At 40.9% G+C, this 72,089-nt stretch overlaps 1 protein-coding gene and 1 non-coding gene across 2 annotated transcripts; one reads left to right on the top strand and one right to left on the bottom strand.

The window, feature by feature from the left end:
* Window positions 1-9,056: 9,056 nt before the first annotated feature.
* On the top strand, window positions 9,057-49,095 carry USPL1 (ubiquitin specific peptidase like 1). The gene is made up of 9 exons (XM_047756003.1): window positions 9,057-9,249; window positions 12,957-13,122; window positions 13,636-13,764; window positions 20,546-21,188; window positions 24,811-24,924; window positions 32,448-32,577; window positions 36,740-36,865; window positions 42,931-43,088; window positions 45,946-49,095. The coding sequence occupies exons 2-9, from the start codon at window positions 13,024-13,026 to the stop codon at window positions 47,832-47,834; spliced, it is 3,288 nt and encodes a 1,095-aa protein (XP_047611959.1). The 5' UTR covers window positions 9,057-9,249; window positions 12,957-13,023; the 3' UTR covers window positions 47,835-49,095.
* Window positions 49,096-58,422: 9,327 nt separating this feature from the next.
* TRNAN-GUU (transfer RNA asparagine (anticodon GUU)) lies at window positions 58,423-58,496 on the bottom strand. The gene has a single exon. It is a non-coding gene; the product is annotated as a tRNA-Asn (tRNA).
* Between the last annotated feature and the right edge of the window lie 13,593 nt (window positions 58,497-72,089).

Below are 72,089 nucleotides of genomic sequence, written 5' to 3' on the forward strand. Positions count from 1 at the left end.
TCACCTCTAAAGCTGGATTATAACACACACTGAGGTGTCTGACTCTCTCTCAGATCACCCGCTCCGGAGGAAGCCAAGCTGCGATGCCAGGAGGACATTCAGGCAGACTTCTGGTGACTGTGCCCACTGGAGACCCTGAACTGGAACTGCCCAGCTACATTGCTCCCAGCTTCCCGACCCGCAGAAACTGTGAAATAATGTCTGTCTTTGAAGCTGTTTCAGGGGAATTTCTTACAAAGCAAAAGATAATTAATATAATAATATATGTTAATTGGTTTGGAGTTCTAACTTTATGACTTCTCATTTAGGTGTTAAAAATCACAGCATGCTGATGCAAAGTAGGAAAAAAAGAAAAAAAATCCACTAAAAAATAGCTGCTGAGTACCACTGAGGGCAAAAAAGCTCTCTCATACTCCACATGAAACTTCCTTAAGCGAACAGTCATAGTTGACCTCAAACTTCTCACTAATTCCTCCCAGAGTAGGAGGGAGCAAGTGGTCTGGTAACAAGCTGGAGGCTCAGCTCCCTCTCTCCTCATCTGGGACCTGTGCAACTGAAGAGAGCCACGTGTTCTGCTCTGCTCCCTGCTACACAGTGAAGGTCGTGGGGCAAGCTCTATTCCTGCAGGTACCTCAGCTATACTTTCCTGACAACTTTTTCAATAATTAAACCTATATTTGAACCTTCATCTGAGCTCTATGCCTTATTTCTTAACTGGATCCAAACTTCAGCAGGGGGGAAAAAAAGGGCAACTTATCCTCTCGACTAAATACACAGTACTACCACGGGTATTTTGTGCCCTTGAGTTTACAGTCTTTTGGGGTATAAAGTAAAACACCTGAAGGGTTACATAATAATTTAAGAATTACCTAACAAATATAAACTATAAGGAACACATGATTATTATCAAATAGGTGAGAAATTATGATCATCTGTGAAAATCACAAAATCTGAAAGAGAAAGGTAAAAACATAGGTGCCCCCCCCCCCCAAATCCAAACCCACAAACTCAGGAATAGGACCCAAGCAATTGCATTTTTAATAAGTTCTAATACGATGCTGATTCATTCCAATTTAAGAACCCAAGATAACACACTGAGAGTATAATGACTTTGGAAAAACAGAGACTGCTATGAGCTAGCAAAGGAAAAATTACAGCAAATAGAACCTGAAGCACACTTGAAAGGGTTTAGATGAGGTGGAAGCGGATGAGGGGAAACCAACATTTGCTGAAGGCTTATATAACTGCCAGATACTCTTCTATGCATTACCTCATTTAAGACAACTTCAGTTCAAACTGAGGCTCAGAGAGATTAAACAATTTGCCCGAGGTCACAAAGCTAGTTAAATGACAGAATGGGATTAACAGATATTTTCATTTTAAAGATGAAACTGAGCCTCAGAGAGGTAAAATATTTTGTAAAAAGTAGCAGAACTGTGATTAATAAGTGACCAAGATGAAATCAGGTCTGTGAATCTAAAGGCTATGCTTTTTGTAAAAATTAAGTGGGGATGGAGAGGGTCTATATTGCTTAGGAAAACCAGCAAAGGTAGGAAAGCAAAAACAAACTTAAAAAGAAATCACATTAGAACATTACAAAACAGACTACATTTTAACTTGTGACACAGCTAGAAAACCATACATTGAAGACTACCAGTGGCTTAAAAACCACTTAAAATAATTTTTAATCATTACAGTTTTGTCAGAGTTGCCATCGTGGCACAGTGGTTAATGAATCCGACTAGGAACCATGAGGTTGCAGGTTCGATCCCTGGCCTTGCTCAGTGGGTTAAGGATCTGGCGTTGCCATGAGCTGTGGTGTGGGTCAGACTCGGCTCGGATCCCGAGTTGCTGTGGCTCTGGCGTAGGCCCGTGGCTACAGCTCCAATTATACCCCTAGCCTAGGAACCTCCATATGCCGTGGGAGCAGCCCTAGAAAAGGCAAAAAGACAAAATAAAAAAATAAAAAATCATTATAGTTTTGTCTCGGTTAGTTTACTAAATAATTACTGCCATTAGCAGTCAGAATCAAATTGTTAGACTGAACTGACGACTTAGCAACTAGGTGGAAAGTACCAACCTAGTAAAAATAGCCAAAATAATTTTATGATTAGCCTTAAATTTAGAAGTGTAATGTTAAGGTCTGAGTAATTTTATTTATAACTGAAATCTTTTTTTTTTTTTTTTGTCTTTTTGCTATTTCTTGGGCCGCTCCCTCAGCATATGGAGATTCCCAGGCTAGGGGTCTAATTGGAGCTGTAGCCACCGGCCTACGCCAGAGCCACAGCAACACGGGATCAGAGCCGTGTCTGCAACCTACACCACAGCTCACGGCAACGCCGGATCGTTAACCCACTGAGCAAGGGCAGGGACTGAACCCGCAACCTCATGGTTCCTAGTCGGATTCGTTAACTACTGTGCCATGACGGGAACTCCTATAACTGAAATCTTTAAAGACTGCTTTATGACAATGTATTATAAGACTTCTTTGTGGTCAACATTACTACTTTAAGGACTTTTAAAAAAGTGAAACTAAACAGTTATTGTCTTTATTCTCCATGTATAGGGACTTGAGTTCTACTTTGCTATTGTCAAGACCAAAACCAAAGCTCAATGCTGTGAGGCTCTTCCTGTAACTAAAATTAATCATTTTTCTTTATTGCTGCCACATAATATTGCTTGTGCACCTCCGTTTAGTATTTATTTCATTTTGCCTTGTATGAAAGCTATTTGTTTACAAATGTTTCTGCTTCTCTTTAGGGATAAGGATACGCATTATGCACTTTTGTATTCACCCAGCATTTGGTACAGTACCTTGCACGTTCAATAAAGGCTTGCAGATGAATAAGTTCATATTTCTCTCAATAAGAAGATAAGCATATGAATAACATGTATATTTTCCAAACGAACCCTGGACTAACGAATACAGAAAGATGCGGAAACATTCCACTGAAAACATTCCACTTTAAGAGTAGGTTTGGTCAGCCATATAAACTGGGAATTGGGAGCTACCAAGATCATTTATTCATCAACAAATACATACTAGGTACCAGGTAATGGATATATAGCAGTGAACAAAACAGATGTAGTCCTTGCCCTCACAAAGCTCACACCTAGTGGGAAGACAGTATCATATATACATATATTATATATAATATACATACATACACCCACATGCTATGAAGGAAACAAACAGCAGGTGAGGCAGGTGGTAATGAGGAATTAGAGTGGGGGTAGAGGGTAAAGGGCTGCTCATATAGGGTGGACAGCTTGACAAACAAATTTGAAGCTGAGACTTGAAGGGTGAGTCAGTTATGCAAAGAGCAGAGTCAGCGATCAAAGCCCTAAAGGTGTGTGTAGCAGTCATGTGCCGCAATGCCAGTTTAAGGGGAATATGGTTATTAACAGCATATTCCTGAAGCTTCTATTTTTTCAATTCTTTTGTCTCTATCGCCACTTCTCCTTTTCTGATGATTTAGATTTTCCTGGCCAAATTAAATGATGGCATTAACTCTGGGGAATGTAAGACTGAATAATCATGATTTCCTTTCAGTCCTTATGACTGATAAATTCATCTCAAAGTGACAACTCTGCCCCAATTAGGAAAAGAGTGTTTCTCTATGTCAGCTTTAATTTTTTGATTTGGAGCCCTTCTGATTGCTCATCAACATACTGTGTGATTACTTCAACAATTACTTATAGAATGTTATTTTGTCATCAGAAAACTGCACTGCTGCTTTCAGAGCTGTTACTTTAGAGGTAGGCAGAGGAATGGTACCTAAAGCAGTCCCTGATCGTCGAGCATTCTCAGATCTGCTGGAGCTACATGTTAAATTAGAATAGCATGTGACATACTGGAAAAAGCCCCGGATTATAAATGGTAGGTTCTAGCCCCAGGTCTGCCACTGTTTTATGCAAATCTGGGTAAACTGTTTACTTCTTTCAGGCTTAGTTTTTTTTCTTTTCTTTCTTTCTTTTTTTTTTTAAAGGGCCGAAACCACAACGTATGGCAGTTCCCAGGAAGGGGGGTCGAATCGGAGCAGCAGCTGCCAGCCTATGCCACAGCCACAGCAACTCCTGATCTGAGCTGGGTCTGCAAACTACACTGCAGCTCACAGCAATGCTGGATCCTTAACCCAGTGAGAGGGGCCAGGGATCAAACCCACATTGTCATGGATACTAGTCGGGTTTGTTACCACTGGGCCACAATGGGAACTCCTAGGCCTAATTTTCTTTTTGGCTAAGGGAAATAGATAGACGTTGCATCTTACACAAATTCAACTATGTGCTTGGCAAAAAATGTAAAAGAAAAATATCAACTTAAATAGCACTCACGAAGGACATGCCCTGGAGTGAGAATGAGCTGGAAAGCATAAACCTGTTGTTACGTCAATTGCCCCCACTGAAAATCTCACTCTGCTGCATGATTTTAGTGTTTAAAACTTTATATTTCTTTTTGTTTAAGACAAGGTCCCACACATAATCCACTTATTTTACCTACGACTTAAATGAAGAAGCTCAATGAAAAATTCAGGTGATTTATTTCTCTCATGTTTACTTTAGAACCAAACTGGATGTTGAGCCTACTATGCCATCATATTATCTGCCACGGGGAACACGTAAGTCAAAGTTGATGGAATTCTATAAATGCTCTGTTACGACCTTGATTTATCAATTTTTTTATGTTATTGGTTACTAAATAACATATTTTATTAACTATGTTACTATGCCAATAGAGCTGTCTAGGGCACAGATATATTCACATATACGGAAAATGATGTTCAAAGTTATCCACTGCCTAATGCTTTTAATAAGGCAAAAACCTAAATATCCAAAGAGAGAAGACTGATGAAATGATCCATCATATGATGGAACATTATGCAGCCATTAGAAAGAATGAGGAAAGTGTGTATAATGACACATAGAACTTCTAAGATAAACAAAAAATAAGATACACAAACCATGCATAGCATGAACCATTTATGTAAAAAAAGCAAGAAAAATAAAACAAATACAGTACTTATTTACTTGTATATGCACACATTTTTGGGGGGAAATATTTAAGAAACTGCTAGCACTGGCTGTTTCCTAGGCAAGGAATTGGGTGGCTGAGGGACAGAAGTGGAAGGAAGAGTTTTCACTGAATATTCTTCTTTTACCTTTTGAATTGTGAGCCATGTGAATATATTACCTAGCCAAAAGAAAACACAAAATTTAGATAAGCAAGAAGGTAGTTTGAGATGAAAACAGGATCATATTCTTAGTGGAAAACATTTATAAAAAATAGGCACAGTCCTAAGGATAAATACCTGCTGGTAGAATGTTGGAACCATACGGGACCGTCCTTAAAAGATCCATCTGACCCCAATTTTTCACTTTATAGATATGTAAACCAAGGTCTTGAAAAATGAAGTGATTTGTGTAAGGTCACATGGCAGAAGAATTAGCATTAGAAATCAGAAATTCCAATGAAGACTCTTCATTGTCTTCTTTATGTATTTTCATTTTGTGTGTGCAAAACAGAGCCAAGTCAGTTTAGGCTACACAATCGGCTGTCAGGTTCTGTCTAAATTTTAGAGTCTGAAGTACAAAATAACCTCAAACCTTGGGACTACTAATTTCTTGTGTGGTCACTATATGGCTATACTTACAGATAGGCTATGCATCTCTATCACTGCACATGAGCAATATGGTAAATCTATCCCAACTCAACTGAATTCATTGAGGACAAGAACTAAAATGTTCTAAGTTATTTTTTAAATATGCACATGTACTGCAAAAATATTAATATAGGTTCACATTCCCTAACCAAAACCGAGGGACTGAATGTGTTTTGTAAGTAAGAATTTGGGGAATTTTAAACTGTTACAAGGTACACAAACCATTATGGAATAACTCATCAGTGGCCAAGGGCAGCACCCCATAATCAAGCATATTAATATTTCTGCAGTAAAACATGTGGGATGAATAAAGATATATATATATATATATATATAAACTCTCATTAGTTCAGGTCACATTTTCCCACCAAATGAATTTTGTCTCCAAGCTTAAAAAGGTTTTGCTTTTCAAAGCCTTCTAAATGTTGGAGTTGTATGATATAAGATTGTAGGTACTCACGAAAGTGCTGCTAGAAAGTGTGGTTAGTCACTGCGACCCTCATCTTTTTGATGAGACTAGCACAAGCAATTACAGCAAACAGCTTTATATCCCATGTTTGGGCAGACTTGTTTTGTCATTAAGGAATCCAATCCAGCAGAGGAGGGCAAAAACTTAAACTGTGAGAAAAAAACATTAAAAGAAAAAACAAAAGCAAAAACAGGAGTTCCAGTTGTGGTGCAGCAGAAACAAATCCAACTAGGAACTACGAGGTTGTGGGTTCCATCCCTGACCTTGCTCAGTAGGTTAATGATCCAGCATTGCCATGAGCTGTGGTGTAGGCCGGCAGCTGTACCTCCTATTAAACCCCTAGCCTAGGAATCTCCATAAGCCTCGGGTGTGGCCCTAAAAAGCAAAAGAAAAAAAAGCCACCTTAATTGCAGCTGCTCATTAATTACTAATTTATTATTATTATTATTTTTTAGAGCCGCACCCTCAGCCTATGGAGGTTCCCAGGCTAGGGGTCTAATCAGAGCTGTTGCTGCCAGCCTATGCCAGAGCCACAGCAATAACAGATCCGAGCCTGGTCTGGGACCCACACCAGGTCCCGCCGGATCCTTAACCCACTGAGCAAGGCCAGGGATTGAATCCAAAACCTCATGGTTCCTAGTCAGATTCGTTTCTGCTGTGCCAGAACGGGAACTCCTATTATTATTAAAAAAAAACCAAAAACCAAAAACCAAAAACAAACTTCATTTGATTAGATTACATTAGTTTTGTTATTTTTGGCAGAGCCTGAAGCATGTGGAAGTCCCTGGGCCAGTGACAGAACTTGCTGGGGCCACAGCCTGATCCTTAATCTGTTGCACCAAAAGAGAACTTTGTAGATCACATTAGTTTTTAAGCGGTAAAAGGTAAACGAAATTGCTGTCCCACATTACTGAAGAGGGTATCAAGGCAATGAGCTTGAATCCTACTAGAAGGTAACTGCACTCTTTCTGGGACTAAATGTTAAAGAGAGGCATTCCAAATATACTGTTGAAGCAAAAATGTATACAATTTTCTCAGCTTAGGACCATTACTCCTATAAGTAAATGGAAAATTTTCCAGTCGACCTGTCCTGATTTCATGTTAGTACCCTTCTTTTAATCTTATAAAGTTTTATATGACTTTTCCTACTATTTAAAAAGGGAAAAGCTGTGGAATCAAAACACAGCACACACTAAAATCCATTCTTTTCTTTCCACAACCCAAGCCCTACCTCCATTTTATTTCTATTTTTTGTTACTATTACATATTTTTTCCTAGCAAAATAATCAAATTTGCACAAAAAGATTACAAATAAACTTTGCAGACAACAATGTTTGATATAATTCAGTTTGGTGATGTTGATTTTCCGCTTTAAAATTTTAGCTTAATTTTGACGGAATCAATTATTTTGTTCAATGGAATAAACATTCGGCAAATGTTTTTATTACAAAATAGAGTGTATTCTATTCTAAAAATGGAAATAGCAATGTTGAAAAAGAAAAATCTGGGTCTTCGCTACTATTTCAGGACGAAATGCTACATTCTCATATTTTCATCATAATTCATCAAAATAAAAAACCTAATTAGCAAGATCTTACAACAAATACACCAGCACATTAGTAATCTAGTACAACAAAAAGGTAAACAAAAGCTAACCAGCTTATTTTTCAGTCTAGCGAAAGACAAAACAAACTCCCTGTTGGATTTCTTGGCTATCTGCATTCAGAAGTACAGAAAACTGAACTCCTCAGTGAAGAATTCCTTGGTACACGGGACCTACTTCCTCTACCCTATCAAAATTTCCAGCAGTATTCCAGAATATAACGATTTAGTTTGGGACCAATAATAAAAAAGCCCCATAGTCCAAAATGCCAATAGTGGTTCTTCTGTACTGAAACGGTCAGAAACTACATATTGTTATTCCTGGACACAGAACCAATCGAGCGAAGGACTTCTGGAATATGCTGCCCTCAAGATTCAGAATGCAGACTCAGAAATAGCACACGAGATCACGATGTCCCCTAAGCCACATGACCTTCCTATGAAAGCAGAGCCTTAAACTTATAGACTACACGACAACTCCCCCTTTCCCTGAGTTAAAACAAGGCAGGGCAGCTGACAAGAGTGCAGCAGGGACCCTCCGGCTACTGATAAGTAAGAAAGGGTCCTGGCGCTCAAAGTCCCTGCGCTTTGGCTACTCCCCTTACCGTTAGAAGATCTGGGAGGGAGCAAAGGAGGAGAAACACCCAGAATCCTGGTGGAAAAGCCCCTGGCCTCGCAGATGGGGTTTAGGGAGACAGGGAGGGGCAGCTCCGTGTGTGGTGACCCTTTGTGAACACGCAATGTGGCAGCTCGGCTCCCACTGAGGCTTTAGGAGAGCGAACTACGGGGGCCTTGCGCAGCCCGCCGTCGAGGAGACCTCGTTGCTGCAGGGGCGCGCCGGCCAAGAGCCTCCATCACACCCTCCGCCTGCTGGGTGGCCCTTCCTCCTCGCCTGCCCGGCCACCCACCCAAGTCACTCAAGGGCGCATCAGCTTCCGACCCGCGCTCGCATCGCTAGTGCGCAACGGGGCGCGCGCCTGCCTCTTAGCGTAATCCCTCCGCTGCCGGCCGCGCACTAGTTTTAATCACGCCCCACCCCCTGGCCGCTGGCGTCACCTCCACCACTCAAGCGCTTTCCATCAGCTTCCAGAAATGTCGCCTCCCCAAACCCAGCCACTCACAGAAGGCGGACTCTGCAGGCACGGGCCCCGCCCCTGAAGCTGCGGCTGCGGCTGCCAGCCGGGTGATTAAGGTATTAGGATAGAGTTACAGCCCCGCCTCTCTGCGGAGGTCGGCCGGAAGTGTTCCGTTCCTCATCCTCCCCGCCACACTTTCGTCCTTTCAGGCCCCGCGCGGAGCAGGAAGGGGAACTTTTTAGCGGCGGACTCTAGCCGGAAGCTGCTTTCCTAGCGGAGGGGCCGGTGGGGGAGGAGCAGGCAGGGTGGAACGTGGGTTGAACGTTGCACTCGTGGTGTGGAGCTCAAGCTGGAACAGGAGTTTGGAGGAAGCTGCTACGAAGAAGTGGAGAGTCCGCTGAGGGTGAAAGAGCAGACGGAATAGTTTCCTTCGGCTGCCGAAGTAAGGAAAAGGGGCAGAGCTGGGCGACCTATGGGATAGTCCGCTCGCCGAAAGGATGGGCTAAGCTGGGGGGGGAAAAGGGTGGGACTAGATTTTGGTGGGAAGGCTTGGTGATTAAGGTATTAGGGTAGAGTTACAGATACGTTTGGACTCAAGAGAGGTAAAAACTGAAGAGAAACCAGAGGTTCCCCCCCCCCCCAAGGAGCATGGAGATGGGGAGAGTTAACAGAACCTTGCGCCTCCTCGGGTTTCCAAGATTGGGTTTCGAAACTGTCGTCTGTTAGTCTGTGATTCAGGACGGCTGAGTTGGGTACCAAATAGATCTGGGCGGCGAAAGCCGATCCCATTCCTCGGTTTCAAGTCTGTTGTGGCCTCACCTTTGACAGTTCGTTTGCTGAGCCCACCTGGTCTTGGAGGGAAAGCTTCAAACAGACGGTTCTCTGGGTTTCCCCATTTTGCACACGGGCTGTGAGTTAAGCTTAATTGTTTATTTCACTATCCCCAGGGCCAGATTTACACTTTCGTTGTGCTGTGACTGGGTCCATACTGGGCTAGTAATTCACACTCAGGCTTCTGGAGCATAGTCGAAGTAATGAAGCAGGGAGAGGTCAGGAAAAAGATGCTGGAGGTGAAATGGAGTAGAGGAGAAGACTGGAAAGCCATTGGTGTCAGTTCAGTGAGCTTTAGGTTATAGCACTACCTTTAGGTTGTACTGAGCTGTTTGGATTTTCCCATGATCAGAGTGAAGTCAGTAGATGATTTTAAGCTGAGCAGCAGCAGACTCCAGACTTGTTTTATAGAAGCATCACTTTGGCAGTGATATAGAGTGAGGATGGGGTGGAAAGAGAGGTGGAGATTTGAGATGCTTCCAAAGAACTATCCATAGAATTTGATGATTTTCACTAAATGATGAAGAGGGAAGTGAAAGAGTAAAGAACCGCTCAAATTTTCTAGTATGTGCGTTTGTAAGAATGGAGGTGCCAAAGTATATATGAAAGAGAAGGAGAGGAGCAGGTGATTTTTGAAGAGAGGACAACGAAAGCAGTCATTTAAGGCCAAATAAAGTTGTAAGAATCACTCCAGGGTTTTGTACATAGGACATAGTAAATCGTATTTGGAAGAACTGAAAAGCCAACCTCTGGTATTTTTAATTAAAGTGAATTTTCTTTTGGGGGTTCTGCATATTCAGGATTTCAACCACCAACCTACCTGTTTTTACCATTGAAATGTTGGATGATGGGATTAGGAGAGCAGATTTGAAGGCTCGTGTTTTACTTAAGAGAAGTTGTAGGGAGGGGCAGAAACCAGATGGAAAAGTTTTCTTAATCCCATCAGAAGCAATTTATTCAAGATACATAGCTTCCCAGCTTTTCTTTTGAGAAAACTGCAGAATGATACAAGATGAGTATTTTCTTTTCTTGTCTTTTTTTTTTTTTTCTTTTTGCCATTTTTTGGGCCGCTCCCGTGGCATATGGAGGTTCCCAGGCTAGGGGTCGAATCGGTGCTGTAGCCACCAGCCTACAGCAACCTCATGGTTCCTAGTCAGATTCGTTAACCACTGAGCCACGATGGGAACTCCACAAGATGAGTATTTTCTGCAAAAAGTATAAAATTAGTTCTAAACAAATAGTAAAGTTTCCTACATGTCAGGTGCTAAGCATTTTACATATGTTATTGCATATAATTCTTTTTTTTTTGTCTTTTTGCCTTTTCTAGGGCTGCTTCCCCGCGGCACATGGAGGTTCCCAGGCTAGGGGTCTAATCCGAGCTGTAGCTGCTGGCCTACGCCAGAGCCACAGCAACGCAGGATCCTGGCTGCGTCATCAACCTGCACTGCAGCTCAAGGCAATGCTGGATCCTTAACCCACTGAGCAAGGCCAGAGATCGAACCCTCAAGCTCATGGTTCCTAGTCGGATTCTTTAACCACTATGCCACGACTGGAACTTCTGCATAATTCTTAGAACAAACTAATTTTACAAGTAAATTTCTGAAACAAAAGCCCATACTTTTAGTCATTCTGGAACTGTAGAAGTGGACTCTTTCCTGTAAATAGAACCAGCCAAAGATAACAAATTGGTGTTGCCTGTGAGCAGCTTAAAAAGAAAACATTAGCACCAAACTTGTTTTTACCCTTTTGGCAGTGGTTTTTTTTTTTTTTAATCTCTTTTATTTATTTTTTTATTATTCAATGAGTTTTATTACATTTATAGTCATACAATGATCATCACAACCCAATTTTATAGCATTGGCAGTGGTTCTTAATTGGGCAAATTTGCCCCCCTTGTGGGCTGGAGTTGGGAAGTTTGGCAGCACCTAGAGATGTGGTCACAACTGAGGGGTGGGTGCTGTTGACATCTAGCAGGTAGAGGTCAGTGATGCTGCTAAACATCCTCTTAATGCACAGGGCAGCCCTGGAAAAGAATTATCTGGTCCAAAGTGTTGATGATCCTGTGGTCGAGAAACCCTGCTTAAGGACTTTTCTTCAGGAATAGCAAATTGGGAAGTTTCCGTCGTGGCTCAGCAGAAACGAATCTGACTAGCATCCACGAGGATGCAGGTTTGATCCCTAGCCTTGCTCAGTGGGTTAAGGATCTGCCTTTGCAGCTCCGACCTCTAGCCTGGAAACCTCTGTATGCCTCGGGTGCAGCCCTAAAATGACCAAAAAGAAAAAGAGGAATAGCAAATTGAGATCCACCAATAACTTTTCTAAAAAACATTTTTTTGGAGTTCCCTTGTTGCTGAGCAGGTTAAGGATCTGATATTGTCCCTGCTGTGGCATGGGTTTGATCTCTGGCCCCAGAACTTCTCCATGCCACAGGCACAAACAAAAAATAAAAAAATAAAAAGGATTTTTATTTCTGAAATTATCCCTTGGCTTGAAGCGTGTGTCAAGTTTACATACCTGAAAGAGAGTAGCGTAACTATTTTCTGAAGTGAATCTGTGAGCCCCAGTTTCCCAGAAGGTGATTATAGAGTCATAGATTCTTACATTTGGGAAAGACTTTGGCTTGAAAGTCTTTTACACTATCCCTGTGAAATGGTGAATCACTCTGCTTAAGTTTTCCTTTATCTGGTTTTCCTTGTATTTTAAATCCATGTCTAAACCAGACTACACTCAAAACACACTCATTACATCTGTAAATTGTACTATGAGGGTGTTTATATTTTCGTTCTGTTACAGATTACTTAATACGGAATAGTATTTTGTTGGCAGCTTTTGAATAGTAGCAATGTTCTCAGTTGGTGTTGTATTGCTGGTAGTTGAAAGCGGTAGGAATTTAGGTGGTTCTTTCGTCGTTTTCAAGTAATGGCACAATGGATATGGGTTTTTTAAAAGACTTTCATAGTATAATGCTTATGTATTTGTTTAAATTGTGCACAAACTAAGAACTTAGGTTTCAAACTCTGGTCAATGTATGTAAATAGTAGCTACCTCTGTTACAAGTTGTGATAAATTTGCTTACATATGAATTAATTGTGAAGACTAAGTCTGTCGCCAGTTTATGACTTCTTCCCACGAATTTGCTAGATTTATAAATAAATTTAGGTATTTTGTTTTACTACAAGATTACAATTTCAGAATGTGTTTAACCTAAGACAAATAGTTCTCAAAATATGCTTAATATATATCTTATAAAGTAGAATAGCTCTTTTTCAAAGTAAATAGGATTTTTATTTAATTGTCTATTGACTTTTTTTTTTCCAGGGTTCATTGAAAAATCCTTAGTGATATTGACATGTTTCAAGTGACATAAATTAGCCAATGACTCGGAATGATGGATTCCCCGAAGATTGGAAATGGTTTGCCAGTGATTGGACCAGGGACTGATATAGGGATATCTCCACTCCACATGGTGGGGTATTTGGGAAAAGTTAGTGAACTTATTTTTTGCCTCAGTGCAAAGTTGGATTTTTTCCCCCTCCTATTTTTAGACTTATATTTGATTTTAATTTTACCAATTAATTTCTAAAAAATTATATCTTCCATGGAAATCTTACAGTAATGGCGAAAGATTATGTTTACCTCTCTATGTTTTATTGATATGTGAAAGTAGAAATAAAACATAGACCTTCTGGTTTACTGTTTAACAATATTGAGCATATTTTCAATGGCAGTTGACATTACTTTATTCCTTGCAAATAAAACTGATGCTATTCTTAACATTTAAATTAATATTTAAAACTAGAATATGTTCTTTTTGGAACAATAGCTATATGTAAAGCTTATATGCATTTCTTTTATTTGCCATCTTTAAGATAATCCTGCCAGAATGCTTCTAGGTGAAAATCGTAAATGTTTTCCTGGTTCCTTTTCCATTTAACTTTTTGTAATTTGATACACTCTAGGAATGTCTATATTTTAATTCACTTTATTTCTCTTTTAGAATTGTGATTCAGCTCAAGTCCCATCAGATGGGTATTGCCCTGCTTGTAGAACGAAGGGAAAGTTAAAAGCCTTGAAGACTTACAGAATTAGTTTTCAAGAATCTGTCTTCTTGTGTGAGGATCTGCAGGTAAAGTACTAATCTTAGATGATATTGACGTTTTAGCCTTTTGCTTTTTCCTTCAGTGTTTAAATTTGTACTCATTTTGTATTTTTTAGACTATGTTTTCAATATATAAATAGTCACAGTCTCTAGATCTGTCTGGCATGCAGTTTTAAAGATTTTCTTTTATTTTTCTGCTTGATTTCCTGAGTTATTGTAGGAAGATGGATGTTTTTGTTATTAGATTTGTGAGAGGAGAAAATATATTCCAAGCTGTTTTTTTAAAAACCTTGTGGAATCCTTTTTATTTGTTGTTACTCTCATCTGTTGGTTTATTAACTTTGGGACTATTTGAAAGGTTATTAATCTCTAAATATTACGTACTTTAGGCTCTGAATATCTTTTAGAATTGCAGTAACATATACCTGCTGATATAGCTTTTACATAAGCGCTTGTTACATTTCCTAATACTCTACATTTTTACAGTACTTGACAACGTACAGAATTCTTACATACATATTTAAATCTCAGAATTTTGCTAGGTAGGGATTCCCATTTTATGAATAAGAAAACAGAAGCAGAGGTTTTCCTAAAGCAGCAGAGCTGTGACTGGAGGACAGTCTTCTAATTTTAGATAAATTTTATTCCATGGATACAGGTTGGGTTCTTAACACGCTGGGCCACAATGGGAACTCCCAGATAAATATTATTCCAGGTAAACCAGCAGTTCATTGGAATCTCTTGTGGTGCTTTTTAAAATTTCTGGATCTCACCTACCTGCTTATTCAGTAGAGTTGGCCCAGAAGTCTGTAGTTTTATAACTTGAGGATGAATCTGATAATCAGCCAACTTTGGAAAATACTAAAGTAAATTACACTGATGGTCGTAGATACTTTTGCTGGTTGTCACTTAAAGAAAATCCCAGGCATGAAGTTCCTGTCATGGCTCAGCGGTTAATGAACCCGACTAGCATCCATTAGGGTGTGGGCTTGATCCCTGGCATCGATCAGTGGGTTGAGGATCCAGCCTGGCTGTGAGCTCTGGTGTAGGTCGCATAAGCGGCTTGGATCCCACGTAACTATGGCTGTGGTGTAGGCTGGCAGCTGCAGCTCCAATTCGACCTCTAACCTGGGAACTTCCATATGCCACGGGTACGGCCCTAAAAAGACAACAACAACAAAAATCCCAGGCATTCTAACAAATAGAAATACATTTCTTTTTGTATTTATTCGCTGATGGTTTTTTTTTTTTGGCCGGGGGTGGGGGTGTTGGGGGGCGGTGTCACCATGCTGGCATTGTTCCAGAGTCCAGGACACAGTGAATAAAACAGAAGTTTCTTGCCTCAAGAAGGCTGTGTTCCAAATTAGGAAAGAAAATAAACAAGTAAGGCATACCTTTTTGTGTGAGGTGATGAAAAGTACTGTGGAGAAAAATAAGGCTACAGGGACTGGAGTGTTAGAATGGGTCATTTGCAATTTTAAACAGAAGGTAGAAGGGACCTCTTCCTTGAGAAGGTTGCATTTCAGCCTAGATCCCAACGAGATGAAGAAGGATGAGCCCTGTGGATAACCGAGGGGAGGATGAGCAGGTACAAGGCCCTGAGAGTGGAAGGCTCCTGTCCTGTCATGTGGTCCTGCAGGGAAACCAGCAGAGCCGGATCTGAGTGAGTGAAGCAGAGGAACAGAAGATGAGTTAGAAAGATGTTGGGGAGGGAGTGGGATCAACTAAAGCCTGGTAGGCTATTTGCTGGCTTTTACTGTGACTGAAATGAGGGAACCGTAGTAGGGGTGTTGGCAGAGGAGTGACATGATCTGATTTTCAGGCTTAAAAAAATATATGTGATGGGCAAGATCTGAAGCAGGGAGGTAGTTGGAAGGCAGCTGTGTTGTGGTGGCCAGGGTGGTGAGGCATGGTTGGATTATCGGTATTCTGATAGCGTCTCAAAGGATTCGCCCCAAGAGTGGGACACACAGTAGGAAAGGGAGAAATTGAGGATGATTGCCTAGATATTGGCTTGAATAATGGGAAGACTAGAGTTGCCATTGCTGGGCTGAGAAAGACTTTGGGAAAGAGAAGATTTGGGGGGAAGACCAGGAGGTCAGGACCAGGTAAGCTGGACATATCTATCTAATATCTGGTTACATGGAACACTTGGATCTGTGTGTCTCGTATTAGGTGGAGACTCAGATTGGAGATAGACATTTGGGAGTCATCAGCATGTAAATAACTGAACCATGAGACTGGTTGTGTCCAGTGGAAAGGGAAGAGTAGGAGAAAGTGTCATGGAATTGCAGGTGATGGTCTCTGTTGCACAAGGGGAGGGCTTGGTTTTAGGAGATTTGATAGCTTCTCTATGATATCAGACTATGCAGAGTTCACTCATTCACTAGATCAGAATAAGGGAGAATTTTGAACACTGGAAAAAGAAAATAAATCTTATCAGTTCTAGAACAAAACATAATATTTATATAATGCATGCATATATTTATACAATACATAATATTTATAACAATAATCTCTTTTGAAAAATACATAATATTTCAGTGGAGTTCTTCAAGCAAGATCTACCAGAGTAGAGAAATCTCTGTTCTCAGGACAGTGGTTTTAGCTATTATGATTAGATACATTTTTTTTCATTTTTAGTTTTTGAAGCATTCTTTTTTTTTTTTTTTTGGTCTTTTCAGGGCTGCACCCATGGCATATGGAAGTTCCCAGGCTAGGGGTCTAATCAGAGCTGTAGCCACTAACCTACACCACAGCCAGAGCAACGCAGGATCCAAGCCGTGTCTGCAACCTACACCACAGCTCATGACAATGCCAGATCCTTAATCCACTGAGGGAGTCCAGGGATCGAACCCACAACCTCATGGTTCCTAGTCAGATTCATTTCTGCTGCGCCACAATGGGAACTCCGAAGCATTCTTTCTCAAGTGATGAGGAAAAAATATATAACTAGGAGTTTCAAATATATACTTTGCAAACGAAAAAAAAAAAATTACAGGGTAATTAATTATCGATCTAGTTTTTAGAAAATGTTCTAATCATCTCTAAGAGCCTGGTGTAGTTTATGAAGTAGATTGGTTTACACCAGGAGTCAGCAAACTCTGTATTACCCACTGGCTAAGAGTGATCTTTGTTTTTAAATAATTCAGAGAAAAATGAAAAAACAGACACTTTTGTGACACATGAAAATTACAAGAATTTCAAACTTCATTGTCCATAAATAAATTTTCAGTCGTTTATATACTGTCTGTGCTGCTTTTACATTGCAGTGCAGGGTTGAGTAGTTATGACGGAGACGCTGACTCAAAAAGCCTAAAATATTTATCTGGACTTCTACAGGTAAAGTTTGCTGATCCCTGGACTATAAGACTTTTGAATGAAATTATTAATTTCTGTAGAGTTCTGCTGTAAACTTGCCGAGTCCGAACATTCTGCTTTCAGTTGTTAAATTGCAAAGCACCACACGGGAAACTCCTTTTAATCAAATACTTAAAATGTGTTTCTTTCTTTGAAAAGAGCCCACTAAGACTCAAAAACTGGCTCAAAGTTAATAACATATTGAAACTTTCAAGTATTTTCATTTTTTTTTTTGTCTTTTTGCTATTTCTTTGGGCTGCTCCCACGGCATATGGAGATTCCCAGGCTAGGGGTCGAATCGGAGCTGTAGCCACTGGCCTACACCAGAGCCACAGCAACACAGGATCCGAGCCGCATCTGCAACCTACACCACAGCTCACGGCAACGCCACATCGTTAACCCACTGAGCAAGAGCAGGAACCGAACCCGCAACCTCATGGTTCCTAGTCGGATTCGTTAACCACTGAGCCACGACAGGAACTCCCAAGTATTTTCAAATGGTAGAAAATTTTAACATTTTCCCCGTTTTTTGAGTAGTTAATCTTTTATTGGAAAACTTACTTACTTGGTTTTTTTTTTTAACATGAAATGTATAATGCAAAGGATTTTAAATCATTAGTGTTATGTCATCAATACATATTTTATTGGTTTTCTTCATTTGTGAAGTGAACATAAGTTATTTTAAAAATTTCCCTTGGACCATACCTTACAGATAATTATCCAAATATAAGATACTTTGGTGTATTTTCCTTGTTCCTATTTGTAGGAATAAAAACAGGAATATATTTATTTAAACCGCTCTAAGGTTCAGACAGCATTAGATTTTAAATGCTTTTAGATGGTTGTGCTAGACTAAAAAGTTAGTGCTCTGTGCTTATATATAAATTTTTTTTGATAACAGGCTGAGAGATTTTATTTTAGTTGTAAAAATGATACATGTTCATTGTAAATAAGATAGGAATTAAAGTCAGGTATAAAGATATAAAAATCCAAAAATATTAATTTATAAAAGGGAAAAATCAGGGCAAGGACAAATTATATTTTAGATTGGCCCTGTGTTGGGAACACAGATTATAGAATGAAAAGTCATTGAAACATCTGCAAATAGTTTCAGGGGCGCCATCCGGGCCCTTTATGGTTTAGTGTTGTTTTTCATTGAGTGAGGGTGCTGGTGGGATGTGCACACTGTGATCTTTTTTCTGCTTGAGAATGGTAAAGAATTTAAACAAAATTTTTGCCTTTAAAAATTTCTTAATTGTTAAAAAACAGCGTAAAAATGGAGTTCCCGTCATGGCTCAGTGGTTAACGAATCCGACTAGGAACCATGAGATTGCGGGTTTGATCCCTGGCCTTGCTCAGTGGGTTAAGGATCTGGCGTTGCCGTGAGCTGTGGTGTAGGCCACAGACACAGCTTGGATCCCTTGTTGCTGTGGCTCTGGCGTAGGCTGGTGATTGGACCTCTAGCCTGGGAACCTCCATATGCCATGGGTGTGGCCCTAGAAAAGGCAAAAAGACCAAAAAAAAAAAAAAACAGCAACATAAAATTTACCATCTTAACCATTTTTAAGTGTGCAGTTTGGGAGCACTTGCTGTATTCACACTGTTGTGCAGCATCTCTCTAAAACTTTTCATCTTGCAAAACAAATTCTGTCTGTACTCACTGAATAACAACTTCTCCTGCCCTGGCAACTACCATTCTCTTTTCTGTCTCTGTGAATTTGACTGGTCTAGATAACCTCCTGTAAGTGGAATCATACAGTATTTGTCTTTTTGTGATTTTACTTGGCATATCCATAGTGTAGCATATTACAAAATTTCCTTTTTAAAGTCTGGGTAATATTCCATTCCGAACCACACTCTGTCCATTTGTTTGTGTACATTTGGGTTACTTCTGCCTCTTGGCTGTTGTGAATAATGCTGCAGTGAATGTGGGTGTGCAGCTATCCTTGAGGTTTTGCTTTTTTAATGCTATATACCTTTTTATGACTTTTTAAATGCAAAATTACTGCTATTGATTTTAGTGTTCTCTGTCTTCTGACATGCAGTAGGATTAAGGAAACAATCTCAAGGTATAAAGTTGAGGGTCAAGCTGTTAGTTGATGGTGTCTGCACAACTAGCTGGTAACACAGAAATCAAGAAGTTGTCCTGTTAAACTAAAGAATTACTTAATAAGTGCAGAGTTCCGAGTCTAGTGTTCACTTGTATAGAAGAAGCTGTATTTAAATGAGAAGATTTAGTGCATTTCGGTTAGTTGTTGCTATGAAATGAATGATCTCAAAACTTGGTGACTGAAAAAAAAAGAGTTTCACTCATAATTCTGCACTTCACATGCTGTTGGCTGAACAACTAAAATGTCCACATGGCTGACAGTGGTGCTGAAAGCATGACTACCAAGAGGTTTGGTCACTAGAAGCCACTGAGGTTACAGTCTACCATACTTGTGTAGAAGAAGGCATATTTTAAATCTACATAGTATGTAGATTTCTTGCATTTGTTTTGTAAAATATTTTGCTAGTCTTCAAACTTAAGGAAAATTCATTGATTATTTTAGTGATTTGTTTACACTTGATACTTGGTTGGAATTATGCTGATGCATGGTAAGATTTGATGAAGTCATTAAAATTCAGCCAGTTTGACTCTCTGACCCAATATATATGTAAAATTGTTATGCTGATGCGTTCCTACGTTAATATTGAGGGGTTTCAATTTTTTAATTTTTTATTACAGTCAATTTAGTGTTGTGCCAATTAATACTGAGTTTCAAAACTAAGAAACGTAGAAATTACTTTATGCAGTTTTTTGTTTGAAAATACTTTCCTGGAGTTCCCGTCGTGGCGCAGTGGTTAACGAAGCCGACGAGGAACCATGAGGTTGCGGGTTCGATCCCTGCCCTTGCTCAATGGGTTAAGGATGGTGTAGGTTGCAGACGTGGCTCGGATCCCGTGTTGCTGTGGCTCTGGCGTAGGCCGGCAGCTATGGCTCTGATTCGACCCCCAGCCTGGGAACCTCCATATGCCGAGGGAGCGGCCCAAGAAATGGCAAAAAGACAAAAAAAAAAAAAAGAAAATACTTTCCTATTTTTTAATGCTTTGCAGTGTACGTACCTGTTCTCCAAAAAATAGTCATCATAAAATGTTGGAATTTTAAAATTCACTCAACATTAGATTTTTTTATTTAATTAAAAAACATGTATGTTTACCTTGTTAGCTTACTCCAGTGTAGCTCAGATTAAGTGCTTCCTTGTTCAAATTAACTAGGAAAAATTATTTTTTGGTGGCCGAATTATTAAGTCATTATCTCTAGTTCTTTCAAATTTAGATGGATAATATTATATAGTCTCTCATGTCAAACTAATGCTAAAATTTTATACATATTTCTCATAACATAGAAACTGTAAACTTTGAGTTTATTTAAATTTTTATAGTTTTCGTTATTTTTTCTTTCTAGTGCATCTATCCCTTGGGCTCTAAATCACTTAATAACGTAATTTCTCCTGATTTGGAAGATTGTCACACTCCAAATAAGCCTCAGAAAAGAAAGATCTTAGAAACCAACTGTAGAGATTCACCTCTTTTAGCAAATTCCAAAAAGACTAAAAATCATATTGGTATCGATGGTGAACAAGTTTTGAAGAGTAAACATAATGAAGAAGAACGTGACGAAACCTCATCAGACGTACCTGGTTTACTACCCGACTGTCAGCAGAATCCTGTTAGGACAGCTGATTCCTTGGAGCAGAATGAGATTTTGGAAGCTGATATTGATGTGGCCACAGAAGAAGATTTTACTGCAGTTGATGCTTCTGCAACTGGAGGGTCTTCCCCTCAGAATGAAGGATGCACATCTGAAGTGGAAATGCCATTGGAGAGCAAACGTACCTCATTTTGCCAGACTTCATGTGTCCAGTGGAAAAACACACATGCTCTCTGTTGGTTAGACTGTATCCTGTCAGCATTGGTGCACTTGGAAGGACTAAAAAATACTGTGACTGACTTGTGCTCTGAAGAGGAATCTGTGTTCAGGCGGTTGTTTACCAGGTATAATCAAGCCAATGAGCTTCTTCACACCAGTCAGTCAGATGGAGTTAAAGGTTAGCAATAACATTTTATTTCTCTTTAAAAAGAGGTTAGCATTGGAGTTCGTGTCACGGCTCAGTGATTAATGAGTCCGACTAGGAACCATGAGGTTGTGGGTTCGATCCCTGCCCTTGATCAGTGGGTTGAGGATCCGGCGTTGCCGTGAGCTGTGGTGTGGGTTGCAGATGTGGCTCGGATCCCGCGTTGCTGTGGCTCTGGCGTAGGCCGGTGGCTACAGCTCTGATTCGACCCCTAGCCTGGGAACCTCCATATGCCGCGGGAGTGGCCCAAGAAATGGCAAAAAGACAAAAAAAAGAAAAAAAAAGAAAAAGAGGTTAGCATTGAGTTTTGTCTCAGCACATGGAAAAGATGCCATCAGTAGCCTCTGTTTTATGTAGAGACCTGGGAGCAAGAGCTAACACCATCAAGTTACATTATCTTGACTGCTCAAAAGGCAGTCTTTTTCAAAAATTAGGAGGAAGGAGTAAAGACGCTGTGGCTGTATGTTTGCTGTCAGGGTGGTGATGGTCAGCATAGAGTACATCCAAATAAAATTGTAAGTTTTTGAATTGCCATAAGGCAGAATAAAGAAGTAAATACCTATCACCTATAATCCCACAACTCCCTCGAAGTGTATTTTCACAATGAGAGGTGTATTTTTGTTTAATTTTCTAAGAAATAGAATACCAATGAATCCACCTCCAGCCCAAGATAAATTAAAATATTTCCGTTGACTTAAATCTACCTGTATATTCCTCCCATCCCATCTTCCACCTTCCTTCAAAGGTAGTCGTTATCCTGAAATGTGTTTTATCAATTCTTTTGTTAATAGTTTTCACTGCGTAGGTATGGCTAAAGTGTATTGCCTAATTTAATTTGTTTTGAACTTTATAAAAAAGATATTGTACCATATTTTTTCTGGGGATCTTTTTTTCTTTTTATATTTGTAGTTCATTGTTTTTCATTGCTATATAATATTTCCAGTTCATAAATGCATCAGTGTATTTATTCATTGATCTGACATTGGGGTTTTTTTGCCATTATAAATACTGCTGCAGTGACTGTTCTTGGGCAAGTCTCCTGGGGCAGAGAGAGTTTCCCGTGGATTTATCATAGGATGGGCCCTGATTACTGATGATGGTTACTTGTTTTCCAAAGTGGTTGTGCCAGTCAGTATTCCATTAGCAATGCAGAAGTGATCTTCCTAATCCTTATTTCTTCCCTTGGTTATTTTCACACTTGGAAATTTTGTGGTTTGAATGATATTAAATGGTCCCTGGTCTTGATTTGCCTTGCCCAGCTTTTAAAGAGGTTGAACAGCTCTTCATATGTAGATTGAGCCTCTGTTCCTTCTGTGAAGTGCCTGTGTCTTATCCCTGTTTGTTCTTTTGTCACATTCTTAGGGATTTCCATGAGTTTTTAGTGTTTGTTGTTGTATTTGTCAGATAAATTGCTAAATCTCCCAATTTCTATCTTATATTTTTAACTTTTTAAAAAGTATCTTTGATGTGTAAAAATCGTAATCTTTCCTTTTGTTATGTTTGTGGCTTTAAAAAGAAATGTTTCCTTTCTCCAAAATCAGAAAATCCTTCACCTTTATTTTCACTGATAAGTCATAGAGTTTTGCTTTTTATGTTGAAATTCTTAATTCAGACCCCTAGGCTGGGAACCTCCATATGCCATGGGTGCAGCCCTAGAAAAGACAAAAAAAAAAAAGAAAAAGAAATTCTTAATTCAGCTGGAGGTAATTTTTGTTTGTGGTGTGTGGTAAAGGTTTGTTTTTTTCCCCATTGCACAATCAGTTTTTCTAGCTCCGCCTTATTCCTCAGTTGGTCTGCCATGGCACCTTTGTCATATAACATTCTGTATATGAATGCAACTTCCTTCACTCTCAATTTTGTTTTTTTGGTCACTTTATCTGTCCCTTTACCAATACCACACAATTTTAATTTTTATGGCTTTTTTGGGTCTTGGTATCTGGTAGGGAAATAATCCTTACCTGTATGCAGTTTGACTTCAGTCGTGTAGTATTTTTTATTAATACTGTACAGTTTCCCCATTGTTAACTATTCAGACTAATTACCATTTTTTTTGCTATTGTATATAAATACTATGGCAAATATCCATGTATCTTTGACTCCATTTCTGATTATACCCTAGAAGGAATGCTAAAATATGAGTGTAAAGAATCTTTCTGAATGGCTTTCCAGAAGGATTATACCAACATAATAATCCCATTTTCACATGTAGAAGTAAACATTCCGGAACACTCTAATCATCTTTGGGTGGAAACCTTTAAAAAGGTATCATTTTGTTAGATAAAAAATATTTTGCTTCAGTTTGAGTTTCTTTGAGATTGAATTCTTTTTCTTTGCAATTTCTAAAAGACAGTTTCTCAGAAGCATTTTTGCTTTTGCCTTTTCTCTTTATTCCTGTTTTGTATAGTTACAGAAACCCCAGTACTATGTAGGTGATAGTTGTTTGATTGTTGTAGGAGAACATACCTCAAGTTTTGACTTAAATATTGAATTAATTTTAATTTTTTGTCTAAGTATTACTTTTTTCCAGAGTAATTGTTTTTATAATATAGTTGTAATTACATTTGTTTGAGCTGCATTACTTTGAATTGAAGTTTTCCCTTTCTTTCAGCATGGTTAAATAAAAAAAAAAAAATTCTGGTTAATGCTTACTTCATATTACAGAGGACTCCAGATGTTTTCCTGGTGAAACATATGAGCAGAGTGTGATCAGGCAGTAAAAAGTGTAAAATAGGTCTTTTCACTCTGTGTGGCTTATGAGTCAGTTGCGTATGGAGGCTTTTATTCAAAATAATTTTCTTATTAATCTTGGGTGGGTTTTCGGTCACAGTAATGCCATTTTGAGGTGTTTTACCTTAAATGATAAAAAAAAAAATGTGCCCAAAGATGTTTATCATGATAGTATTTATAATAGCGAAAAAAGAAGCAACTTAAGTGTCCAGCAGTAACGAGTGGGTACTAAAACTATGGTTTAGCTGGAGTATATATAACTAGCCTGCACAGTTTTAGTGGAAGCAAATTTGTATGAAAAAAGCAGAATGTGGAGTTGTATGAGGAGGAGGATGTCGTTGAAGACCCTTCGCCCCAGCCCACCGCCAAAAAAGACGTAGAAGGAGGAGAACATACCAAATGTTAATTTGGAAAATAATCGTAACTTAATTAAGGCTCCTTATGAATTTATGTGCTCCTATGATCTACTTAAGCGCAGTGAAAGAGTAAATGTTGTCTGTAGCTCAAGTAATAGTTCCATGTAAAAAGACAGCTTCAGCCCTTTCAGAGATAAGCAGGATATCTGAAAACGTAGCTCTCTAGCCAAGCCTGTGATTCTTTGGATGAGAATGGCTTTTGCTGCGGTTTTACTCAGGCGGGATGGTGTGTTGACCCAGGCAGTCGGCCTAATGATATTGTGCTGTTAACACATAATTGAGGGAATATGCAGTACACCGCAGAGGGAGGAAGAAGAATGAAGGAATTTCGTGTTTTCCATTTTATCTCTGCAAAGTTTGTTGACTCTGGTAAACTTTCATTTTTGGTAATGTCTTAATTGTGGAAAGATATATGTTGATGAGACTGATAATGTTCTGTATTGTATTACTAGGCGGAGAGTGTAAAAAACTTCATTCAGAAATATTTCCGAAGATAGAGACCTGTCTGAATGAAGTCAGAGATGAAATTTTTATTAGGCTTCAACCTCAGTTGAGATGCACATTAGGTAAGTAATTTGTGGAATTTAATTGTATTACTCATCTATCATAAAGAAGTAAGTTACATCATAAGGAAATATAATAGTGTTTTATTTCTTGGGATGATCAGATCCTTGGAAGAGAGAGTCTGGGGGTCTCACTTAGGAATCTCTCTGTAACAAAAATCGTTTGTGGACGGAGCTCTTGCGCAAGTACACAGGCATGTGCATCACTCCCACAGAGTGGATGCGGGTCTCAGAACCGGGGAACTACTCAGGGGTACGCCCTTGCTTCCTTTCCCAGTACTTTCCCCAGTAGACTTACTTGAGCTTTTTCAACCTTGACTATGCATTAAAAAAGCACCTAGGGTTGGAATTCCCATCATGGCGCAGTGGGAACTGATCCAACTAGGAACCATGAGGTTGTGGGTTTGATCCCTGGCGTCGTTCGGTAGGTTAAGGATCGGGCATTGCCGTGAGCTGTGGTGTAGGCCAGCAGCTACAGCTCTGATTCAACCCCTAACCTGGGAACCTCCATATGTCTCGGGTGCAGCCCTAAAAAGACAATAGATAAACAAACAAACAATAAAAAAAGCACCTAGGAAATACAAGTGCTAGGGGCCTACGAGAATCTTAGGGAGGGAGTTCAAGTATCAGTAACTTTTAGAAGCCCCTGCATGATTCTTATGGGTGGACAGGGTTGAGAATCTCTGGCCTAAACCAGCCATAGTAATTCTGTTTCCCCTGCCAGGAGTTGGTTAGAGAGTGGACATACTGTACAGTTTTAGCCAATGGAATATGAGGAGAAATAGGTTGATGACCTTTTGGGAAAGTTTTCTTACCTTTAAAAAGGGCACAAGAATGAGACCTGCTTTGTCGTCTGTGATTTAATTGGCTTTTGGCCTCTATGACCAGAGTGGAGTAAGGGTAGTAGAGTCTCCAGGTCTTTATAAATTTTTTTAGAATTGCACAAAGGAGCTGGCAGCGATTTTTTTCGAGGGCGTCTTTCTGTTTTCTCTTTTTCCTTGTATTAATATTGTGTTATTGTACCAGAATATATGATACCCCTATTTAGTATGATACCCACATTAAACCATGTAGAATATCAGTGCCTTCAAGTTTGTCTCTCAATAAGAGACGTTCATTTTGCTAGACGCAGATAGTATACCTGGAAGCGCTGTCTTTTTTGCATGGTAGTATCCTATTTCTTTGTCCCACAGTTCTGTCCCCTAGTTTTACTCTTTTGTTTTTCATGAACTCCTAAATGTATAAGCTTTCTCTGTTCTTGTAATAATAAAGTGATTTTCCATATGCCAGACCTTCGGCATTGCCTTCTGTGGGCCTAAAGTACTATTCTGATTTATCATCAGTTGCAATCTCAGATGGAGTAAATATCCTTTTTTCCTTGTGATCAAAATATGATTCACATAGAGTAAAATCTTTTTCAAAGGTGTGCACTTGTGTTACCATTACCACTGTCAAGATAAAGAATAGTACTGTCACCATGAAAATGTTCCCCAGGCTCCTTTGTAGTCACCCCCTCTCCTTACCCCAACCACTGATCTGTTGGGTGGATACTCATTTCAAAGGAGACTTTTTTGTAGGCTTGCCAGAGTATAGACTGAGGGGCTCCCGTGTTGCATTTTGCAGGTATCATTTCCCTCCTATAGTGACCCTAGATGTCTTATTCAAGTTTCCTACCGCAGTTCCCAATTAAAGAGTGGTTTCTCCCCCAGTCCGAATCACCACCCTTCTTATCTCTGCTACTTATATTTGGAACAAGGTTGCCTCTTGCTCCATTTGCCACCTTGAGCCTGGTTTTCTGTGTAGCAGAGAAGGGATTTTTAAATTTGGAGCACTTGTAGCAGTTGGGCAAGCCTGCAGCTCTTGAGTGCAGTAGAGTCCTCTCATTTGTGTTTGTACTACTCAGTCAGCAGTGAGAGGTGCTGTGTTAGAGCTCAAGATCTTATTAATGAAGTCCAATCTTTGCTTCAGGGAGCACTTTAAAGTCTTAAAGTGGATGTGTCCTCATTCTGAATATTAATGTATATTTTAAAATACTAAAAAAGAGAAGTAGGAGTTCCCGTCGTGGCTCAGTGGTTAACGAATCCGTCTAAGAACCATGAGATTTTGGGTTCGATCCCTGGCCTTGCTCAGTGGGTTAAGGATCCGGCATTGCCGTGAGCTGTGGTGTAGGTTATAGATGTGGCTCAGATCTGGCGTTGCTGTGGCTCTGGCGTAGGCTTGGCAGCTACAGCTCTGATTGGACCCCTAGCCTGGGAACCTCCATATGCCATGGGTGCAGCCCTAGAAAAGGCAAAAAGACACACATACACACACACATTAAAAAAAAAAAAAAAAAAAGGAAAGAAAGAGAAGTAGAATCTATACTGACCCAGAGAGTTGGTTGAATCTTTAAAATCAGCCAGCCACTTTATCATTTTGATTATAGGGTTTATTTGTTTGTTGTCTTTTGTCTTTTTAGGGCTAAACCTGAGGCATACGGAGGTTCCCAGGCTAGGGGTTGAATCGGAGCTGTAGCTGCCAACCTACACCACAGCCACAGCAACGCCGGATCCTTAACCCACTGATTGAGGCCAGGGATTGAACCCACATCCTCATGGATCTTAGTCCGGTTTGTTAACCACTGAACCACGGTGGGAACTGCTTGATTATTGTTTTTAAAAAACACTTTGTAAACTCTCCTCTCTGCTCTCCCTCCCACTAGTTTAGGAAATAGAACATTACTGAAAACAGCTGAAGCCCTTTTTGTACTCTTCCCTAATTCTTCCTTAGCTCCCTACAAAGGTAACTACTGTCTTCAATTTGGTGTTTTCTTTGCCTCTTACAGGTATATTTCTTTTTTTCTTTTTTTAAGGAAAAACCTAGTATTGGTATGGTTTCTACTTAGTTATGTAAGTGTACAGTAGTACCAATGTAAGGATAGACAGAGCTATAGAACAGAATAGAAAGTCCAAATCAGAGCCCTCCCCTCTGGGCTACTTCATAGCTGTGATGGAGCGATGCAGATAGGTGGGGAAGGGAAGTGCTGTCCCTTGAATCGTCTTGGGGCAGTGCGTTCCTGAGACAGGGGTGGGGATTGGATCCCTGGTTCCTATCACATTTGAAAGAAACTTCAGCACGTTTAAAGACATAAACATGAAAAGCAAAGTTGTAAAACTTGGAAAGAAAATGTAGGTTTTATTTTACTACTCAGTGGGGAGAAATTTCATAAAAGAAGAGGTTGGTAAATGTTATTACATTAAAGTGTAAAACTTCTGAGCAACAATAGAACAAAGAAATGATATCCAGGATATCTTAGGAAGAACTCATACATCAATTTTTTAAAAAAGAAAAACTGATAGAAAAGTGGCCAGAGACATTAGCGAGCAATGAACAGAAGCAAAAACTTAAATAGCTAGGCAGTAAGGAGTCACTGAAAGATTTGCATCCTGGTAAATGGAGGTATTTTAGGGAAATATCCAAACTAGGGTACAAATATTCTCCATCTTTCAATGGTCTGACTTTTTTTTTTTTTTTTTTGTCGTTTTAGGCCTGCACTCGCAGCATATGGAGATTCCCATTCTAGGGGTCAAATCAGAGCTACAGCTGCTGGCCTACACCACAGCCACAGCAACCTGGGATCTGCGCTACACCACAGCTCTCGGCAACACCAGATCCTTAACGCACTGAGCAAAGCCAGGGATTGAACCTGTGTCCTCAAGGATGCTAGTCAGATTCGTTTCCTCTGAGCCACGACGGGAACTCCAGTGGTCTGTCTTTCAATTTTTCAAGTTTACAGTGGTGTGAAAGTGATAAGAGCGTTCAGTAGATACTGCCCTTCAGACTTTGACTCTGGGTCTTTTCCTGGGCCAGCACTAAGCTGTGTGGTACTCACTTGTGATTCTGGGCACTGGACACAGCTCCCGTCAGCCCCGAGATCACGAGGGGAAACAACCCTATACACTTACAGCCATTCTGGACCAGCCCACCATTCTGTTTTTACTTTCAGTGTAGTAGTTAATCAATTATGTGAGACATGCACATCACTTTATTATCAAACAGGCTCTGTATTAGGTTATTTTGCCCACCTGCAGGCTAACGTACATGTTCTGAGCACATTGAAGGTAGTCCAGGCTAAGCCATGATGTTCACCAGGGTAGGTGTATTAACTGCATTTTTGACTTAACAATATTTTCAACTTACGAAGTAAAGGTTTATTGGGACATAACCCTGTCACAAGGTGAGGAAGATCTGTAGTTGTGTAAAAGTTGAGGTTAAGATATTAGAGGCAAAGAAACCATTTAATAATTTAAGCAAGAGATCACAAAAATTAGAAATAGACATTGGTATTATATATTCTCTAGTAGGATGCTTTATACCCACAAAACTCATAATCAAAGGAAAAATAGTTAAGATCAGTTTTGGAGCTTTGTAAATTACCTAAAATGATCTGTAATCATGTAACTTATTTGTGTTTTAAGCTCTTTCTTACTTTGATTCATTGAGAACTTTGTGTTTTTAGACCTGAAAGAGTCTATGCTGTCATTGCTGAAATATAAATCATTTACTTTTTTTTTTGTCTTTTTGCCTTTACTTGGGCTGCTCCCTCGGCATATGGAGGTTCCCAGGCTAGGGGTCTAATCGAAGCTGTTGCCGCAGGCCTACGCCACAGCCACAGCAACGCAGGATCCGAGCAGTGTCTGTGACCTACACTGCAGCTAACGCAACGCCGGATCCTTAACCCACTGAGCAAGGCCAGGGTTCGAGCCCGCAACCTCATGGTTCCTAGTTGGATTCGTTAACCACTGAGCCACGATGGGAACTCCTAAATCATTTTTCACTTAATATTTAGTTGCAGTAGAGGAGTTCTCCTGTGGCACAGCAGGTTAAGGATCCGGCATTGTCAAACCGCTGTGGCGTGGGTTTGATCCCTGGCCTGGGAACTTTTGCATGCCATAGGCACAGCCAAAAAATTTTTTTTCGGTAACAGAGGAGTAAGCATTTAAAGGCTGATAACTAATTATAGACTCATGTTATACTACACACTGTTTATGCTCATGGTGTTGAATATGTTCATTTTTAGGAGATTTTGCATTTCTTTTTTAAATTTTTAATTAATTAATTTTAAATGAATTTTATTACATTTATGGTTGTACAGTGATCGTCACAACCAAATGTTATAGCATTTCCATCCCAAACCCCTAGTGCTTCTCCCCACTCCCCAACCTGTCTCATTTGGAAACCATAAGTTTTTCAAAGTCTGTGAGTCAGTATTTGTTCTGCAAAGAAGTTCATTGTGTCCTTTTTTTAGATTCACATGTAAGTGATAGCATTTGATGTTGGTGTCTCATTGTCTGACTGACCTCACTTAGCATGGTAATTTCTAGGTCCGTCCGTGTTGCTGCAAATGCTGTTCTTTCTTTCCTTTTAATGGCTGAGCAATATCTCATGGTTTATATGTACCACATCTTCTTGATCCACTCCTCTGTTGATGGACATTTAGGTTGTTTCCATGTCTAGGCTATTGTATATAGTGCTGCAGTGAACATTGGAGTACATGTGTCTTTTTGAGTCATGGTTTTTTCTGGATAGATGCCCAGGAGTGGGATTGCTGGATCTAATGGTAGTTCTATTTTTAGTTTTCTGAGGAATCTCCATACTGTTTTCCACAGTGGTTGCACCAGTTTACTTTCCCACCAACAGTGTAATAGAGTTCCCTTTTCTCCACATCCTCTCTAGCATTTATTGTTTATAGACTTTTTGATGATGGTACCTCATCGTGGTTTTGATTTCCACTTCTCTAATAATGAGTGATGTTGAACATCTTTTCATGTGTTTTTGGCCACCTGTATGTCTTCTTGGGAGAATTGTCTGTTTAGATCTTCTGCCCATTTTTTGATGGGGTTGTTCATTTTTTTGGTATTGAGCTGCTAAAGGTGTTGATTTTATATTTCTGTTTACAAAAATTTTTTTTCTTTTTTTTTTGTCTTTTTGTCTTTTGAGGGCCGCACCCACAGCATATGGGGGTTCCCAGGTTAGGGGTCTAATTGTAGCTGTTGCTGCTGGCCTACACCACAGCCGCAGCAACACCAGATCCAAGCTGTGTCTGCAACCTACACCACAGCTCATGGCAATGCTGGATCCTTAAACCGCTGTGCAAGGCCAGAGATCAAACCTACAACCTCATGATTCCTAGTTGGATTCGTTTCCGCTGCACCACGATGGGAACTCCTACAAAAATATTTTGATTTTATGTTTTTGTACAAAAATAAGAGCGGGACTGTACCACAAAGGTGACTAATAAGTAGCCTTTGTGACCACTGATATTTATAGGGTACGCTCAGGCAGTAAGACCTACGGTTCTGCCTTTTGGTCCTGCCAAGGTGACTCTTCCTGGCGGTGTTCCAGACAGCTGCAGTTCCAGGCAGGGGGAGAACTGAGCTGTGGAAGCGATCCTGTCCCAGGGGAGGGGCAGGTGGAAGGACTGAGATTCTCTCCAGGGCCAGATCAGGAAGGCAGCATCTAAGCTCCCAGGGGACAGGAGGACAGGAAGGAGACAGGCCTGTGGAGGGTGAATGGAAGAGGCTCTAAATCCTCCTACTCATTACTTGTTTGCTGGTCTCTAAGTTGGAAGACAGGATTCACAGTTCGATTTTTTTGTTTCAGTGACAACAAAATTCAGGTCTTCCTTAGCCTTAAGTTGAAGCTTAATCTTTTTTTTTTTTTTTTTGTCTTTTTGCTATTTCTTTGGGTCGCTCCCACGGCATATGGAGGTTCCCAGGCTAGGGGTCTAACAGGAGCTGTAGCCACCAGCCTACGCCAGAGCCACAGCAACGCAGGATCTGAGCCGCGTCTGCAACCTACACCACAGCTCACGGCAACGCCGGAACGTTAACCCACTGAGCAAGGGCAGGGACCGAACCCGCAACCTCATGGTTCCTAGTCGGATTCGTTAACCACTGCACCACGACGGGAACTCCGAAGCTTAATCTTAATTGTTAGAAGATTAAGAAGAGTAGTAGGCGAGGAGTCAGGGGGTTGGCCTCTGGTCCTCCAGCCCTGGCGTGTCTTGCCCGCTCCACGTGGGAACAGGAGCGTCAGGACAGGGAGGGCTTTTACTTGGCTTTGTCCAACTGTGATTCTTCTGCAGGGTTTCACCAGTGCTATTATGTTTAGTATCTGCACCAAAGAAATCTGTACATCTTTTTGTTTTGTTTTTATAATACTCTAGGGCTATTACAGTTCTGAGGATTTTTTTTCCCCTGAGAAAAGCTAAAAAGATCTGAAGAAATAGTTGAGTCTTTTGTATCTTTTGTCTTAAGAAGCTTTCATAAATGTCCACCAAGACTAAAGAAAGATAGTGTTAATTAAGTCTTATGATGGACATTTTAAGAAAAATGCTTCAAAAACTTCCTTGCCCAGCTGTGAATAACTTCCTCTGTCATATTATATGCTCACATATATTCGTACTATGAATGCAGTGAGAAAAATTCATAATTTGGGTTTACTTTTTTCAGCTAATTATAAGCAATAATTTTTTTTTCTTTAAGGTGACATGGAAAGCCCTGTGTTTGCGTTTCCTCTTCTCTTAAAAATAGAACCTGACATCGAAAGGCTCTTCACATATTCTTTTTCTTGGAATTTTGAATGTTCACACTGTGGACACAAGTATCAAAACAGGTTAGTTTTTTTCCTTATTTTTTTATTTTTTAAAATTATAGTTGATTTACAGCGTTGTGGCAATTTCTGCTTTACAGCAAAGTGACCCAGCCATATATCCATGTATATATATATCCATATATACGGATATATATATCCATATATACATATATACACACATTCCTTTTTTTTATATTGTCTTCTATCATGTTCTAAGCCAAGAGATTGGACATAGTTCCCTGAGCTGTACAGCAGGACCTCATTGCTTATTCATTCTAAACGTAATAGTTTGCATCTACTAACCCCAAACTCCCCATCCATCTCTCTCCCTCCTCCTCCCTCTTGGCAACCATTAGTCTGTTCTCTGTGTCTGTAAGTCTGAAACAGGTTAATTTTTCTCTTTTTTTAAAACCAGTTTATTCTAGTGAAAATGGTTCCAAAAAAAAAAAAAAGAAAATGGTTCCAAGTCATAAAATTTGAAGAAAACTTGCTTCCACTTGTAGCACTGCTATCTCCCTGGTTTTTTCTTCTACCCTTAATAAAATTTCCCACCACATATTAAAGTCTCTCCACTCCTAAGATTAAAAATTTGAGGCCCATAAACAGCAATTTGCTTGCTTCTTCAAACTGGAAGATTTGGAAAAAAAACAAAACAAAACAGCAACCAACCATAGTTTGATAAATTCCTAGAAGGAATTGTCTTAAGAACTTCTTTAGTGGGAAGTGGGGACAAAGGAGAAAGTCGCACTTTCCCCTGGATTCCCTGCTGAATAAGAATACCTCTTGGAATTCTTTGAAAAACGATGTGTTTTGTTTGCTTGTTTTGAACATCATGGAAACTTGACTTAGACTCCCCGAGTCGGGCAGCCATTCTCACAGGTAACTTTCGCTTTCCCGTTCCTTCCCTCAGTCCCATGAAAGACCAGCTACCTCCAGAGCCCTTCTCCACGTGAGCTGTCTCAGCCATACTTTCTACTTCCCGGTGCCTCTAGGTGAGGATCACAGGGGTCCTGACTGCTGTTCAGGGCCCTGAGATTGGTACTTGGGAGGACGCAGGGAGAAGAAAGAAGCTGCAAATTTATTTTGCTTCCATACACCTATCACATAAATAAGGAGAGAAACTAGATTTTAGAAGAGGAGAGAAACTTCGTCAGACATGACACCCTCACTTTGTCCATACATGAGAAAGTTGCTGGCTGGCTGGCATCTAAAAGATGACCAAACTGGAGTTTTCCTGTGGCACAGCAGGCTAAGGATCTGGACTTGTCCACTCATGTCCTTGCTGTGGTGTGGGTTTGATCCGTGGCCGGCTCGGATCTGGCATTGCTATGGCTGTGGTGTAGGCCAGCAAGCTGCAGCTTGCATTTGACCACTAGCCTGGGAACTTCCGTTTGCCACAGGTGTGGCCAAGAAAGAAAAAAAAAGATGACCAAACTGGTTCTCTTGGTCATTTATTCAAGTTGCTATAATAGAGATACATCATTTCTTCTTCCCTTAAATTTACCTATTTGGAGTCTCTCAAAGTTATTAAACGAAAGTATAAGAGAAAAATTACTTTAGGTATTTATTATCTAAGACTTTTTTTTAAGGTATTTAGGGATCAGTTGAGGAGAGGTGAGTCTCAGAGAATCCTCTAGGGAATCCAGGCTACAAAACCAAGAAACATTTGTTTTTTTACCACTTAAGCTTTAAAGTAAGTACTAGAACAGAATAAGAATTAGCATTTCATTAATACCGAGGACTTAAATAATTTTAGTCATGGTCTTTGTGCGAGTGAGCATGAGGACAAATAGTTGCTTCTAGGTCTTTTGTTATCGATTTCAATAACTTACCTGTTTTTCTTCTCATTTGATGAATATGGAAACTGAAACTTGACGGAAGTTAAATTGATGCCCAAGTGACACCCTAGTAAATGGCAAGATTCAGGCTTAGGTTTTCCATTCTCTGAGACGTTCCATGTGCACTGTGGTATGCTGCCTAATCACCACCTGGATTTTAAATAATATAAATAACGTAAACAAGGCTGATGATTAAAATCAGCTTAATTATAGCTTTTCCAAAATCTCATCTTATTGTTTGACAGCTTTTCATTGAGCATTTCCTGCATGCCAGGAACTTAACAGAAATAATCTTTATCCTGGCCAAAATCAGACTAGTTAGTTAGGGAGATAATATATAAACAGAGGGTCGGTGGCTTCGTTATTTAATAACCAACCACTTGGATTTGCTTTTTTTTTTTAATTCTTTGTTCTAAAAATAAAAGTACTTACAGAGGAAAAGCTAAAATGAAGTAACATTACATTAAAACTTACTTTTACTTGAGTCTGATGGAAGAATTTCCAGCAAACTCATTCATTTTTGTGCTGCTGTTTTTAGTGCTGCAGTTGAAGAGCTTGTACTTGCTTTAGAAGATATACACATTCTGGAGGTAGTTAAAAACGTGGTCTTTGGAGTTAGACTCCATGGATTCGTATCTTCAGGCTGTCATTTATCATCCGATGTACACTCTGTGTCTCACTTTCCTCATCTGTAAAATGGCAGTAAGAATCCGGTCTGCCGCTTTGATTTGTTTGGCAGACAAGTCTTTAGCACAGTATCTTCTTGCACATAGTAAGTGCTCAGAAGGGTTAGCCGTTATGTGGAGCCTCAACACTTATTTGCTGAGATAAAGTTCCTTTTACTAACTAAGAAATAGGTGGCTTTACTTAACATTGATCTCTGAGAACTAAGAATTTAGCAGAAATATGCTAGTGCATTTGTTGATGGCTTTATGTAGCTTTGCTTTTAAAGTGTTAGCTTACTGGAGAACTGATCTATTTTTAACAGCCTTGCTTATCTCACTTATGATTTGTCAATATTTGTTATTGTTTAGAAAAGAAGCTAGTGTCCCTTAGCTAATAAATGTTCTTTTGAAGATATTAAAGTGAACCTGTTTGAGGTGCGGTGTCCTTCTCTAAAGATTGTTTTTTTAGATTCCTATTACTATCAAGTATCAAGGCTAAAGTGCAAATCTAGAGCTTGTGGAAACTGTGAAAACAATTCGCTCACATCTGATGTTCCAGTATTTAAGGTTCAAGATAATTAAGTTGTCTCTCTTCTCGATTATATATATTTGGAAGTGCCCCTTTTCTTTTGGTTGTCAGTTAATGGATAGCCACATTGTGAGTTTTTTGAGCAAGGGGTGAGCTCTTAATAAACTTGAAAACCCTGGAGTTCCCGTTGTGGTGCAGCAGCAATGAATCTGACTAGGAACTATGAGGTCCTGACCTCGTTCAGTGGGCTAAGGATCCAGCGTTGCTGTGAGCTGTGGTGTAGGTCGCAGATGCAGCTCAGATCGGGCGTTGCTGTGGCTGTGGTGTAGGCCGGCAGCTGTATTTCTGATTAGACCCCTACCCTGGGAACTTCCATATGCAGGGGTGCAGCCCCAAAAAGCAGAAGCAACAACAACAACAAAAGAAGACCTTAGAGCAGTGGACCTCAACTAGGGGGTATTTTTTGCCCTATGGAACATTTGGGAATGTCTGGAGATAACTAGTTGCTACAGCTGGAGGCTGTTACTAGCATCTAGTGAGTCGAGATCAGGGGTGAGACCAGACATCCTACAGTGCACAGGAAGCCCCACGACAAAAAATTTCCCAGTGCGAAATAGCAGTGGTATTGCTCTTGAGCGACCCAGCCTTTAACACTTTCTTCATGTCATAGCTGACAAACTAAAGGTAATTAATGTGGAGAGACTCTACAGAGAGCTGTACCCAGGTGGGGTTAGAGAAGAACATTGGCTTATTGATCTGGGGGACTGAGGAGTATGAATAAACAAATAAAGGAATGTACCTTTTGAGGAGTTCCCGTCGTGGCTCAGTGGTTGACGAATCTGACTAGGAACCATGAGGTTGTGGGTTCAATCCCTGGCCTTGCTCAGTGGGTTAAGGATCTGGCGTTGCCGTGAGCTGTGGTGTAGGTCACAGACGAGGCTCAGATCCCGAGTTGCTGTGGCTCTGGCGTAGGCTGGTGGCTACAGCTCTGATTAGACCCCTAGCCTGGGAACCTCCATATGCCACAGGAGCGGCCCTAGAAAAGGCAAAAAGACAAAAAGAAAAAGAGGAATGTACCTTTTACTTTAGACATTGACATAAGTTAACATAAATAAATTTAACTTAATCAAATTTGTCTTCTTTTTTTATAGATGTATGAAGAATCTGGTCACCTTTACAAATGTTATCCCTGAGTGGCATCCACTTAACGCTGCCCATTTTGGTCCATGTAACAACTGCAACAATAAGTTACAAATAAGAAAAATGGTATTGGAAAAGTGAGTTTATATTGCCTTACTCTTCTTAGAACAAAATGAGGGTGGATTTACTTTTTTTTTTTAATGTGTAGAAAGTGATGACTACAACCTACTTTTCAGTAATTTGAGTTAATATATGTTTATGAATCACCAAAATTCTTCTATCAGGAACTCCGGCCAGGAAGCAGATTATTCGGGTGACATACCACTGCAGAGCTAACCTACTCCTAGTGTCTTGTCTTCTTTTGCCTTTTTGCTCTTTTAAAGGATATTAAACTTCAGTCTTTCTCACCTCTGCCAAGTGCCTGAAGTCATTAGAATTCTAGGATTTCCTTAATCTAATTTCAAGAACTAAGATGATTCGAAGATGAGCCATAGGCTCATCTGTCTGAATTTCCATCTTCTTCCAGACCTCAGCCTGCTAATTCTTTATCCTCTTATAAGCTTTTTGCTGCCCTTGAGCAGATGTGTTTATTATATTTTGCCGGCTCTTCTGTTTTTCCTCAGTGGGAGGACTGGTCAGAATTATCTTTTCCAGTGTTATCAGAAGCCCTATATCTTTAAAAATTCACAGGTCAATTCCATTTTCGGCAGTTTTTCTCTTTTTTTCATATGTTCTCACACATGTACATCCTCTTTAACCTTTCTTTTCAGTTGCCCTTATCTCCACCCAAAGGAAATGTTTTGAGGTTTAATTTGATGTGATAAAGAACTAGTGACATTAACCTTTTTTAAATTTTTTCTGATGCCCTTGTCTGTGGCAGGAAACCCTTCAGAACCTTTCCTAAAGGTTTGTTTTCAACCAAGTAATAAATTCTCAGTTCCTCTCCTAGTGCCAGGACTTAAAAGGGGAACAGAGCAATGCCCTCCTACCCCGTCTCCAGCCACCTGCTTTAAACCTTTACGGTTGTGTCGACTCTCACATTTCAAAACAGTGTACCTCTTCCACCCTGACACAGTCTTCTCCCCATTTTATAGTAGCTGAGGGCTGGGGCTAATACACCAGCACCTGGGCCCCATTTCTGTTTAACCTCTCCCTGTCCTTCCAAAATGGTTACATTTTTGGTTAAATCAGCACTCTCCAGCCAAGCAATATACATAGTTGTTTCATGTCTTTTATAACTCTTTTATTTTTCCGGGAATTATTAATTGCTTGGCTGGAGCAAATTACTTTCATTTGCTTTGCGAATATATATATATATATATGTATGCATTGTGAATTTTTTCCAGATTCTTCAAATATCTATTAATAAATTTTCTAACACTCAAATGCTTTACAGATGTTTGTTTGTTTTCCATTTTTGGGGGGACCTGCGGCATATGGAGGTTCCCAGGCTAGGGTTCAGATCGGAGCTGTAGCCACTGGTCTACACCACAGCCACAGCAACTTAAGATCCAAGCCACATCTGCAATCTGCACCACAGCTCACGGCAATGCCAAATCCTTAACCCACTGAGAGAGGCCAGGAATGGAACCTGCAACCTCATGATTACTAGTCGGATTCGTTTCCGCTGCACCACAACGGGAACCCCCCCCTCCACAGTTTTTAAGTTCTCCTCCTTTTTTTCTCCCCCTGGAAACCTCTCTCTGGCTACCTTTTATCCTTCTGCTCCAGGATTCTAATCTCCACTGGCTCCTCCCTGCACCCAGGGCATGGCATGGGAGCCGTCTTTATACAGCTTGTGGTCGCTGTCTCTATATTCAGCCAGGGCCTTAATGCCTACATTCTTCAGCAGCTGTTGCCTGTCAGTTATTGAGTCTTTTAGGGCTTGTTGGGGGCATCTAGGCTCTTCTCATCAGTAGGCGCGATCTGTAGCAGCCCTTTCATCACTTCATTCACTCCACTGAGTTACCATTTTTCTCTTTGCTTTTTGTCTTCTAAGTATTGTCTTGTTTGCTCATGTCTCCTTCCTTTGTTCTCTTGGCTTATTGCCTTTTTTTTTGTCCTTCATTTTTTTTGTCCTATCTTCTTTTTTTTGTCTTTTGTCTTTTGTGGGCTGCACCTGCGGCACATGGAGATCCCAGGCCAGGGGTCCAGTTGGAGCCATTGCTGCCGTCCCACGCCAGAGCCACAGCAACACCAGATCTGAGCCGCATCTGCGACCCACACCACAGCTCATGGCAACGCCAGATCCCCAACCCACTGAGCAAGGCCAGGGATTGAACTCGAAACCCCATGGTTTCCAGTTGGATTCATCTCTGCTGCACCATGACAGGAACTCCTTTTGTCCTATCTTCTGATAGCATTTGGGTGGGAGAGAAGAGGAAGTTACCTTTAACCAAAAGTCTGTAGTCCGTCTTAGTTGTCTCTGGTCCAGGCTTTGAGATTTGAGTCTTAAGGGAATCCCTTTTTTAAAGTGCTTTCCTTGGTGATGAGGTTGAAGGGCAGCAGGATATGGGGCATTTCTCATCCTGCACTGGACTGAGGGATCGCTTGAGGCTACTTGGTCCATATAATTTAACAGTTTGTTTATACCTGCTTTTTCTCAAGCCCTGGCATCAAAGACAAACTCACTGCTATTTCGTTTGCTCTGGTAATTGTTCACATTGCAGCATGTAATTTTTAGTTATGCAAATATGTTGCTTTACTTAAAATGAAGATTCATGCTCTGATCTAGAAGTGTATCCAAACAGTATTTCTATGGGAAATGTGTTTAGAGTTCTAATGAATGGGTCAGTTTATAAGCAGAATTTATAATTTGGATATTTACCATATTCAAAAGTAAATTGAACTAGTATATAAAATTTCACTTAAAGATTTTTATATTTTCTATTATAGTTGATTTACAGTGTTCTGTCAATTCTGCTATACTGCAAAGAAATTTCACTTAAATTTAAAACAAATTCTTTATAAAGTTCTTTGGGGTATTTTTACTTTGAAATTTGTGTAACTTGATTAATGGTATCTAATGGAATTTAGAAGTGAATTTAATATAGCTTTTAGGGATAACTTAAAAGTAATTAGGTTCGTCATGTATTGTGCATAATTTGATCTTCACAGTGTTCTAAAAACTAACAGTGTTCAGAGTTCCCTGCACACTTTGTCTCAGGTAATCCACATTGCTGTATGTTCCCATTAGAAAAAAAATCCACTGATAAATCAGATGAATTATATCTAGTGGGTCCAAATCTGCTACTTTAAAGAAATTTGAGTAAATTGTTTAGGAATTAGTTAGAATAGGATTTGATTTTACTTCGCAAACTCTTGCAATGAGCTTCTCGTTACTGCCATGATCTTCTATAGGAGTCTAGTCATATGCTTTTCTGGGTTGTCATTTGAAAAGCTTATTTACTTAAACTTCAGTTAATGGTGATCTTTTTGTTTGTTTTCTAAAACTATTTGTAAAGGATATAGGAGTGGTAGGGAGAATTGAAATAAGACATTTCTGCTCTGTGCCTATAAAGCTTTATTAAAGTGCCTAATACAGTGATTTTGAGACTTTTAAAAAACAGATAAACTACACTCTCCCCTACAAATTTGGGGTGGAATACTGATATATAAAATCATTTCTTGATTTAAATCTTCATTGTTTGGCAGGAAATGCTTTATTTTTTGGGAGCTCCTTGAACTACCTCCAGGAAACAGGTGTAAACTTTTAGATCCTTGAACTACCTCCAGGAAAAGTTGTAAACCTTTATAAACTTTTGTTGGGCAGCTGAATTTTCTAAAGATGTGTTTTCTTATTTATAGTTAATATGAACCAATTCTAATTATTTGAATTATACCTAATTTTACTCATATCATCCAATTTTTTGTCATATTTAAAATTAGTTAAGTAAGCAGGGATATAATCTAAAATGTAATGAGATTTAAAAATTAACATTTGCGGATTTTTTCTGCCTAAAGCCTACAGTATCACAGCTTAGAAGCACATATATGCACATTGTTAAATGTCCATTTTCTAAAATATGAAAGATTATGTTATTTTAGTTGGGATGACAATCAAAAACTCGTACTTCAGGCCATTAGCACAAGACTCGTGGTCTTTGTGGCACAGAGATGGTATTCCCTGCTGTCTTTACGTAGCAGAGCAGTTAGTACAGTTCCCGTGTGCTTGCTTTCTCTCCTTCCTGCTTTCTCTTTTCCTGAGGGTAGACCCTCGTAATGAGAGGACTTAAACCTCATGTTAAGGACGTGAGTGCAAATGGATCTTAGATTGATATCTCTTGTGACTCTTGGTTCCAGCCCTGTTAACCCATCCCATCCAATTTTTTATGGTTGAGTCGGAACCTAACTTGCTCTCCTCAGCTCTGACCATCATCTTTGACAGTCTCCAGGGTGTTATTTTGGGCAGGAAGAAGCCTGAGAAAATCTATTATTACCAAGCTAGAGGTAAAATTCTTTCCCCATCTGAAAGATGCTGGAAATGAGAGAAGCTAGGATCATGGGTGACTTCTAGGGGACACTCGGGTCCTGGAGACCTAGAGAGGAAATAAACTAGGGAAGGAGGAGGCTCACGCTTTATTTTATTGTCGGCAAGGTGCCAGCGTTTATAAGCTTATCATTTTAAAATTAGGCCATTAAGAAATAAATGCTGGAGTTCCGTTGTGGCTCAGGTTAAGAACCCGACTCGAATCTGAGGATGTGGGTTCAATCCCAGTGTTGCCGTAAGCTGTGGTGTAGGTCACAGATGCAGCTTGGATCCCACGTTGCTGTGGCTGTGGTGTAGGCTGGCAACTGCAGCTCCAATTTGACTCCTATCCTGGGAACTTCGATATGCCGCAGGTGCAGCCCTAAAAAAGAAAAAAGAAAAGAAAAAAAAGAGAAAGAAATGCCGCCTATTTAACATTTTCTATGTGTTAACTCACATAGAGAAGTGGTGAGATTTCATGGTCCAGGGGATCAGTGAGAGAATGTCTTAGTAAGAAGCCTCAGCAAATATCTTGAAAAGTATCATATGAGGCCAAGAAATCTAAATATTAGTACTTAGGCCTAAGCCTGCACATCCAGCTTTGAGAATACATCTGTGGATCATTGACTCAAAAGATGCACTCTTACTTTTTAACCCGTTTGAAATGGGAATACATCTAAAAATTGATAATGTGGTATAGTTCAATTGGCAGTATTCTTTCATAATGGTACATTTTATAGTCAGTGGTATCTCAAATCAATGAACTATGTGTGCCAAAAAAAATGGGAGTTTACTGTTATAGACAGTTTTGCAAGACTCTGTTTATAAGTACTTAAAGACTTGATTTTCTAACAGAAAGATTGACAAGGGATAATTTACAAATTGTCTCTTGTCAGAATAATCTGCATTCTGGACATTGATTCAAGTTTATTTCAGCTGAATAAATTTTAGTAAGCTAAGTAAGTTTTGACAGCTGTTTAAATATTGGGGAAAGAGATACTCAGCATTTTTCGTGAATCCTGAGAGCTTTGTTAAATTTAGTGATTTGAGGCCTATCTTTGGGTTCTGTTTTCTGGTCTGGCATGTTACTGTAAAAATAAAAGGTATTTCTGAAATTGTGGATGTCTTGAAGTTTATAGTAACCAGTATGTTGTATTTTCTTCTTTACTTCATTATAAACTTTTTATAAGTAGAAATGTTAATTTGATGGATCTTTCTATTTCCTGAGAAAACAGAGAAAGCAGCCAAGTTATTAGCAGGTTGGGTGTTTTAAAGTGTTTATTAGAATATCTTAGGTTTGTTATTTTGTTTCACATATTACCTGTCCCATCTAACAAAAGCAATTAGTTTGGGTATTTGGTACCAAAAAAAAATTCTAAAAGGTCTAGTTTTTTTCTTTTGATTCTGTGAAGTAGTTACTGAGAGATCTGCTTTAAGCCAGAGCAGCGTTGCAGCTTACAGAGCAATTTTTGTTTAATGGTCTGTGTTAGAGACTTACTGCATGATGGCTTCCAACTGTCGGTGATAGCATTCAGAGAAGGGTTTGCTGTTGCGTACTTCTTAGAGTGAGTTCTTTATTTCTAACTAAGGCACACATCTGGAGGTTCTCAAGAAAAATTCGTGCAGTTGGCCTTGACAGTGTTATATGTGACTTACTCGCCTCAGACCATCTTTTGTACAACCAGACACGTGGAATTACATTTGTGTGACTTCCTGTGCGCTTCTCTCCCACAGAGTGTCCCCCATGTTCATGCTGCACTTTGTGGAAGGCCTACCACACAATGACCTGCAGCGCTATGCATTTCATGCTGAAGGCTGTCTTTATCAGATAAGTTCTGTAATTCAGTACCAAGCAAATAATCATTTTATAACTTGGATTTTAGATGCCGATGGTAAGTGTTTAAATGGTTTTCTTTTATGATAATAGGCACGGAGACAAACTCTAGCTTGTCCTTTTAAGACAGACTTCGCCCTCACTCTTTTTTTTCTCACTTCTGGTCCTTGCCTGTAACTATTCTGTCCCTCTCTATCTTGTCACTATGTATGGTTTAGAATCATTCCTGTTAACTTTGCTGATTTATATCAACATATTTATGGGTATATACATGCATATATGCATATTTCTTTTTTAGACAGATTGAGATCATATGCTTCTGGTTTACAGTTTGCTAATTTTCACTCAATAGTCTTTTTTTGTTTTTATTACATGAGTAATCATATACATTCAGTATAAAAGAGTGGTGGCAGTTTTGATTTTTAAAATCTGTAACCTTGTACTTCTTTTAAAAGAAAGTGCATTGTACTAGAGGTTAACTGAAAACCAAAACAAGTTTTGCTTAGTTTGCAGTTGTTAGTCATATAAATAAAAGTATACATCTGTTTCTAAGACTATTAGACATTACAAACAATGTAACCTCCTCTCCCTGTGAAATAGAAAATCTGAAATCCTTAGTTTGCTAATAGCTATAGCCAATATAAAGCCTTTATTTAAATCATTAAACTTTTCAATAGAAGATTAAATAGTACAGCTCGGGAATTCCCACCATGGAGCAGCAGAAACGAATCTGACTAGTAACCATGAGGTTGCTGGTTTGATCCCTGGCCTCGCTCAGCAGGTTAAGGATTCAGTGTTGCCGTGAGCTGTGGTGTAGGTTGCAGATGTGGCTTGGATCCTGCATTGCTGTGGCTGTGGCATAGGCCAGCAGCTGTAGCTCTGATTCGACCCCTAGCCTGGGAACCTCCAACATATGCTATGGGTACAGCCCTAAAAAGACCAAAAAAAAAAAAAAAAGAAGAAGTACAGCTCACGAATTTTGCTCATTTTTTTCCCTTCCATGTATTGAATGTGGTCTACAGTTGAATTCGTTTCCCTCACAATGTTCACATTGTCTAGACAAGGTAACTCAGTCTCCTTAAAGTGTTATATCAGGACATTGGTAAGGAGTCACTTTGATTTTTTTTTTTTTTAATTTTCCTACTTTCTATTGTTTGGAAATTTTTCATATTTGATGTTTTCCTCTGGGGATAGTTTAGATAGGTGACACAATAATGTTATAAAAGCACTTTGCAAATTGAAACTCATAAATGAAATTATTACCTTAAAGTTTTACTCTACTTCAGAATTTGCAAGTGTTTCTCAGTAACATAAACCAAAAAAAAAAACCAAAAAAACTCTTATTTTAATTTTTTATTGCATTCTAGAGAATGAAAAATCCTCTTTAGGTAGAAGAGATTAGATAGTTTCTAACCTTGACAGCATATAAAAGTTGTAAGGCTAGCTTATAAAAAATGACCTGCCTCCCCCCTAGGCCAAGGAATGAATATATATATATATACATATATATATATTTTTTTGCCTTTTTTTTTAGGGCTGCACCCACGGCATATGGAAGTTCCCAGGGTAGGGGTCGAATCAGTGCTGCAGCTCCCGGCCTACACCACAGCCACAGCTACAACTCAGGATCCAAGCCGAGTCTGCAACCTACACCACAGCTCAAGGCAATGCCAGACCCCTGACCCACTGAGTGAGGCCAGGGATGGAACCCGCATCCTTGTGGATACTTGTCGGATTGGCTTACACCGTACCACAATGGGAACTTCTGCCCAAATATTAGTCAGGGGGTTCTAATGTGCACATGCAGTGGAGCAGACAAAGATTCTCAAAGTTCTAATGGGTACAGGATAAGAAGTAGTAGGTTCAGATAGTTTATCAGGGTGTATCCACACAAACTTAGCAAATGATTTTGTCTGGTATTTTTTTGGTGTGGAGAGTGGCATTAACCTCTTTCCCTGTCATCCATCAACTCATTCCTGCTTGACAAATGAGGAACCAGGAGCTCAGAAATAAAATAAGAGTAAGACACCTAAAAACCTAAGCTGCAGGAGTTCCCATTGTGGTGTGAGCTGTGGCGTAGTTCGCAAATATGGCTCAGCTCTTGCATTGCTGTGACTGTGGTGTAGGGCGGCAACTGTAGTTCTAATTTGATCCCTAGCCTGAGAACTTGCATATACCACAAGTGCAGTCCCAAAACCCAAAACAAAACAAAAAAAAAACCCTAAACTACGTTTTTAACCAAAAAGAGAAATAAAATTAAAAAATGAACAAAACTGTGTGGTACTTGAAGTAACAAACCTCATTTATCTTGAAAATTCATATATATGGAAAAACTTAATCTATTTTCTGACATTGTTTTTTAAGATTTTTATTTTTTCCACTGTAGTTGATATATAGTGTTCTGTGAATTTCTGCTGTACAGCAAAATAACCCAGTTATTTATTTATATATGTATATATATATTCTTTTTCTCACATTATCCTCTATCATGTTCATCACAAGTGAGAAGATATAGTTCCCTGTGCTATATATACAACAGGATCTCTTTGCTTCTCCACTCCAAATGCAATAGTTTGTATCTATTAACCCCAGACTCCCAGTCCATCCCACTCCCTCCTCCTCCCCCTGGCATTGTTAGATTAAGTGATACTGTAGTCTAAATTCTAGAAGTTAAATATACGTCTGTCTTGCTCTTTGTGGGTGTTTTAGAAAAGAGTTAACACGACCTCAGTTGTTCACATTTCTGGATGTTTGTCCATAACTTGTGTTATCCAGAGAAAAATGGTGACATGAGGATAAGTGTTCTCCTTTGGCGGCTATCCGGTGATATAGCAGTTAAAAGCAGAAGAAAGTTAATCTAGGATGGTGGTTTTTTTGAATATCTGACCTCTTTGACTTTCATTCCCCACCCCCAGGATGTTGGCTGGAATGTGATGACTTAAAAGGCCTGTGTTCTGAAAGGCGTGAGGAATTCAAAGTTCCTGCCTCAGAGATACATATTGTGATCTGGGAAAGAAAAGCATCCCAAATGACAGATAAAGCATCTGCCTCCCAGCCACTTAAAAAGCCTAGTGATCAGCATGCTTTCGGTGATGAGAAGCCAGCATCTCCAGCACTGTGTCCTTTAGGCGATGCCGCCTCAGCGGAAACGGCCTTGGGAACTTACCCCACAAATGTGTCCGTTGCTCCTAATACTCTTTCACAGGATGACGCCATAGCTATTGGACATCATTTACTTTCAAGTCCAAAAGGTTTGGTTGACAGTATGTTACCTTTGACGCTGCAAGAAATACAGGTTAATTCTGAAGGATTTTTATTAGAAAATAAAGCTGTGGCAGAAAATGCAGGAGTTGTCAAAACAGATACTTTGCAATCTCAAGAATCACTAATAGCATCTTTAGTATCGGCTCCATGCAAAGACAAGCTTACCCAAGACCAGCGTGTGGATTTAAGCTTTTCGTCTCAACTTGTAAATATGAAGATGCCGTCAATACAGCCGAATACAGAAGATACTGTAGTTTGTAAACCTGTGAATGGCATTCATGCTGCTGACCCTATACAGGAAGTAACGTCAGTAGAAATTGAGGGCACAGTTGCCCTAGAGAAGGATGCTCCATCGAAGCAATTTCTTTCACCGAAAACTGAGAAAATAAAACCAGAACAGCATGTTACATCTCAGGTGTCTGATTTGAAGGAAAAAGAAACAGCAGCATTTTCTCAAACCGTAACAGCCAAGTCATTACAGAATCCATCTCTGAAAGAAAATCAGAAGAAACCATTTGTGGGAAGTTGGGTTAAAGGCTTATTAAGCAAGGGTGCTTCTTTTATGCCACCGTGTGTTTCAGCTCATAATAGAAACGCTATAACTGATTTGCAGCCTTCAGTTAAGGGGGCGAGTAATTTTGGTGGCTTTAAAACTAAAGGTTCAAAACAAAAGGCTAACCGGGCATCCAGAAAAGCTCCCAGGTGTGCAGGTAAGGGCCCTCCAGTTAGCACCCCTCCACCCAGCCAGCCATCATCAGTCAGCCCAGCTTCTCTGCATGGTAATGGTCACGTGGACCTTTTGAAGAAATGTGAAAACGCCTCATACGGCTCGCACCTTAACCACAGCTCTCATGGAAGTGAAAATGGTGTTTCTTCAGCCAACCGCAGAGACTCAGCTGAGGATCAGATTCATAAACTTCGTCTAAAACTGCTTAAAAAACTTAAGGCTAAAAAGAAGAAATTAGCTGCTCTTATGTCTTCCCCCCAAAATGGAGCGCTTGCAGGTGAAAATTCAGAGCCCGTGTCCCACTGTGGGTCTCCAAATGATTGTGAATCAATAGAAGACTTGTTAAAAGAACTACAGTATCAGATTGACATTGCCGATAGCAAATCTGGATGCACCACGGCTCCTAGTGTTTCCCCGTACAGCGGTCAAACTCACGAAGAAATTTTAGCAGAATTACTGTCCCCTACAACTGCTGTTGCAACAGAGCTCTCAGAACACGGGGAGGCTGACTTTAGGTATTTAGAAATGGGAGACAACCACATCCCAGCACCAGAACCTAATGAATTAAACAGCATTCCCCAGAACACACATCTGAGACAGGATCATAATTACTGCAGCCCCACCAAGAAGAGTCACTGTGAAGTGCAGCCAGACTCACTCACAAATAATGCCTGTCTTAGAACACTGAACTCGGAAAGTCCCATGAAAACTGATATCTTTGATGAGTTTTTTTCTCCTTCAGCATTAAACTCTTTAGCAAATGACACATTAGACTTACCTCATTTTGATGAATATTTGTTTGAGAATTGTTGAATGTTTGTTAACTCTTTTTAGTTTAATATTTATTATTACTCTGGGAAAAACCTAACTGTGTTTTTAGGTAGTGTTTGTACAACTGGCCTTATCATGAATAAAATGTCAGCTACTGGAAGGTTCTGTATACCTTGGGTTAGGCCCATGAAGCATGTGATCTGTTTTACAAATTTAAATGATCAAGAATTTGTTCCTTTGTGGCTTTATTCTGTATTTGTAGAAGAGTGAGGATTTCAAAGTGTCAACAGTGAAAAGTAGTGTATAGTTTCTGGCAGTTTGTATAGTTGGGGACACTAAATTTCTGCATTGTCAATCTTAGTCACCTTGGTTCAGGGAAAACACTCGTTGACACAGACTTAAGTTACTGTATATGATATATGATGTGTGACTTGTTTTGCTAGTGGTTCTGTGGTCCCATGTAAGAGCCTAAGCCTGTTTCTCCCACCAGTAGAGTGTGTAGAATGAAAACTTCTCCCTTTCCATTTGTCTCCTCTTTTTCTCCTTAGAAAAGATGGCAGGACACTTGTTACTAGAACTTTACATGATGTTAAGTGATCAAAAAATGATCTCTTAACAGGAAAAAGTAATCTATTTTTGTGTTGATGTGTTAGGAGTTTACAAGTATCATCTTTCTCCCTCAAGATACTTACTTCTGTAACAAAAGTGGGACACCATCTATATTTTGGGAGAAGATAATAACCAGTGCATATAAGGCTTACTATATGTTGGGCTCTATCATAAATGGAACATTAATTCATTTAAACCTCAGCATTTCTGCTAGCAGGGTGTTTTATCATGAGTAACAGATGAGGAAACAGCACAGAGCTGTTGCAGAGCTGAGACTGGTTACTCTAGCAGTTAGAAGTGCTCCACCTCTAGCTTCGCTTAAGTTTGGATGCCCAAACAGCACTGCTGCTCTAGTAATTTGAATTAGTAGCAGCAGTTACTAAGGTTTAAGGGTGGCAGTCTTGGGGAAGAATCCTTCGCTAGGCACTGAACGCTTCAAAATTCATTTGTCCGATTTACTTCCAATCTCCTCCTCCCCTTGTTTCTGATTACAGAAGTAACCCATGTTCATTGTAAGGAAAAACCAGGAAAATACAGAAACACCAGGAAGATCTTGGAGCATTCATCTTAACACTTTTGCAAACAATTTCATTTCTCTCTGCATAAAAGACTTTAAGAAATAAAAATGAGATTCTCTTGTACCTGTTTGTGTGATCTGTGTTTACTTAATATTTAATGAGCATTTTTCTGTCTTAGTTTTGGACAACTTTTGGGTAGATACATAATGTTACATAGTGTGTATTACCATTGTTTTACCAATTTAGATTTTGAGGTGATTTCTACTGTTTTGTTGTTGTCAAGTGTTAATTTCCCTTATTGATAACATTTTCTGTAGATCAGCTTTTATTTTCTGGGAGTGGAATTGCTGGGTCAAAGAACATGCACTTTTTTATAGTCTTTTTTTTTTTCCCAACTTTTTGAAAAATTAAAGTGTAATTGATTTTTAGTGTTGTGCCAATTTCTGCTATACCGAAAAGACTTTTTTTGTTTTGTTTTGTTTTTTTTGTTTTTTTGCCATTTCTTGGGCCACTCCTGTGGCATATGGAGGTTCCCAGGCTAGGGGTCCAATCGGAGCTGTAGCCACTGGCCTACACCAGAGCCACAGCAACGCGGGATCCGAGCCGCGTATGCAACCTACACCACAGCTCACGGCAACGCCAGATCCTTAACCCACTGAGCAAGGCCAGGGATCAAACCCACAACCTCATGGTTCCTAGTCGGATTCGTTAACCACTGTGCCACGACGGGAACTCCCCGAATAGACTTTTTAATAGTCTTTTAATGATAGCTTTAATGGCTTTGCTAAACCCTCGCCAACACTAGGTAGTAGCATTGAAGAGGCGGAAAAACTTTGGCTATTACTGGTTACGTTCATGATTATTAGTGATATTGAATATTTTCTATAACTTTATTGGCCAGTTGAGTTTCTTTGAGGAATTGTTTATCCTTTATTTGTTATTATTCACTCTATTTCTAGATTTCTGCTGAGTGCCAAGTACTGTTGTAAACCTCAGTGACAAGACAGTGGGAAAAAAGGAAATCCTTGCCTTTTGGTAATTTACCTTCTAAACAGGGAGGTAAATATAAAATGGTAGGTGGTAACAGGGAATATATATGGTTGACTCTTGTTATTTTTGATAGTTCTGAAAGTTGCCATGAATGCTGAATTAGCAAATACTGAACCACTGCTCCTAATGGAAATAGAGAATTAGGTTTCCGGGAGCCTCTGGGCACAGCATCTTTGTCACCCAATCAGATGTTTATTGTGTGTTTCTGTTTACAGACACCTCATGTAGTATAAGTTGTTGCTTCATTAACATTGAGCACAGGGCCAGCAGCAGTGTAATTCATGCTCGGAATGAAGCTTATCCAACACACGAATTTTCTCCACGCAGCACATCACACCTTTCTTGCTCTTAGGAACATTAGACAGCACTGGAGCACATACTTGGGGGCCATTTTAAACAGTGAAATAACCAACAAAAAGCACAAAAAAGCCCCTAAGACATTTGGTCCACGCCAGCAGTCCTTGAAACTTGGTCCTGTCCACAATGTCAAGTGAGCATGTTTGGCCCATGCCAAATGGTCCATAGCAGATACCAAGGACCTTGTGACGTGGACCAAGTGTGCTGCAAGGGACTCAGATTTTCCACTGCTATGCACACGTCTGTAAATGGAAACAAAACCACTGTGCATACTGATTTTTAGCATTACAAATACACTCTTGCAAATGGGAAAATTCACAAGTACAGAGTCTTTAAATAATGAGGTTGACGAATGTCAGATGGCACTAAATGCTATGGAGAAAAGTGGGTGAGTGACTGGGAGGTCTTGTTTCAGACTTGAGTGAACTTGGAAGGTTGCTTGGAGGTGGGTGACTTTTGAGCAGGTACTTCAGTCAAGTTAGGGAGTTGGCCATGTGACTGCGTAGACGAAGGGCATTCCAGGAAGAACAAAAGTCTTGAGGGCACTGGGCATGACTGAGAGCAGGGTGAGCAAAGCAGAGAGAATGAGAACATGAGATTGAAGAGGCAGCAGAAGTCAGCGTATAGCTTTGTGGAGCGTAGTGAAGAACTTGTCAGTGCTTGAGAATAACGGGAAGCCACTGGCAGGTTTCGGGCAAGGAGTAGCATGGTCTGGTCAGTTTTTGTTTTTGTTTTTGTTTGTCTTTTTGCTATTTCTTTGGGCTGCTCCGGCGGCATATGGAGGTTCCCAGGCTAGGAGTCGAATCGGAGCTGTAGCCCCCGGCCTACGCCAGAGCCACAGCAATGCAGGATCCGAGCCGTGTCTGCAACCTACACCACAGCTCACGGCAACGCCGGATCGTTAACCCACTGAGCAGGGGCAGGGACCGAACCCGCAACCTCATGGTTCCTAGTCGGATTCGTTAACCACTGCACCACGATGGGAACTCCGGTCTGGTCAGTTTTTAAAAGATCACTGATGCATGAAGAATGAGTCCAGTTGGTCAGAATATTATATCAGTCCTAGTCTATGACAGTCTCAGAGTTAGGACAAGGGTGAGAGCTCTACAATAGCTGGATCACTGTTGTATTTCAAAGGTAGAGTCAACAGGTTGTGTTGATGGTTGGATGTGGGGTAAAGGGAGGAGGCAAAGATAAATTTCAGGTTATGTTGCCTGAAGAAGCGGATTGTGCTATTTTACTGAGATGGGACAGACTTGGGAAAGAAAACATTGAAAGGAGAGAATTTATTAATTCAGTTTAGGATATATTATGTGTTAGGTGCCTATTAGACTTCCAAATGGAGATAATTTAATAGGAAAAGTGGATCTGCAGCATAGGGGCTCAGGAGTGGGGGACACTGGAGACACTCAGGAATAATAATAATATCCTGTTAATGCCATGATACAGGATGGGGTCATTTAGGGCCTTAAAACAGCAGTGGGGGAACAAAAGGGGCAGTGGGAGGAAGACCAGGTGAGTGGTGTCCCCCAAATCAGGGAAGAGCTGTCAGATCTGCTGCTGAGAAGTAGAGAACTAGGAAGACAGAGTCTTGACACTGCCTTTGGCAAGAGGGACCCTTGGTAACTTAGCCAGGACAGTCCCGTGGAGCTTTGAGAACAAGTGTGAACAGGTTCAAGTGGGGATGGTGAGAAAGAGCAGATAACAGACCCATACTTTTGAAATATTTACCTGGCACCCGGTGAGGGGATATCAGATCTAGGTTTCTGTGAATGTTTTTAAGATGGTAGAGGTCCTGATATGTTTATGCACGAGCCTGGGTGTCCTGTGGAGAGAGACAAATGGAGATGGAAGTTTTTCGAAGCAGACAGGGAGCAAGCTGTCTGAACAAGGACCTCTGCAGGCCTCCCTTGGCTGGACTGGAGTCTTAGTACTTTATATCCGCTCTCTACGTTTAAAGGTATTAAACTTTCCTCTGTCATGTAGCAGTTTCGATTTCCCATTGACCATCATCTGTAATGCTTTGACAGAAGTTTTACATTATTTCATTGACTTTTCCTCTTGGTATTAGGTTTTTATCAAAGTCACTTCTACTCCCCAAATATATAAATATTGACACATCTCGTCTAATCAAACTAGGTTTCTTTTCTTCCCTCTTTTCTCCTTCCTTTTTCTTCCTTTTCTTCTCTCTCTCCTTCTGTCATGAATCCGTAATTCTTTTGGAATGTATCTTGATATGCTACATTGAGGTTTCTTATTTTTTCACCAACAGTAAATTTGTTCAAATACCATTTTTGAATCACTTCACTGCTCTTTAACCATTCAAAATATATCATTCACATATCTTTCATATTAAACTTACCAACAAATGTTCAATTCCTGTAGTATGTTGAAATTATGTAGAAAGAAACTTAGTGATCACTTACAGAAGGCAATTGAACTGTAATTACCAATTTTCTAGAAGGAAAAAAGACTAGGAGGAAACTATTAAATTTTAGCCAATTTTTCCTCCAGGTAACATTATTGCAATAATACACTCTGCAAGTCAAAAAAAGTAAATGAAAAGCAAAAGATATAACTTACTAGAGTTTTGCTTCTTCCAGTTTGAGCGATATAATTGATAGACATCACTGTATAAGGTGTACAACATAATAGTTTGACTTAATATATAGTTTGAAATGATTACTGCAGTAAGTTATCTTTGTGTTTTGCTGGGTACTACAAATGCAGACAACATAAAATGGACTGACTTTTCCAGACTTAACATCTGAGGCCAAAGACGTTGATCTATATCAATATGTGTTATAGCAGGGGAGAAGGAGGAGGAACCGTGGAATCAGGCTGGCAGATTAGAGAAAGCATCCTAAAGAAGGAACATGAAACCAATGACTTCATTCTGTGTGGTTTTTGCAGTCAACTCCTGCGGGCATCTCTGCCACTGGTAAAGAGACTTGAACAGCTGGCTAGCTCTGAAACAAGCCTGTTCAGTGTGCTTATCTGTGAGACTTTCTGGCCCTCTTGCTTTTCATATCCAGAATCTGCTCACCACTTCTCCCCCATCCACATTCCCTCAGGAAGCCACAGAAGATGTGAGGGCAGGTGACAGGCGCACCAGGGTGCTTTTGAGTAAAGCAGATCCACAAAAAGGCACTTACTGACTCCTGCAAGATAGCAAAGTGCTTAAGCGACATAAACCTAGTACCGAAGAAGTTTTATCAGGACATTAGATGTAACCCCAGAAGCAAGAGGTCATCAGGAGAAAAGGAACTCCTGTGAAATACTTCAGATCTCAAAATTAAAATGAATTTTCTGGAGTTCCTATTGTGGCTCAGTGTTAAGAACCCAACATACTGTCCATGAGGATGTGGGTTTGATCCCTGGCCTCTCTCAATGAGGTAAGAATCCAGGGCTGCTGTGGCCTTGGCGTAGGCTCCAATTCAACCCCTAGCCCAGGAACTTCCATATGCTGCAAGTGTGGCTATAAAAAGAAAAAGAATGCATTTTCTGCTTAGTTAGTGCAGCAGGCACTTAATAGCTTGGTCAATACTCTTCTTGCCAGCTTTCTATGATAGATAACCTTCCCGCTGGGTTTGGAGGCAGAGATGATCTAAATATGCTGAGGACAAGTGCATCTTACAACTCACCTGGCATGTAAAGCTCTCCCAAGCCCCAAGGAAACACAAACTGGGCCTATTCAGCAGGAGGGCAGAATGTTTAAGTTGTAAACTGGAGTCCTGCTGATGTGGACCTTGTGTTACTGTAAAGCATCCCTGCGTCTGGATAAGGAAGTTCTATATTTAAAACTTCAGTTCTATATTGAGTTCTTATCCATTGAAGATTTTCGCCTCTGTAGTAGTTATTACAGTGAATTCCAATGATGAGGCCAGCCTTTCTTCTAGTATAAGTGAATAGATTGTACAATTAGATATAAATAAGCCATCATTATGCTCACCCATGCATATAATCTATGATCTATTTGTCAGTTTATTGTTAAAGTAGTTGGGGATCTTCTTATTTTTAAAGGGTGTATTTGATTTACTTGTTTGGGAATAACTAGTCTGAGTCATATCTGACAGATAATTTTTGCTGTTTTGTTTTTACTGGAAAAAAATGAAAAATGGCTCAATTCCTATGAGCAGGTGACTAACATATGACAGTGTGCTGGGTGTCATTAAAGTAACTCCCAAGGAAGAAACCCAAATTGGTTTCTGGTGATGGTGTAAATCCCTACAGAAGTGACCCTGAAAGGATCAGTATATTAAAGCCCTTCACAGCCAGTACATTAAATGTTAAACCTCAAGGCAGTTGGTTTTAGTTTGTTTGTTTGTTTTTTTGCCTTGCCTGCAGTATACAGAAAGCTCCCCAGCCAGGGATCAAACCGGAGCCACAGTAGTGACAAAGCCAAGTCCCTAACCAGCTGAGCCACCAGGGAACTCCAAGGCAGCTTTTTTTTTTTTTTTTTTTGTCTTAAGTCCTTTATTACTAATTTTACATATGTACTTCATTGCTCAGCCAAAAAAAAAAAAAAAAAAATAGGCTTCTCTTTGTGACTTAATAGTATTAGACTCTTCTAGTTCTTTGTGTTACCTTAAAATGTTCAGCTTAGTATTTTTCCATACCTAAACATGTTGGATTTAACATGCTTTATGACCTTAATCAGTAAGTAAAATACAAATCGAGTAAATGAAATACAGAGCCGAGCTTTCCAAATCTGGGAGCCAAGATGTCTGCTCCAGAGGGTCTGTGACTCCACTGGACACTGTAAATAAAACTGCCTCTGTGGGGGCTCCTGTCGTGGCTTGGCGGTTAAAGAACCTGACTAGGATCCATGAGGATGTGGGTTTGATCCCTAGCCTCACTCAGTGGGTTAAAGATCTGGCATTGCCGTGAGCTGTGGTGAGGCTTGGATCTGGCATGGCTGTGGTGTAGGCCCGCAGCTGTAACTCTGATTCGACCCCTAGCCTGGAACCTCCAAATGCCGCAGGTGCAGCCCTGAAAAGCAAAAAAAAAATCGTCTCTGTGAGCATGTTTTGGGGAGAGGGTCCTCAGCTTCCTATTCAGGTTTTCACAGGGCTCCCTGGACCCCTAATTAGTCTCTTAGGAAGTTTATCTTAAAATGAAGTTTAACTTTTAAAAATGAAGATAACAAAGATAAGAAATGGAATGTATATGTATATATGTATGATTGTATCTCTTTGCTGTAGAGCAGAAATTGGCACAACATTGTAAATCAGCTATAATTTTTTAAAAAAATGACTGTTTCTGGAGTTCCCGTCGTGGCGCAGTGGTTAACAAATCCGACTAGGAACCATGAGGTTGCAGGTTCCATCCCTGGCCTTGCTCAGTGGGTTGAGGATCCAGCGTTGACTTGAGCTGTAGTGTGGGTCGAAGACACGGCTCGGATCCCGTGTTGCTGTGGCTGTAGTGTAGGCTAGTGGCCACAGCTCTGATTCGACCCCTAGCCTGGGAACTTCCATATGGTGCGGGAGTGGCCCTAGAAAAGGCAAAAAGACCAAAAAAAAAAAAAATTAAAAAAAAAAACCTGTTTCTCAAACTAGGTCCTGGATGAATTCCATGATGGAGAATTAGCCACAAGCAAGGTAAGCTAGAGTATGGGCAATTTATAATTTTTCTGATTTCAAGGTTTAAGAACTTCCTAAAGCCCCACATCAAGCAATGGTATCACAATTTTCTGGGTCCCCCAGGGTCTAAATGTGGGCTTTGCCCTCCCACGTCCCTCCTCTTCAGTCCCTAAGTCTTGACCAGTCTTCCCTTGAATCAATCCAGGCCTTCTTTTTTTACTCATCTTAGCCAGGAGCCTCATCGCCTTTCCTATGAAATACAATTGCATCTTCACTGTGCCCTGATCATTCTGTCCTGGAACAGAAACCTTTACTAGTGACTCCCTTACTCCACAGGCTAAAATTCCAGCCTTTCCCCTTGGGCTTCAGGGCCCGTCCACAAGCTAAGAACACTTTCGCTGCACCTTAGTCAAGTACACTTGGCCTATATACTGGCTGGGCTCTTCTACCACTCCCCCCCGCAACTGCCACACAACCCCCGCATCAGCATGAAATGCCCCTCCCCTGCCCTCTGCACTGTCCAGAACTTTGAGGATTTGTTTCAAATACTCGGTGAAGACACACCCCAGCCCATCTCTGTTGACTTCCTCGTTCAGGGCCTGGGAACATTCTGCTGTGTTCCTCATGCTGACCCTTCACCATAAACATTTTTACATATTGTCTATCTCTGTTAACCACATCCCCCAAGAAAGGCAGGGACTGCTGTAGTCCTGAGCAGGTGCCATGGGACAGGCTTTGCTAGACAAGCCAGGAAAGTAACTGAAGACAGGGTCCCTACTTGAAAGAGGTCACATTCCCATGCACGGGACAAGAAACTCCCTGGTTTCAGGCTGGTATGTTGAGTGCACAGAGGGACCTCTACATCAGATGGAGGCAGCATCAGGGGAGGAGGCTTCCCGAAGGGGCAGCTCCTTAGCAGGTGTTATCCAGGTAAGCAGAGTGGAGGTGCAGGAAGGCACATTAAGACAAAGGGTCAAGTGTCTGGCTGGGAAGGGGGTTTGAGGCAGCCTGGGCCATGCAAGGAACTCCTTGCAAGTGCTCATAACCTCCAGAAGTCTGTTTCATGCAGAAACAGGGTAGGAGACACCCTGTGGATCATGAAAGCCCTTGTGTGCTAAGCTCAAGTATTTGAGCTGTGTCCTGAAGGAAATCCTTTGGACCCTGAAATGATCATTAATAACAGAAAATGGTCTCTTCCCTCAAGGAGCTTATAACCTAGTATAAACATATGCAGCTTCGAAGTGGGAGGACGTGCTAAGGCCCCATGGTTTCAGCAATGGCAATTATTACAACTTCTTCATCCTGAAAGGGTAGACTAAATTTGAATAGTGTATAAATGACCTTATGCCCTTACTCCATTTGCCCGCTTCCACCCATTTTCTTGTTTCACTGTAAGCCATCCCTAAGTGTAGGTGGAAAGTGTAGAATTTTGAAGAGCATCACAAAGGCCCCCGAGAATACTTGGGGCATGTGTGTGTGTGTGTGTGTGTGTGTGTGTGTGTATGTGTCTGTTATTCTACCTGGGATTCCTTAAGTGCAAAATTGTGTCTCCTTCCTGAGGCTTCCTAATGAAGCAGTGGAGGATATTTTACTATCAAAATAATTGTCAGCCAGGTTTGCCAAGGCACTCTCTAAGAGACACCCTGGTGAGACAATGTTAGGGTTAAGGTAACTAATTCTCCTTCTAGGTCTCAAAGTTCTATCCATGCTAAGCATATCCCGGAGACAAAGCACCTATCACAAGACCTCACTCTTGGCAGAAACAAATGATATCCTCATGTTAGCATGTGGTTTTCTACCTTTGTAGAAAGTCTTATGTGAATCATCTGCTTGAAAAATATTTATGTCTTCTGTGAGATGAGTTGAAAATACGTCATTTGAGACCTTTTAACAGGAACCTATACAAACAATTTCTGCTTGAGTTTAATTTCAGGAAGAATTCTGCCAGCCAGCTAAATAAACATTAACGTGCTTACCTAGATTCAAGTCCTTGGTCCAAAAGCTGTAACACAGCTTAATTAGCAAAGTTTCTTAGGATGGTCGTGCCTCCCCATACCATGAGATGACTCCTCTTGCATGTTTGCATCTGCTGGGCTCCTCAAATCCTTTTGGCTGCAGATCAGGCAATGCTGAATAACTATATTTGTTTTTTGGTGGTGTCGGATTTTCTGAGAGAAACCAGTGGTATTTGTTTATTCACCTGTCAATGGCAATTGAGTGTTGCCTGTTTGTTTTTGCCATTGCAAGTTCTGCTGTGGGCGAACGATGCTGTGCTGGTCTCCTGAAGCATGTGTGCACATTTCCCCCATATTCGGTAGGACCAGAATTAGCAAAGAATGGGCTGCCAGTCCAGAAGCAGTGTCATTCTTTGATCCACTGCGTTAGGCATCAAATAGTATTAGGAGGACGTTGTCTTCCTCTGTCCTAGAAACACGGCAGTGTCGTACTCCTATTTTAATTAAAAATCTCAAGGGTGCAATTTTAAAATGAATTCGGGAGGAAAACACACGCTGTCGTCCCTGGGTGGGCTCGAACCACCAACCTTTCGGTTAACAGCCGAACGCGCTAACCGATTGCGCCACAGAGACCCAGCTACTCAAACCGGGCTGCGGTGTCTACAGATTTTCACCGCCGCGTCAGCTCTTTCGCCGCCCGGGGCGTCGCCGCGCGGGCACCTCGGAGGAGCGCGCGGAAGAGGCGGCGGGAGGAGCCCGGCTGCGGCCGGACGTTCGGGAGGAGCCGCTGGGCTCCGCGGGGACCACGAGCGTCCCGTGGGCGGAGCGAGCCTCGGCTCCGCCCCCGACGTGGGGCCGGCCCCGCCCCGCCGCTCAGGGGGCTCGGGCGCGCCCCCGCCCCCTCACCCCGTGCGTGCGGGCGCCGTTCCCTCGCGCGGAGGCGCGCAGCCACCCTGACCGCGACGGCCGGCTGGGCGCCCGCCCGCGGACGCTGGACGCCGTGAGGGCGCGCGGACCACCCACGGCCGAGCCTGAGAGAGGAGCGCGGGGCTGCGTGCGTCTGGAGGAGGGGAGCCACACCCGTTACCTCAAACCTCAGGGCACCGTTTCTGAACCTTTGTGTGGCTGTTACTGCCCCTCTACTGGACGTTTTCTCGCCTCATCACCACCGCCCACCGTAAAGTGTTAGCACCACAGATATGCCGTGCATCTGTGAATTTGCCGTGCACACGTCTGTGCTTGGCGAATAGAAAGAGTAAGGTGTGCTTGTTTGTGTTTTTTTACCTCAGCCGGTTCTTGCCCCCTTTGGGGCCAGGGCGTGCGTGGAGAACGCGTGGTCTAGGCGACGGCAGACAGGGCTTTAGGGAAGGAGTGGCCGTTAAGATAAGCCTCGAAGTTAGACACGGCTACTGAAAGCTCCCCGCTTCCCCTCCTTGTGAGCTGAGGCCTTTGTGCCACACACACCCTTGGCACCGTGCGGAAAGCACTCCCGGGCTTTAACCGTTCGCTGGCGCTCCTTTGGGATCAGCTGCCCTGGTCTCCTCAGCTCCCAGGATGGGAGTTCCCTCTGGCTCTCCACGCCCTGAACTCAGTGCTGTGTGTTCCATGCTCCCTTCGGTTTACCTGTGAGGGACCCTCCTCCTCCTCCTCCTCCTCGCCTCCCTCAGCCCTTCCTCTCCCTCCCCTCCTTGTTCTTTTCTCTCCGCTTTTAACTTTTTTTTTTTTCTTTTCTTTTCCCCAAGCTCACGGTTCACTATCCTTAAGTCCATTCACATTGCTGTGCATCCATCACCACCGTCCATCTCTAAAGCTTTTTTATCTTTCAGAACAGAAACTCTACCCATTAAACCCTGACTCCTCATTTCCACACACTATCCCCCAACCTGGCACCTACCATTCCACATACTGCCTCTGAATTTGACGACTCTAGAGACCTCATGTAAGTGCAATTGTACAGTATTTGTCTTATCTTGCTTCCTTTAGCATGTCTTCAAAATTGGTCCACAATTGTAGTTCATTGTAGTTTGCCCACGTTGTGTCAGAGTTTCGTTCCTTTTAAAGGCTGAAGCGTATTCCATTGTGTTCATAAGCCACATTTTCTTTACTCTTTCATTAGTCGATGGACACTTGAGTTGCTTCCACATCTTGGTGATTGTGAATATGCTGCAGTCAGATGGGGGTGTAAATATCTCTTCAAGACCTTACTCTCAATTCTCTTGGGTATAATATACCCAGAAATACAGCTCATAATCATATGATAATTCTGCTTTTAATTGTCATACCATTTTCCGCAACACATGCACCATTTCACCTTCCCACCATCAGTGCACAAAGGTTTCTATTTCTCCATGTCCTTGCCAACACTTGCTATTTTCTTTCCCTTTTTCTTCATCCCTCTTCCCTCCCCTCCCTTCCTTCCCACCTTCCTTCCTTCCTTCCTCCTTCCCTCCCTCCCTTCTTCTCTCCCTCTTTCTTTCTCTTTCTGTAATAGCCATCCTGATGGGTATGAAGTGTTACCTCATTGTGGTTTTGATTTGCATTTCCCTGGTAATTAGTGATGTTGAGCATATTTTCTGATCCTTCTTTTGAATCTAGGCTCTCTGACCCATTCTACTTGCTTCCTGCTAGCAAGAGCCTGCTCTGCTTCTATTAGGAGAAAACCAGCCTCTGATAAAGGGCAGAGGGAAAGGGCTCAGAGGGGGCTGCAGAGTTGAGTCTGTGCTGTACAGGGAGAGGAGATGAAGGGGGAATCTTCTCAGTAGGCCTATCTAGAGATCCTGTTGCTTGGAGGTTCTTGCTTCTCTGTGCTGGGCAACTTTTGGAGTCATTACGTTTAATCTGGTTCTGTAGTTAATTATGTGTGTGATGCTTATGAGTGGCCAAAGGGTGAAGAAGGAATCGATAACTTCCATTTTGGAATTATTGGAATAGACAGGGTTTTCCAAAATGCACCTTTAAAAGTTAGCTGAAACTTATGCTAATTTAATGGAATTTTCCATTTGCATTTTCAGCTTCTTCTTAAGGACTATGGGAAATTTTAATTTAAGTGTTTAAACAATGATCTCTCTTAAAAGCACAGTGAGATCTTTCAGATGTATAGGAAATAGAACTTTATTTTTCTATAACTCCATTCAATTTCTACTTTGATTCCTGTTTCTCTGCTGCCCAAAGCACAATCTCTGTCAGTTCAGGATTCCCTCTGTTCTCTTCTCTGGAGTTGTGTCCAAGTGGTGAGGCTTTGGAGGGCTGCCACTCATTTGGTCCTTGAATCAGGTATACACACAGGTTGCTGAAGAGGCAGCAGTTTGGCTCCTATGACAGGTCCCATGGCTCCCCTGTACCTCCATTATGGGGAAAGAATCTCTTGTGAAGTTGGCTGTCACATCCATTATTCCATCAAGTCATTCCTGGTACAATCCCCTCTGCTTATGGGGCCTGTTATGAATTAAAGATTTCTGTCCCCCCCCCCGCCCCCCAAATTCACATGTGGAAAACTATTGGCCTGTGTGATGGTGTTTGGAGGTGGGGCCTTTGGGAGGTATCTGGGTAGGGACGTCATGAATGGGATTAGTACCCATTTAAGAAGAGGCTGGAGAGCTAGTGTCGTCTTTTCCCACCATCTTAGGGTTTGACATGACATCAGGAGGCTGCAACACGGAAGACGTTCTCACTGCAACCTGACCCTGCTGGCACCCTGACCTTGGACTACAGGCTCCAGAACTGTGAGAATTAAATTTCTCTTGCTTATGAGTCACCCAGGTTATGGTGCTTTGGTATAGTAGCCCAAGCTAAGACCCCAGACTTCCCTCTTCTCATCACCACACACCCTTATTTCTCCAGCCCCCCACTGTGGGATGTGCAAGTGGTTGTAAAATTTTAGAGACTTTTGTATGGAAGGGAAAAAATGGAGATAACCACAGAGGGTGCCCTTGATGCCTCGAGTCCCAGCTGAAAGTCTAAGGGTGTCCTTTCAGTCATGCTTGTTTGAAAATATTATCAGATTTTCTCCATTAGGCTGAGTTCTGGGGTCTCTCTCCCTCCATGTTCATGTGGGCACCATGGCTTTCTGAAAGGAATTCGGCACTAATGGCCAAGTGTGTTTAAGTAACCATAGGTACTTATCGAACTCTAAAACAGGCATTCTGGGAACTAGCTGATTGTGTCCGTTGAAATTACACTTTTGGTTGGTGGCTCAGAGTTAAGGATCTGGCATTGTCACTGCTGTGGTATGGGATTGATCCCTGGCCAAAAAAAAAGAGGAGTTCCTGTTGTGGCTCAATGGCAAGGAAACTGACTAGTATCCATGAAGACGTGGGTTCGATCGCTGGCCTTGCTCAGTGGATTAGAGATCCAGCATTGCCATGAGCTGTATGTAGGTCATAGAGGGGGCTTGGATCCTGCATTGCTGTGGCTGTGGTGTAGGCCTGTGGCTTCAGCTCCAATTCTACCCCTAGCCTGGGAACTTCCATGTGTCATGGATGTGGGCCTAAAAAGAAAAAAAAAAAAGAAGAAGAAGAAATTACGCTCTCAGCTAGAGGTCCCCACTAAATGGAAGCCCTCCAAGGGCAGAGATTTAAGTCAGCTTTACTCCTGGCTGAATTCCCAGCACCTACCACAGTGTCCAGCACGTAGCAGATACTCAATAACTCTATGCCTACTTGATGAGTAAATGAAAACCATTAGCCATAAAGTAAACTGGGAAAAATGTGACAGAAAAATTAAATCCCTAATATATAAAGAGCATTTATCAACAATATGGAAAATACCTCTTTGCAACTCAACTAAAAACAAACAAACAAAAACAAACAAAAATGGGGACATGAACAGAATATTCCCCAAAGAGGAAATACACATGAGCAATACAGTCATAAAAGTTTAACCTCACTAGTAATCAAAATCAAAATTAAATGAAATAAGAATTTTCCTTTTCTCAAATGACAAAGGAAAAAAAGATAATGCTAAAATTCTACCAGGGGCATAGATAGAGGCCACTGTCACACAGGACCGATGAGAATAAACTTGGTCTTTTATTTCTAGAGAGCAGTTTGGGAATATGAATGTTGAATGATGTTTGTACCCTCCCATTCTTTTTTCTTTGCCTTGCCTGCGGCATGCAGAAGTTCCAGGGCAAGGGATCCAACCCACGCCATAGCAATAATCCAAGCTGCGACAGTGACAATGCCAGATACTTAACCCACTGTGCCACCAGGGAACTCTGCCCTCCCATTCTAGAAATTCTGTGTTGGAAACTTATCTTAAGAAAGTGACCAGCAGAGTTCCCGTCATGGCACAGCGGAAATGAATCTAACTAGGAACCATGGGATTTCAGGTTCAATCCCTGGCCTCGCTCAGTGGGTTAAGGATCCAGGGTTGCTGTGGCTGTGGCGTAGACCAGCAGCTGTAGCTCCGATTGGATTCCTAGCCTGGGAATAATGTTTTCAAGGAGTATTTTAAAATGTATGGTCATGATAGAATGTTAAAGAAAAGGTGGGATGCAGAACCCTATAATTCTAAAAATAATATTTTCAGAGAATATTTGACAACAGTTACGATAAAATATTAAGTTAAAAGGTCAGATGGAGAACTGTGTTGTCATCATAACTCATAGCTGCATATTTGTGCTATGCATCTCATGCTATCAGACACACTTTATATATATCTGAGATCTCATTTAAGCCCATAACAACCCTGTAAGGCAGGTATTATTACTCTTATTCTGATTTTGTAGGCTGAGGAATGGGAGCAGAGAGCATTTGTTCAGGTTCTGGAACTACTAAGTATAGAGCCAGCTTCCAGACCCAGAGTCAGGCCCCTGTGGCCATGCTTGTAACCTTGACCCACACCGCCTCTCACATTGTGGAGCCCGAATTGTTGTGTGTGGCTGTGTGCATGCATGATTAGTGGTTATGGTTACCTCTGAGTGGTGATTTTTTTTTTTCTTACTTTCCCCTTTTCACTGTTTTCGCAAGCATTCTCAGCAAGCAGTGCTTTTCAGGGGCCAGCGATGAAAGGTGGCAGAAACAGTTTCCCTAAATTGCAGATAGAGGGCGGTAGGTGGTTGTTCTCGGCAGCATCTCCGTCTGGGGGCAGAAGGAGTGTTGGTGTGTGAGGTGGAAGCTCGGACAGTCTGGTGTCTGCACACATGGGGCTTTGCCAAGTTCAGCGTATCTGGTCTCTCTTCTCCAGCTCTTTCTCTCACCTGAGAAAGGGTGTCTGAGGGACACGTGGACTCTTGTGTGTGACTCTTCAGGAATGAATATGCTTTCATTTAAGAATTGGTACCTGAAACTTTAGGTGACTCTTATATTCTTAAAAATTTTTTTGAACTAATTTTTTTCTCACAATGAATTATTATTATTATTACTTTACAATGAGTTATTTTCATTTGGGAAGGATAACCCAACCTACAGGAGAAATATTAAGACTTTTTTAACATTTGTAAATTTAATGTGAAATATTTAACACATTTTGGGCTAAATGGAAGTCAGTAGATATTTACTGAGTCTCAGGAGAAACTGGGTTAGATGCTTCAGGGCTCCCCCTTCCTCCTAAGACCCTCTGAGACATCAATCCTGCCTGCAGATTCCTTTAATCTACTTTGGGAAGCAGGAGCTATAAGAAGTTTCAAGGTAGTAAGTGCTGACTTTGTGGCCCAGGTGGCAAATATTTAGGAATCTGAGGCAAGAATAATCAGCAAACGGTCAGTAAGAAGCCCTCGGAGATGGGTGTTGGGCTGATCCCCTGGGATGGTGAGGAGAAGGAACAGAAGTGTGAACCTCTGTGAGAGCAGAGAAGCCCAGCCAAAGCAAAGGATATACTTCGAGTGTGGTGAGACAGAAAGAAAGCAAATTGCTGCCAGGGTATAGAGGCCCTTAAATACCAGGCTAGAAAATTCACATTATTGCTCTTATCAGTATTATTCATAATAGTGGAAAAACTTAGATGACTTAAATACTCATCAAAGGAACAATGTAAAGTTAGTATGTTATATAATGTGCAGCAGGAATGTACTTAAAATTTTGATAGGAAGAGAGACTTGATAACAGCAAGGTTATGGGAAAGTTAATCTGGTGAGTGCAGAATGGGAAAGAAGCTGGAAGTGGGAAGACTAGCTAGATGGCTATTTCCATAAACCGGGTGCGAAGCAAGGAGGCCTTGTTGGGGTAGGAACAGTGGAGAATGGAAAGGAGATGATAGATTAAGGTTTTATGAAGGGAAAAGCAGTGGGATGATGTTGATAAGTTGGAATTATTGACTCAGTGCTCTAGATGGCGGTGACTCTGGTATTAAGAATTTTATTGTACCTTGACACCTGATGATTGCATTTAAAGAAAGACGTTCTATAACTCTCTTATATAATAGATGCTCAGTAAAATTTTTGCCTATGTGGGCTGTTCTGGGTACCCTGTTCTATTGCTGTATCCTTTGCTAACAAGCTTTTCTTTTTGCTTTCTAATCTGAACATTGCTATAGTTTAAAATATCCTGTTTCTCAACTATCTTTTGTGAAAAAGACCCATTAGTTATTCTCACTGGTGTTAGGAAAGGCAGGCTTCACTTTGGCTTCATTAGGATAAATGGTAGCAAGCCCTTTTACATTTAAGTCCAATTTTGCAATAAAAAATTGCTTACATAAGCAAGGGGCTTATACGAAATAAAAATTGGATTTGTCCAATTTCCAGGAGACCAACAAACTAGACACAATTCATTTATTCAGCAGATATTTACTGAGTCATTACTCTGTGCCCTAAGGAAGACAGAACAATGTCCTCAGGTTAAGAAAAGACTTCAGGGAGTTCCCATTGTGGCGCAGTGGTTAATGAATCTGACTAGGAACCATGAAGTTGCGGGTTCAATCCCTGGCCTTGCTCAGTGGGTTAATGATCTGGCGTTGCCGTGAGCTGTGGTGTAGGTCGCAGACGCGGCTCGGCTCGGATCCCAAGTTGCTGTGGCTCTGGCGTAGGCCTGTGGCTACAGCTCCTGTTAGACCCCTAGCCTGGGAACCTCCCATATGCCACAGGAGCGGCCCAAGAAAAGGCAAAAAGACAAAAAAAAAGACTTCATAAACACAACAAAATCAAGGGTTAATGTGTTTGATTATATTTTAAATGTAATAAAGCTTTTGTTAAACAAATAAGCAAGATATGCATTTAAAAGACAGACCATAGACTGAGAAGAATTTGCAACCAGTAAAGCCTTAGTATCCAGAATTCATAAAGAATGCCTACCAGTTAGTGGAAGACAAACAACAAAACAGAGAAACAGGCAAAATGTCAGCGGAGAGGAATTCCATGTTGTCAGTAAACTCATGAGAAGGCACACAATTCTTTTAATAATCTGGGAAACATAGAATCATCACGCAGTGTTATTTCATACCCAGGAGATAGGCAGAATTGAGGACACCTGACAAACTCAGTCGGTGTGGTTGGAGCACTTGGCCCTTTCATCTGCCTTGGTTGAAAACTGGGGCACGTGCCCCAGAGAACAATTTGTCAGTATCCTGGTGGCATTGGAGGGACTCAGCCCCTCCCGTGCACAAGTTTCACTCTAGAGATACATAGATGAAGATAGATGCAAGGTGATTTGATCCAGTATTGTCCATAATAGTGAAACATTTACTTGTATTCAGACACTTATATTATGTAAGTTTCAGGTTGACAGTATTATAGTTGAATATCTCTGTACACTTCAGAGTGATCGCTGCAAGTTTTGATACCATCCATCACCATATATTTGGTCTCCTCACCCATTTTGCCCACCCCCACCCCTTCCCGTCTGGTAACCCCTAATCTGTTCTTTGTGTCTATGAATTTGTTATTATTTTATTTTATTTGTTCATTTTTTAAGATTCTGCATATGAGTGGAATCCACCTAAGAGAAATTGTATTTCTCTATCTGACTTATTTCACTTACTATTATACCATCAAGGTCCATCCGTATTGTCACAAATGGCAGGATTTCAATTTTTTTTGGCTAGGTAGTATTCCACTGTATGTATACACACACACACACACACACACACACACACACATGCGCGTATTTATAGCACAGTTCTTTATCCATTCATCTGTGGACACTTAGGTTGTTTCCATATCTTGGCTATTGTGAATAATGCAGCAGTAAACACAGGGATGCATATATCTTTTCAAATTAATATTTTGGTGTTCTTTGAACAAATACTCGGAATATCTAGGTCATATGGTAGTTCTATTCTTAATTTTTCGAGGAATCTCTGTACTGTTTTCCGTAGTGGCTGCACCAGTTTACATCCCCACCAACAGCGCACAAGAATTCTCTTTTCTCCACATCCTCTCCAGCAATTAATAGTCCTTGTCTTTTCAATAACAGTCACTCTAACAGGTGTGAGGTGATATCTCATTGCATTTCTATAATTAGTGATGTTAAACATATTTTCATGTGTACGTCTTCTTTGGAAAAACGTCTGTTCAGATCCTCTGCCTATTTTTTAATCAGGTTGTTTGTTATTGTTGTTGAGTTGTCATAATAATCAAACATTTTAAATGACTCAACTACTCATCAAAAGGATGGTAGATAAATACACATGGTATATTTATATGTTGCAATACTATATAGCAGTTTTAATAATGAATTAATTGGACCTTTAATTGTCAATGTGTATAAATTTTAAAAATTTCATGTTGCACAAAAGATAGGTACAGTGGTATCATTTATATAAAAGTAGTAAATAGGAGTTCCCGTCGTGGCGCAGTGGTTAACGAATCCGACTAGGAACCATGAGGTTGTGGGTTCGGTCCCTGCCCTTGCTCAGTGGGTTAACGATCCGGCGTTGCCGTGAGCTGTGGTGTAGGTCGCAGACGTGGCTCGGATCCCGAGTTGCTGTGGCTCTGGCGTAGGCCGGTGGCTGCAGCTCCGATTCAACCCCTAGCCTGGGAACCTTCATATGCCGCCGGAGCGGCCCAAGAAATAGCAACAACAACAACAACAACAAAAAAGACAAAAAGACAAAAAAAAAGGTAGTAAATAGACAAAACAATGCTCTATATTATTTATGGATACAGATACAAATGGTCATAATATCAAACACATATGCATATGAAGGGTGAAAAACCAAATTCAGGAAAGAGGATACCTCTGAAGAGGGAAACAGGAGAGCAGGGTCATGGAGACAGGAGGCTCCCCCATTGTCTGCCACCTTTTGCTCCTGGAAAAATATCTGAAGGAGATAAAGTAAAATATTAGGATTTGATAGTGTTTCAGGGTGGGTACACAGATTTTTGTTACTTTTTTTTTAGTTGTGGAAAAAAAAACACATAAAAAAATTTACCATCTTAACCATTTTAAGTGTACAGTTTGGTAGTGTTAAGTACATTTGCATTGCTGTGTGAAGAGCTCCAAAACTTTTTCTTCTGGCAAAACAGAAACCATATACCCATTAAACAACAACTCTTCATTCCCTCATCCTCCCACCTGGCAACCACCACTCTACTTTGTTTACACGAATTTGACTGCTTCCATCTCTTCTTAGGAATGGAATCACAACAGTATTTGTCCTTTTGTGACTGGCTTCTTTCACTGAGCATAATGTCCTCAAGATTCATCCATGCTGTAGCATATGTCAGAGTTTCCTTCTTTTTTTTCTAGCTGCATTATATGTCTGTAATATGTATATATGCATGCATGTGTGTGTATATATCTGTAGAGACCACATTTTCTTTAGCCATTCATGTGTCAGTGGATATTTGGGTTGCTTCCAACCTCTTGGCTATGGCGAATGACAGTTCAGTGAGCACAGGTGTGCAGATATCTCTTTGAGATCCTGCTTTGAATTCTTTTGGATTCAGACCCCAAATGGGACTGACAGGTCATGTGGTAGTTCTAGTTTTCATTTTTTGAGGACGCTCCCTACTGCTTTCCATAATGGTTGTACCATTTTACATTCCCATCAACAGTGTGCAAGGGTTCCAGTTTCTCTGCATCCCTGTAAACGCTTGTCATCTTTCATTCTTTTGATAATGACCATCCTAATGTGTGTGAGGTGGTAGCTCATTGTTTTTTGCTTTTTGTTTTTTTTTTTTTTTTGTCTTTTTGCCTTTTCTAGGACTGCTCCTGAGGCATATGGAGGTTCCCAGGCTAGGAGTCTAATCAGAGCTGTAGCCAACGGCCTATGCCAGAGCCACAGCAACACGGGATCCAAGCCGTGTCTGCAATCTACACCACAGCTCACGGCAATGCTGGATCCTTAACCCACTGATCGAGGCCAGGGATCGAACCCACAACCTCATGGTTCCTAGTCGGATTCGTTAACTGCTGAACCACAACGGGAACTCTCTCTCATTGTTTTTTTTTGATTAATGATGTTGAGCATCTCTTTGTATCCTTTTTGCCACTTGTACCTCTTCTTTGGAGAATTGTCTATTCAAGTCCTTTGCCCACTTTTTAATTGTGTTACTTGGTTTTTGTTTTTGTTTTTTTTGTATGAGTTTCTTATAAATTCTGGATGTTAACCCTTTATCAGATATATGATTTGCAAATATCTTCTCCCATTTTGTAGCTTATTATTTTATTTTAACTGATCTTTGTGTTTGAAACATTTCATAACAGTATGTAAAAAGACAGGTGAGTACTCCTTATCAAAACCACCAAAGACATGGTTGTTGTAGAAATAATGTCTCTCATGGGAATTTCTTTTTTTCTTTCTTTCTTTCTTTTTTTTTTTTTTTTGCTTTTTAGGGCCACACCCGCAGCATATGGAAGTTCCCAGGCTAGGGGTTGAGTCAGAGCTACAGGTGCCTGCCTATACCACAGCCACAGCAATGCAGGATCTGAGCTGCGTCCACGACCCGCACCACAGTTCATGGCAACACCAGATCCTCAACCCACTGAGTGAGGCCAGGGATTGAACTTTCAACCCCATGGTTCCTAGTCAGATTTGTTTCCACTGTGCCACGATGGGAACTCCTCATGGGAATTTCTTATTTGACTAGATCACACAAGTTGAGAGTTTGTATATGGATGAGAAGATTTCAAATACTCTAAGATGTAAATTTTCTTAAAATTAATCCATTGATTCAGTTGTATTTCAGGAAGATTTAGGAAAAATTTCTATGTGTAGTATTATATATGTATATATGCACATATTTGTGTATGTGTGCAAGATCTTGAAGAGACACATTAAAACATTTAATAGCTCTCTTTGGAGAATGGGATTGCCTGAAAGGTGACAAGGACCTTTCATTTTTTGTTAGATTTTTTTTCTGCACTAATAGATTTTGCGAAAAGAAAAAGAGAGTAGATAACAATATCCACTTGGGCCCACCTCAAAGGAAAGTTGGTAGGTATAAAATCAAGATATAGGGGTTCCTTGGTGGCTCAACGGGTTAACGATCCAGGATTGTCACTGCTGTAGCACGGGATTGATCCCGGCCAGGGAACTTTTGCATGTGGGCATGGCCAAAAAAAGAAAAAAATCAAGATAGAAATAAGGTCTCTCAGGAGTTCCTGTTGTGGCGCAGCAGAAATGAACCTGACTGGTATCCATGAGGACATGAGTTTGATCCCTGGCCTTGGTCAGCGGGTGAGGATCCCATGTTGCTGTGGCTGTGGCTGCAGCTCAATTCCGATTCGACCCCTAGCCTTGGAACTTCTATATGCTGCAGGTGCAGCCCTAAAAAGCAAAAAAAAAAAAGAAAAAAGAAAAAAAAAGAGAAATAAAGGCTCTCAGAAAAAAAAGAAGCTAAAACCAGTAAGTTTAGTTGGTTATTGACAATGACAATTACTGTCAAAAAGCACCAGGAGTAGAGATATTGTTTCCAGTCCAGGGAACTAGTGAAGGAGGCAGGGAGCTAGCATGTATCCCTCTGCATCCTGAATCTAGCCTCCAGTGCAGCTCGCAGAAAGCTGGAGACTCCAGGCCAGCAGACCAGAACCTGAAGTCCCTATTTATTCCACCGACTCCACAATGAGTTAGATTTATGATTTACAATATGGTTTAAAAAAAACCCAACTGCCAGGACACTACCTTAACAGAAGTTACTTAGACATTTCCCACTGAATGCAGAGTGCCACCTGTTCATTACTCGCCGTGTCAAGCAGCCCCCTTATACCTAGAGCTTTGCCCTTGTTGATGAGAAGAAGTGGTTACTGCTTTGCACAGAATGCTAGTCATTGGTCCACTAAGAACAGAAATGAATAAAACCATGTGATTAACAATTTCCAGATTGTTTGGGTGGGACATGCAGTAATTCTGGTTACACTGCATGTGGTAGTTAAAAGCCTACACAATGACAACACTCTAAGATCTAGATTCTGCAACTCTCCATCCCTGCTACAGTTTGGGGCCTCTGGGGAGCAGACACTGAGCTGAAGTTCTAAGTACAAGAGGTTTATTGTGAGGCAGAGGCTGTAAAAGATGATGGAGGATGCACGACTGGACAGGGAGACCTGATGGAGATTTGACTAACCCAGTGGGGGGCCCTGGACCAAAGAGGGCCCATCAGTGGAACACCACATGGGGCAGAAATGGCCAGGCCCTGTCCCCGAGGGAGGTTCTGAAATGACCTCTCTGCTGGGGGGTCTGTGTGTGTCTGTCCCTTCGAATAGGGATTCCTGTCCAGTTGACCTCCTGCCACTCTGCTCAGTCCTATGTCAGTCAGCAGCACAGCTCCTGACTCTTTCTGCTTGCGTTTCTCCACTGCAAGCTGTCCTCGGGGGAGGAACCCTTTCAGGCTCACAACAGCTGCCTTCCATGGTGCCTTTGTGGGAAAACACTGTATGTCTCTTTCTTATTTGTTAAATTATGGTTAGGAGTTCCCATTATAGCTCAGAGGGTTAAAAACCCGGCTAGTATCCATGAGGATATGGGTTCGATCCCTGGCCTCACTCAGTTGGTTAAGGATCTGGCATTGCCACAAGCTGTGGTGTAGGTTGCAAACATGGCTTGGATCTGGCGTTGCTGTGGCTGTAGTGTAGGCTGGCAGCTGCAGCTCTGATTTGACCCCTAGCTTGGGAACCTCTGTATGCTGCAGTGTGGCCCTAAAAAGCAAAAACATCTGGCCACTTTAACCATTTTTAAGTATGCAGATTAGTAGAATTGGATGAGACACCTCCCATGTATTTACATAGAAGAAAACCTGGAAGGCTCTATGCTGAGGTGATAACAGAGGTACTGGGGGTGGGGTAGGGTGATGATAGGGGTTTGTCAGTTTGTTTATTTATTGCTTATATCTGCTTTCCAATTTTACTGTAA

This window comes from Phacochoerus africanus, chromosome 13 (genome assembly GCF_016906955.1).
Source record: "Phacochoerus africanus isolate WHEZ1 chromosome 13, ROS_Pafr_v1, whole genome shotgun sequence".
NCBI classification, from domain to species: Eukaryota; Metazoa; Chordata; class Mammalia; order Artiodactyla; family Suidae; genus Phacochoerus; species Phacochoerus africanus.

Bases quoted from the DNA above. Each gene is read 5' to 3' on its own strand.
- USPL1 (XM_047756003.1), top strand. From the start codon at position 13,024: ATGATGGATTCCCCGAAGATTGGAAATGGTTTGCCAGTGATTGGACCA. The intron at 21,189-24,810 runs GTTAGCAATAAC...TTGTATTACTAG, and splicing joins TCAGTCAGATGGAGTTAAAG to GCGGAGAGTGTAAAAAACTT. The intron at 36,866-42,930 runs GTGAGTTTATAT...TCTCTCCCACAG, and splicing joins AGAAAAATGGTATTGGAAAA to AGTGTCCCCCATGTTCATGC.